This window comes from Prenolepis imparis, unplaced genomic scaffold (assembly GCF_030444845.1).
Source record: "Prenolepis imparis isolate NDT839.2.m4 unplaced genomic scaffold, iyPreImpa1.0 SCAF_2, whole genome shotgun sequence".
Lineage (NCBI taxonomy): Eukaryota > Metazoa > Arthropoda > Insecta > Hymenoptera > Formicidae > Prenolepis > Prenolepis imparis.
In genome coordinates, this window is record NW_028141160.1 from 5,553,612 (window position 1) to 5,625,700 (window position 72,089).

The 72,089-nt window shown below is 35.4% G+C and overlaps 3 protein-coding genes and 1 long non-coding RNA gene across 4 annotated transcripts; 3 read left to right on the top strand and 1 right to left on the bottom strand.

Moving 5' to 3' along the window:
- The first annotated feature begins 14,966 nt into the window (after positions 1-14,966).
- Positions 14,967-24,757, top strand: LOC145932885 (uncharacterized). The gene is made up of 9 exons (XM_083032110.1): positions 14,967-15,324; positions 18,927-19,052; positions 22,192-22,378; positions 22,880-23,056; positions 23,534-23,623; positions 23,763-23,852; positions 24,223-24,261; positions 24,476-24,568; positions 24,681-24,757. The coding sequence occupies exons 3-9, from the start codon at positions 22,192-22,194 to the stop codon at positions 24,755-24,757; spliced, it is 753 nt and encodes a 250-aa protein (XP_082888236.1). The 5' UTR covers positions 14,967-15,324; positions 18,927-19,052.
- Positions 24,758-25,048: 291 nt separating this feature from the next.
- On the top strand, positions 25,049-26,183 carry LOC145933198 (uncharacterized). Its single transcript, XM_083032747.1, has 5 exons — positions 25,049-25,135; positions 25,214-25,467; positions 25,554-25,713; positions 25,791-25,956; positions 26,038-26,183. The coding sequence occupies exons 1-4, from the start codon at positions 25,072-25,074 to the stop codon at positions 25,910-25,912; spliced, it is 600 nt and encodes a 199-aa protein (XP_082888873.1). The 5' UTR covers positions 25,049-25,071; the 3' UTR covers positions 25,913-25,956; positions 26,038-26,183.
- Positions 26,184-29,708: 3,525 nt separating this feature from the next.
- On the top strand, positions 29,709-31,116 carry LOC145932555 (uncharacterized). Its single transcript, XR_014424731.1, has 4 exons — positions 29,709-29,957; positions 30,152-30,329; positions 30,601-30,775; positions 30,965-31,116. It is a non-coding gene; the product is annotated as an uncharacterized LOC145932555 (long non-coding RNA).
- A 20,406-nt stretch (positions 31,117-51,522) lies between these two features.
- Positions 51,523-52,098, bottom strand: LOC145933204 (uncharacterized). The gene has a single exon (XM_083032752.1). The coding sequence runs from the start codon at positions 52,096-52,098 to the stop codon at positions 51,523-51,525; it is 576 nt and encodes a 191-aa protein (XP_082888878.1).
- Positions 52,099-72,089: the final 19,991 nt, after the last annotated feature.

Sequence of the window (72,089 nt, forward strand, 5' to 3'; positions counted from 1 at the left end):
GGAGAGGGCGCCACGGAGGTTGCGGCAAGTAGAGAGTGGTTCGAGCGGTTCAGATGGAGACGGCGAAGGAAGGTGGATATAGGAGAGGAAGTGGAAAGAGGGCGCCACCGGTATGATCGACAAGCGCAGGGTCGATAGCGATCCAGCTGACAAGTGTTTTGGAAGATTGGAAGAAGGTTAGAGAGCAGGTGGAAAGTGAGAGATAATGGAGATTAAGAAGAAAGGACGCTGATAGAGCCGGAAGCGGAAAAGAGGAAGAGATCTGAAGAAAAAGTGAGGAGAGAGCGGAGAAGGTAGTGGAGTAGCCAGGAGGTGCGGTGGACGAAAGATTTAGAGTGAAGAGAGGAAAGACAGGTTAGAGGGGAGAAGAGGAAGGAAAGATGAGTCGCCGGGAGAAGTTGGTGGAGGAGTTGAAGGGAATAAGGGAGGAGATTAAAAGAGTGGCGGATGTACTGGAGAGGATTACGGGATGGATGATGGAAGGAAAAAAAAGGGAGGAGAAAGGAGGTACACACAAGGAGAACAGAGATGAGAAGACGGCAGAGAAGGAAAGAGAAGGTATGGAGTTAAGAGAAGGTAGAAGAGAGAGGTTAGAAGGAGAAGGAAAAGGAAGCGGAAAAATAAGAGAGAGAAAGGAAATGGAGAGGATGAAGGAAGAGGAGGACCGGAAGAGCATGCAGGAGGAAATGGACAGCAGGGAGGGAAAAGAAGAAGATCGTGACAGCAGTGGAGAGTCGGAAGATAGTGAAGAAGAATGGTGGAAGGATAGAGAAGAAGAGAGAAAGGACAGTAGAGAAGGAGAAGACTATGGGGAGAAAGGAAGAGGAAAAGAAAGTGAAGAAAAAACAGGGTGGAGGGAAACGGAAAGTGAAGAAGAGGTAGGAAGGTTAGAAAAGGAGGATGAAGAAAGGGAAGAGGAAGGAGGAAAGAAGAAAAAAGAAGAAAAGAAAGAAGAGTCAGCAAAGGTGGGAGTAGAAGAAAGAAGAAGGATAGAGGACAAGGAAGGTGAGAAGGAAAGGAAAGAAGTGTGGAGGAGGTTAGAAAAGAGAGAAGAGAAAGTGAGAAAAGAAAAGGAGAGAAGGGAACGAGAGAGGCCTCTCTCGTTCCCTTCTCTCCTTCTCTTTTCTCACTTTCTCTTCTCTCTTTTCTAACCTCCCCCAGGAGGGAGAGAAGAAGGAAGAACAGGAGAGAAGAAGGAAGAACAGGAGAGAAGAAGGAGAAGAAGGAAGAATGTAATATGGAGGGGAATAGAGGGAGATGGGAGGTTAGAAAGGAAAAAGTTTATGGAGGGAATAGTGGATAGAGTGTTAGGGAGGGAGTTTGAGATAAAGGGGGTGAAGGAAAGAGAAGGGGAAGCAGGTTCTTGGGTGTTGATAGTGGAGATGGGGGAAGAGGAGGATAAAAATGAGTTGATAGAGAAAGGAAGGGAAATTAGAAAAAAATGGGGAGTAGGGATAGATGAAGATTTAACGATGGAGGAGAGGAGGGAAAGGTGGAGGATAGTGGAAAAGGCAAGAGAGGAGAGGGCAAAAGGGAGATGCGTGGTAGCGACGAACAGAAGGATTTGGATAGAGGGGAGGGAATGGTTATGGGATAATGGAAGGGGGGTTGGTACAAAAGGGAGGAAAGAGGAAAATGGGAGAAGGAAGGGAGGGAGACGGGACACGGAGAGGACAAAGCGGAGGTAGAGGTGTACGAGCGGAATCGGATGAAGCAGAAGGTAAAAGGGCGAAGAGGTGAAAGGGGGGAGGTTTTAAGGGTAAGAGGACATGGGAAAATGAAGAGGGAAAAGGGAAGGAGGACGAGAAAGGGGGGTAGGGAAGGGTGGAGTAGAATGATTGTAAGGTCGCCTAAGGCCAGGATACAGGGGAATGATATATTTATGTGTGTGTTTGTCCGAAGAAGTTTCTGTTTAGATGAGAGATGCAATGGAAGGAGTGAAAGGAAGGGACGCAGGAGAGGAGACAAGACAGGCCGAGGGTGAAAGGACAAAAAGAGATGGGAAGTTGAAAAGGAGGAATAGGAGACAAGGGAGAAGGAAGAGAACGAAGAAGGGAGGAACGAGTGTGAGATAGTTAAAATATGGATGGTATTTTGTGATGAAGGAAATTGTATAGGAGGAAGGAAGAAAGGAGATTGTAATGGGTTGGAGCTACCCTAAAGCTCCTAGGCAAACCCTTAGGGGACGCTGAATAAAGATACATACATACATACATACATTTAAAGATTAATAAAAATAAATAATTAATCAAATAATTAATTTATCAAATAATTAATTAAATAATTTAATTATCTAACAATTTATTAAATAATAGAATTATCTAATATTTAAATTTATATATCTTATAATTAAAGTTTTATCTTATAATTCATATATATATATATACATATATATATAAACTTTAATACATATTTATTAATCTATTTTAATAATGCCACGTCGTAAAATAGAACGTTCTTTTGAGGAAGAAGAAGAATTTCAACAACAACGTCGTAAAAGAAAAGCAGATAATCAACGTCAACGTAACGAAGCCATAAAATCTTTAATTAATTCAAAACCTTCTGTTTCAAATGTTCAAGGTACAGTACATGATTATCGTGAAATAAATTTAAGCGGTGAAATAAGTACAGAAAATTCCACGAATGTTACAAGAATGTGCCACACAAATGCCGAATGTCAGTCTTTTTATCGATCACGTAAGAGAAAACAACCACTTTTAAATATTAATAATACTATGTCTATAAACGATATAGTAGAATATTATATTGGTTTCATGGATGTGCTTTGTATCCATTGCAATGCAAAACATTTTGCAGCTGAAAAAATATCAAATAAAGGAGATTCATTTCATGATTGTTGTAATCATGGTGCGGTATATTTGGAATCTTTACCTCAACTTCCACAATTTCTTCGTAGTTTATTCGATGGTACACACGCAAAATCTAATAAATTTTTTAAACATATTCGTAGTTATAATAGTTTATTTTCATTTGCGTCATTTAACGCTAATTCAGTTAATTTTCAAAATAGGCGATCGGGTCCGTATTGTTTCAAAATACAAGGACAAATTTATTATCAAATAAATACAGCATTACATGCTGCTCAAAATGAAAATCCGACTTATGGTCAGCTTTTTATTATAGATTCTAATAAAGCAATAAATTATCGTCTTGAAAATTTAGATTTAGATTTTGAAATCATACAAAATCTTGAACATATAATGCGAGAATCGAATATATTTGCTCAATCTTATCAAATGATGGGTGAAGAATTAGAAAATCAACGACGATTAGAAGTAGAATCTGGGGAAATATTATCAGAATTACAATTATCATTTACATTAAAGCCAGGTATGGATCGACGTCGATATAATGCTCAAAGAACTAATGAAGTTGCTGCTGTTTTTCGTACAACTGCTGACGGAGAAATTCCAGAATCATATGTAACAATACGTAATAGAAATACCAAAACTTTACAAAATGTTAGTACCATGGATCCAAATGTTGAACCATGGATATATCCATTATTTTATCCATATGGAACTCAAGGATGGCATTATAATTTAACAAAATTAAATAGTAATAAACGAGTAACTAGAACTCAGTATATTAAATATCATATGGCTATTCGTGATTAATTTAATGTCTTTTTATTAGGTCGTCGTTTATTTCAACAATGGCTTGTAGATAGTTATGTTAAAATAGAAAAAGGTAGAATAAATTATTGTAAAGATCATCAAAAAGAACTACGTACTGAAACATATCAAGGTTTAAAAGATTACATGCAAACTATGGCAAATAATTTAAATGGGCGTATTGGAAAGATGGTCATACTTCCATCCACATTTGTTGGATCACCGCGTAATATGTTACAAAATTATCAAGATGCAATAACAATTGTTAGTAAATTTGGTAAACCAGATCTTTTCATTACAATGACTTGTAATCCAAAATGGCGTGAAATTGAAGATAATCTTTTGCCTGGTCAACAAGCTTCTGATAGACCTGACATTTGTGCACGTGTTTTTAATCTTAAAAAGGATTATTTAATTGATTTGATTGTTAACCAAAAATTTTTTAGAGAAGTAGTAGCCTTTGTATATGTTATTGAATTTAAAAAACGCGGTTTGCCATATGTCCACATGTTAATTACTTTAAATTATAATTTTAAAATAACAACTCCACAGATCGTTGACAAATATATCTCTGCTGAAATTCCTGATCCTTGTGAAAATCGTATTTTACACGACATAGTTATGAAACATATGATTCATGGACCTTGTGGTGATTGGTGTTTGGTAGATGGAAAATGTTCTAAACATTATCTTAAACCGTATCATGAAGAGACCAGAATGGATGAAGATGCTTATCCTTATTATCGTCGACGAGACAATGACAAAAGTTTTGAACGTCCTGGTGGATATATAGTTGATAATCGTTATGTAGTTCCATATTGTCCCATTTTATCAATTATTGTATTTAATTGTTATATTAATGTTGAAGTTGTTTCAAGTATCAAATCGGTTAAATATCTGTATAAATATATTTACAAAGGACATGATGCTCTTGCTATTACAATTGAACCAATAACAGAAAATATAATTATAGATCATGATGAAATACGTAATTTTATAGAAGTTCGTTATGTTGGACCTGTAGAAGCGAGCTGGCGTATTCTTGAGAAAAAATTACAAGATAAAAGTCATACTATCGTACGTTTACCCGTCCATCTTCCTAATGCACAAAATGTTATAATTGAAAATGAAGCAGTTGAAGAAGCTATGACTTCAGTTTTAGATCAAGTTACTATGTTAATAGATTATTTTGCATTGAATTCTCGCGATGAAGAAGCAAAACAATATTTATATATAGAAATTCCACGATATTATACATTTAAAAAAGAAAAAATTAATGGTAAAAATATATCGCGTTGGAATAAACGCAAAAGTCATTATAATTGCATAGGACGAATGTATTCCGTTAGTCCAACACAAACTGAATTATATCATTTACGACTATTATTACTCACAGTAAAGGGAGCTACGAGTTTTGATAAATTAAAAACTGTAAATGGAGAAGTTTGTCAAATATTTTCAGCGGCATGTCTAGCTTTAGGTTTGATTGAAGATGATGATGAATGGAGACGAGCTATGAACGAAGCTGTTGGATGGATGATGCCAAGACAACTTCGTAGATTATTTGTACGTATACTATTACATTGTCAACCATTGCATCCTGAAGAGCTTTGGGAACATTTTAAAGTAGCAATGTCGGAAGATTATGTACGACATTTTGGAATATTACAAGGACAAAAGAAAGCATATGCGCAAATCAATGCTATGTTGTGTGCTGAAGGCAAAAGTTTTACTGATTTTCCACAAATGGAACAATTACAAGATAATGATGAAGAGAATGATTATGTAACACTTAAAGAAACTATGGAAATTGGTGTCAGACAATATGAACAATTAAATGACAAGCAGAAAGAAATAGTAGATCTTATATTAAATAGATTAGACAATAATAATTACAATAGTAATTGTTTTTATATCGATAGTCCAGGTGGTTCAGGCAAAACATTTACATATACAACTATTTATCACTTAGCCAAAATTCGTAATAAACATGTATGTAATGGCTTTTACGGGCATTGCAGCGACATTGTTGCCAGCAGGAAAAACGGTTCATAAAACATTTGGATTGCCAGTTCCATTATTTACTGATTCATCATCTAGCATTAAAATTCAATCAAAGAAAGCTCAATATTTGAAAAAAATTGATTTTTTTATTTGGGACGAAGCGCCAGTGACACCACGATATGCTTTAGAGATTATGGATCCAACTTTGCGTGACATCATGAATAATAATAATTTACCTTTTGGTGGAAAAATTATCGTATTAGGTGGTGATTTTAGGCAACTTCTTCCTATTAAAATACATGGTACTCGATGTGAAATCGTGAATCTTTCAATCAAGTTTAGTTCTAATTGGAGACATTTTATAAGTTTCTCTTTAACGGAAAACATGAGAGTTCTCCCAGAGGAAACTGAATTTGCAAAGTTTCTGTTGGATTTGGGAGATGGCATATTAAATGATTCTAATGATAATATACAACTTTCAGATTATTGTATTGCACCCATTAATGCTGATGTTGTAGAAGATATATATGGTGATCTAATACGAAATAAAGAATTTCATAAAATGGCTAAGTGTGCAATACTTTCAGCAAGAAATGCTGACGTCGATGAAATTAATAAACGAGTTGTTGAATTATTAGATATATCTAAGGAACGAATTTATACAAGTACAGATAGTACTGAAAATTGTGGCGATAATGGTGATATTGGAGAAGTTTTATTACCAGAATATTTAAATACTTTGTCTCCATCATCTCTCCCTCCTTACGAATTACGTTTAAGATCGAATTGTATTATTATGTTGATTAGAAATCTCAGTATCAATGAAGGTCTTTGCAATGGCACTAGATTAATGATTATAGAACTTGCTGATCATTTATTAAAATGCAAAATTTTAACAGGTGATAAAGTAGGAGATATTATTTTCTTGAATCGTATAACATTATATTGCGAAAATATATATCCTTTCACTTTTAAAAGGAGACAATTTCCAATAAAATTAGCTTTTGCTATGACAATTAATAAGTCACAAGGACAGACATTTGACAGAGTAGGAATAGATCTTCGCAAAGATGCTTTTAATCATGGACAACTTTATGTTGCTTTTTCACGCGTTCGTACTTGGCAAGCATTAAAAGTTTACCTTGGTAGTCAGCGAGATAATAAAAAAGTTAAAAATTATGTATATAAAGAAATATATATATGGTTTTTTAACCTTTAATTTTTTATATAAAGATAGTTTTTGACATAATTAATATGTGTGCGTATGGATTTGTATTGTGATATTGATTTGATATAAATGCATCAAAATTTTTTGCGGTGATTGCAGTAGTTAAAAATGTAAAATGTAAAATTATAGATAACAAGATATTTTATAATTTAATTTGACATAATCTTACGTAAGTTATGAAATATCTCGTAAAATATTTATTTTCTCATGATTTCATCCATACTTTTATGTATGTATAAAATAATGGGAGGAATCAATTGATAAAGAAAATATATAGTTGTTTTTTAAAAAAATATGTAATTTACAACTAACAGTTACATACTTTTTTTAACAATTCTGTGTTTTTTACATTAATTGATTCCTTCCATTATTTTGTGCATAAAAATTAGATTATCAGAAAATGAATATTTTATGAGATATTTCATAGTCTACGTAAGATTATATGTCAAATTATTTTTAATTATATAAATAAATAATTAATTTCTAATTTTATAATTAATAATTAATTTTTTATGTATTCCTATATTTAAAATATAAAAATATATATATTTATATATCTAATATTGTAAATTATAAATATATATATATATATATTTAACATTGTAAATGGCGCGCGCGAAACGCGCGCATGTGTTGTTCTAGTATAATAAATTATGCAAAACTAGGACATGTGGTATTTTTAAGGGGATGCCGAAATGTCTGTTTTATCGATCGAATGATTATAGATCTTTCTGCACCGAAAGCTTTTTATTAGTTTAATAAAATAATAAACGCTTTTCCACAATTAAAGTACGTACAGAAACAAAGTTGGAACCTATCGATTTTATGTTAAAAACAAGAAAAAATTAAAAAGCTATAATTTCTTTATCGGCTTCTGTCATCAGGTTAAAAAAATAATTGTTTAATATAAAAGTTCTGCTGTTTGTACGTACAAAATGAGATAGGTTCCTACTAGAAATTGAATGAAGAAGTATTAGTGAACTTTTAGATATAAGTTTAGAAGCCTAATAAATAAGAAAACGGTGCAGAAAATTTCGTGCATATGTGTGTGTGCGAAATCAAGGATGGACAATAAAACAGAGCAACAGATTAGTTGCATAATGTCGCGATAGATGGAGCTGTAACGTGTCGAGCTGACAAAGACAGACATAATCATTCTATCTTTGTCTCTTTCATGCGTGTGCGTGTAATATACATGTACACACACACTCTCTCTCTCTCTCTCTCTCTCTCTCTGTCTGTTTTATATACTGTATACAATTTATCTTTTCCATTTACAGTAAGAATATTTTTTATAACAATTTATAGCTATATATGAACAGATAATAAAATTCATTGGAATCAATTTATATAAAATATGTGTCAGTTAGTAAAATCATTACTAACGAATTACTTCGATGTATGATGTAATAATGAGATGCACAGTTTTTTTAATGATAAATGCATATTTATTATCTATAAAAATCATGTGAATGTTATTGTATTGTGCAAATATAATAAAATTGTATGCCATTATATATTTCATGTTTGATAATATAAATACATTAAATTTTTTCTGTTTTATATATTTTTGTACAAACAGAAAAAAATGTTATATATTATTTATATTATCAAACATGAAATATATATAATGGCATACCATTTTATTTTAATTATATTCGCACAATACAATAATATTCACATGATTTTGATAGATAATAAGTAGATGCATTTATAATGTATAAAAAAACTGTGAATCTTATTATTACATTATACGTCGAAGTAATTTGTTGAAGTAATGATTTTACTAACTGACACATATTTTATATAAATTGATTCCAATGAATTTTATTATCTGTTCATATATAGCTGTAAATTGTTATAAAAATTATTCTTACTGTAAATGGAAAAGATAAATTGTATACAATATATAAAACAGAAAGAGAGAGAGAGAGAGAGAAGCGCGAGTGGACGTCTAAAAGAATATATAAGCGGTCGAGGGAACAGCAATTACGAAAATACAATTGGAAATATTGGAACAGGAAATGTGGAAATAAAATAAGAACATATATAAATATATATTATAATCACAATATATTTTTCAATATAATTATAATTTCAATATAATATAATTATATTATAATCACAATAGTTATCTATATAAAATTTATTATTACACGTGCGTGCATATGTGTGTGCGTGCGTGCGTGCGTGCGTGCGCGCGCGCGCGCGCGCGTGTGTGTGTGTGTGTGTGTGTGTGTGTGTGTGCGTGCGTGCGTGCGCGCGTGTATTACTGCATATACAGTACCGGCCAAAATTATATCTCTTTTGATTTTTTCAGCATAACTTGTTTTAAAGTGCACGGATCTCTATCAAATCATAACATGTTTTGAAGGTTGGTATAACATTGAATTATAATTCAATATATGTTATACCGTCCTTCAAAACATGTTATGATTCGTGTAGAGATCCGTGCACTTTAAAACAAATTATGAAAAAATCAAAAAATGATATAATTTTGGCCGGTACAGTTTATAACTAATTGAATAAATATATATATATAAAATATAAAAAATATAGATATATATACCCATAGGCGTCCGCAGAGGGAGGCAAGAGAAGGTTCTCTCTCCTTTTAAATAAACACTGAAATTTATTTGCATATAAAAAATTGTAGAAAGAACAAAAAATAAGAAACAGAAAAAAATTATGCTCCTCTCTGGAAAAAATTATACGGACGCCTATGGGTATATAATATCTAATAACTAGACACAAGCGCGCCATTATTTGGTTTATCCCTTTCTCGTTGCTCTCGCAGAATGAATCTCGCAAATAAACATACACTGAAAAAAAATTTGTTAACTTGACTAAACCTTTCAACTAAATTATTATTTTTTAATTGAACATATATTAGTATGTAAAATATACGTTTTGTTTGATTTAATATATTACATTTAATTTAAATATTTTTATATGTTTAATAACAAAATATTTAGTTGAAAGGTTTAGTCAAGAACAAATTTTTTTTTCAGTGTATTCTTCAAATATCTAAAAGGGTATGTGTCTATTTGCAAGAATCACTCTCCAAGAGCTACTCTCGAAAGTAATTTGCAGGAGGATACGCACCTTATTATTGTGACGTCCACATAAAATTAAATAAATTAATATAGGGAGTAACAAATGGATCGATACGGATCCATGTAGTGATTGGCACGAGTCAATGAAGGTGGGCAGTTGATAAGAATATTGATTCACTATTATATTTCACCGTGGACAAGAATGACCTCCCACCTTAAAAATTCTTTAAGAAACAAGGGCGGGAACCTGTGCGGGGATTCTTGCCGCTTGGTATAAATAAGAGAGATAATGAGGATAGTCTTTAGACTTTTGACATTAGTCCTCAGTTAATTGTCATTAATCAGAAAATATAAACTTGTGTTTAAAACCTAATAAAAGTAATTCAAATTAATCTAGAAAGAGACGTAGTCCTTTTAATTATCAGAATTTCAATAAAGTTGTCGCTGTCAATGAGAATGGCAACAACAAAATTAATATTATAATAATTTGAATTTTGACTAAGATTGGCGCTGTCGAAGAGCATGGCGAAAATCGTCATAAATCGCTGACAATAGTGTGGCGACTATGATTAAACAGTCTTAATTCAAATTCTAATGTTTCTCAATTTTTATTAGATGCCCAAAAAAGCAGGCAGACGTGTTCAAATTAAGAGGATTACGTTTCAAATTAAGGAAGCTATTATTAAAAATCAAGATCCTTTACCTCTCTATCTAAAACTCCATACTCTCAAATCTAATCCAACTCCTAAAAAAAATAGAATATAAATTAATTGGAAGACAATAAACAAAACTGATCCTCGTCGCAAAACATATAAAATTCGGTATTTATTCGGCCCAGAGGATTAAATAATTAAATATAAACCCACAAACAAGGTCTAATCCCGGGTAAATTTCTTAAATGATTTGACCCAAAATAGACCAAACAATCTTAATTGTCCGGACGTGACATTATATATATTAATATACATATTAATATATATATATATATATATATATATAAATATATATATATAAATATATATATATATATATATAATACATATTATAAGGTGCGTATTCTCCTGCAAATTACTGTCGAGAGTATCTCTTCGAGAGTGATTCTTGCAAATAGACACATACCCTTTTAGATATTTGAAGAGTATGTTTATTTGCGAGATTCATTCTGCGAGAGCAACGAGAAAGTGGACACCCCATTACATATATATGTAATGGGGTGTCCACCTATTTATACATGTATGGTGGCGCGGGCGCGGGCGCGTATCCTGCACCGGGCATATATCCCGGTGCAGGTACGTATCCTACAGGCCCGGGCATGTATCCTGGTGCGGGAGCGCCGGGCACATATTCCGGTGCCGGCACGTATCCTGCGGGTCCGGGCATGTATCCTGGTGCCGGCACGTATCCTGCACCGGGCATATATCCCGGTGCAGGTACGTATCCTACAGGCCCGGGCATGTATCCTGGTGCGGAAGCGTATCCTGGTGCGGGAGCGTATCCTGCGGCGCCCGGTGCGGGAATGTATCCTGCAGGTGGCCCGGGTCTTCTGTGTCTTTTTCTTTCGCGATTTACCGCCCGCCGTACGGCCTCATTGATGCGCTGAAAAAAGAAATTAGTTTCAGATATTTTTGCATACACTCATATACTCTCTCTCTTTCTCTCTCTCTCTCTCTCTCTCTCTCTCTCTCTCTCTCTCTCTCTCTCTCTCTCTCTCTCTCACACACACACACACACACACACACGCGCGCGCGCGCGCGCGCGCGCGCGCGCGAAACAGGGGAAAAAGTGCATGGGACCTTCGTAAAGTTTCATATCTTTGCCTATAAGAAAAAAATAAAGTTGTTGAAACTGTGCATATTTATTAATCTTTTTCTATGTATAAATTCTGTAAAGTTATAAATTTTTATCAGCGATGCAAGCTGTCAGATACAATCAATGTAAAAATTAGAATTTTTTTCTAAAAAATTATAGTTTCTATAAAAATGAAATTAATTTTTGTAAATTTTATTTCCAATCAAATTGTAACTTTTTTTCAAAAGATAATGTGTAGATTTTTACAATAATAGTATCTAACATGTTGCATCGCTGAGAAAAAAGTGTAATTCTGCAAAATTGTATATGTAGAAAAAGACTAATAAATGTAATACAGTTTCAACTACTTCATTTTTTTTATAGGCAAAGATATTTTAGAAAATATTATAAAACTAACCTTTTTTACGTTTTGTCCCGGTGCGGTCGACATCGGTGCCGGGGTCGGCGTCGGCATCGTCGTCGGTGCCAGGGTCGGCGGCGGCATCATCATCGGTGCCGGTGCCATCATCATCGGTGCCGGTGCCGGCATCGGCATCGTCGTCGGTGCCAGGGTCGGCGTCGGCATCGCTGTCGATGCCGGGGTCGGCGTCGGCGTCGCCATCGTCATCGGTGCCGGTGCCGGCGGCGGCATCATCATCGGTGCCGGTGCCGGAGTTATCATCATCATCGGTGCCGGTGTCGCCATCGTCATCGGTGCCGGTGCCGGTGCCGGCATCGGCATCGGCATCGGCATCGTCGTCGGTGCCAGGGTCGGCGTCGGCATCGCTGTCGATGCCGGGGTCGGCGTCGGCGTCGCCATCGTCATCGGTGCCAGGGTCGGCGTCGGCATCGCTGTCGATGCCGGGGTCGGCGTCGGCGTCGCCATCGTCATCGGTGCCGGTGCCGGCATCGGCATCGTCGTCGGTGCCAGGGTCAGCGTCGGCATCGCTGTCGATGCCGGGGTCGGCGTCGCCGTCGTCCTCTTCGGCATCGGACTCGCCCTGGGCCTCGACGTCGGGCTCAGTCGTGGCGTCAATGTCGACACCGTCTTTCGCCCTGGTGCACTGCCTTCGCTTCGTGCTGTAAAGATATATTATAAGAAAAGATATATTATAATATATAATTATAATCAAACAATCAATAATAGGCCAACTTGCGAGCCGAACAATCAAGATGTTAACAGATTCTTATTAAGGAATAAATTAAGTTTATTAAAAAAACATGTAAACGTTTCGACAGTACAACTGTCTTTTTCAATACAAAAACTTAAGACATGTTATTACCTTGAAAATGACAAATTAAAATTTGTTTAGAAAGAGACTATATCTAACTGCTAGATTAATTAACAAATTACTATAAATGTTGAATATACCGCAACGTGACAAGTACATGGTTATATTAGGAAACAAAAATTCAACTGAATACGGCCGCTGATAGATCTAATTTTATCGCTGGTAAACGCATAAAAACGACAATCAGGTTTTCCTCGATGTCACATTTTGAACAACGTCTAATTTTATGATCCGATATTCGTCAGTGTGTTAAACATGTACTGTAGAAATAATGTGACATGTAACTCTAGAGAGCAATTTACAACATATCTTTTTTTAATTTTAAAATAAAGCGACAGTACTTACAAGAGTGTCAAGTCAAGAGAAACTCGCGATTATTATCCTCATTATAATTGTTCTTGTGTAACGAAACTGTTATAGAGCATGATGATAAATCGAAGGGACAACGCCAACTAATATTTATTTAGTTATTACAAGGTTATTATATATATTTCTATGTTAAGAAGACTCAGACAATTTAGATAAAACATCAAAATAAGAACTGTCAAGAAGTTCGGTGTCTTTTTTTAAATTAATACTGTTCTTTTGTTCTTTAATGTATAACATTTCTGAAATTAATCTTTTATTATAATTTCTTTCATGGTCTAGAATTTTGGTATTGCTCCAATCGAATGTATGTGTTAAATTCACAATGTGTTCAATTCTTAAAATCGGCCACAGAGCCAAGCTAATTTGATGGAGCTTAATTTGATGGAACGTTGTAATCTCAATTCGAGATACCGTGCCGAAAAATTAGAATTAATTTTCGGGCTTGGCTCTGTGGCCGATTTTAAGAATCACATTTTAGTTATTAAATACTGAGAGCCGATAAAAAGATTTTTCTTAATTTATAATGCGTCTCGGCCTAACTCATGGCGCTATTTACTAACATCCATTAGAAGGCAAATGAAAAATATAGGATCGAAAGGGTCTGAATAGCTTAGTGGTAAGAGCAGTCGCCCGGCAAGCGAAAGACGCGGGTTCAATTCCCGCTTCAGCGACTTTTCGGACCAATATTTTTCTCGCCTATGTTCCCGTTGTAATAAGTCGAGGATTATTAATTTGATGGAACGTTGTAATCTCAATTCGAGATACCGTGCCGAAAAATTAGAATTAATTTTCGGGCTTGGCTCTGTGGCCGATTTTAAGAATCACATTTTAGTTATATATATAACTAAAATGTGATATATATATATGCAAACTAACCAATTTATAATAATAAAATCACATATAACTTATATATGATTTTATAATTATGAATTGGTTAGTTTGCAATTTCCAATGCGAAAAGATTATGAATATATATACCACGTGTATTGGACTTATTTTCGAGAAGTCAGCGTAGCTCAAGCGTCAAGTAGGATAATACCACGCTGTGGACTAAGGTTCGCTCCCAAGCTCTCGCAATTTTTTTTGCAAATTTTCATATAAAATAAAATAAATTTTACACATTTATATGTTTGTGTTTTTTAATATGTACGCTTGATAATTTTTTTAATTTAGAACGATATAATTTTCAATATAAACTTGAGAAATAAGTAGGCTATCGAGCCAAACGCGGATATTTGTGCGTCAAATAGCGAAAATAATTTTTTTCGCTATAAGTTTTGTGCACGGGGCACGAAAATTTTGCTGGGTCCGTTGTCAAGATTTTATTTATGAATAAATCTCAATTCGAGATTCCCCTTTGATCCCCTTCGACAGCCTATTTATTTATTAAATTTATAATAACGAGCCTAAAAAATTCTTGATATAATTTTCATTCAATTTACTTTTTATTCAATCTTATATATTTTATACATTTATCCGATAAGGTCAGATCAATGTATAAGATATATAATAAGATTGAATAAAAAGTAAATTGAATGAAAATTATATCAAGAATTTTTTAGGGTCGTTATTATAAATTTAATAAAAAACTGAATTTATGCATACGTTTTTCTTGCGAATAAATTCAAGAATCGAGCCATTGTGGATATTTAGGGGCCCACCTTTAAGCTGGGGCCCCCGGGACGTACCTGGGCTTCCCGGGTGGTAGCTACGCCACTGAGTATGCGCTGTCGCGCGGTACATATTGCTTGTACGTACGCACGCGAAAGCAATGGACAAGTCAACCGTGATAACCACACGTGTTGAATAGGACAAAATTGTGATAGTGTGATAGTGTGATAGTGTGATAAACTAGTCTACTTTAGAGTAACTAAAATGGGACGAAAATATGATGCAAAACATTTGCCGATGACTCGCCGCAGAGTTTCCTTCAAGAAAGGCTGGATGAAAAGGTATGTTTTTGTTCAAGAATTATTATTACATGTACAAATAAATGCATGATATATATCACGCATATAACAAACAAATAGGTAGACGAAAATGGGGAAAGGAAATGAAAGAGAATGAATGAGTGAGTGAACGAGCAACTGGCTGTTGCCGTAAAACGATATATTGATTGATTGCATTGATCACTGATTGATAGAATACTAAACATAAAGTATAGAGAGAGAGAGAGAGAGAGAGAGAGAGCTTTCTTTTTTTACTTTTCAGAAACTAGTGACATTCAGTGCAAACGATCAATTATATATCTCTTTACGACACATACAGTCCGGAAAAAAATTTTTTTTATATAATTATATATAAATAATTATATTATTATACATAACTATATGTGAAATATGTCCATTTTGCGATTACATGTATAATTTTATATTGTTATATATAAAAAATTTTTTCCCCGGAGATTTTACATTGATTAATATTTTTTTTTCCCCATTCTTGTCTGTCTACATGCTTGTTATTGTGTTGTATGTGTATCATGTATAATTTGCATTTGTATGTGTGTTGAGAAGATTGGAATAGATCAAATGTTATTACTTCATGTTTCTATACTATAAATGCAGCTATTTTTAAATATCTGAAATAAATTTTTTCTGGAAATCAATAAAATATATTTCTCCAAATATTTTAAATTTATCAAAATATTTTTAATTTTACAATTAGGCTAATATGTTTTGCATTATTTTATCTATATTTATTTTTTTCATAATAAAATTGATTTTATTGAACAAATAATAAATAGTAAATAGATAAAATATAAAATATCTGAAAGAATATATTTGTATTAATTTAAATATTTGTGAAATCTAAATTTTGTTTAAATTGATTTTCATACAAATTTTATTTCAGAAATTTAATTTTAAAAAACTACATTTATCAGATAGAAACATGAAGTAATAAAATAATCTATTCCAATCTTATTCACACACACACACACACACACACACACACACACACACACACACACACACACACACACACACACACACACACACACACACACACACACACACACACACACACACACACACACACACACACCCAACTTCTCATAAAAAATATTATATAAATTATATACAGGGTGTAACAACGATCATATCAGGCGTTTTTGGAGGAAAATACGTATTTTCTTGAAAAATGTTTTATTACCAAAGTAGTAAGGATTACTTATCATTACATAGTAGTATTAGTATGATTTTGAATAGCATTATCAAAGTCACATAAAGATAATTTTGAAATAATGGAAACCCTCATTTTTTATTGCATGTACGTGTAGCTTACTTCGATAGCTTTTCAAAATAATAAAGAGTATTTTTCATTCTGTGCTTTTTGCATAAAAATAGTTACAGTATTTAGACAAAATACGAAATATTTTATGAAACATTTCGTTTTCAGTATTACTACTTTTATGCACAGAATAATGAGACCAATCAATATAAAGAAAACGCATAATTGGAAAACATTGCACATTATATACATTTTTAAAAATAACAATGCGTTTTATTTACATCAATTGATTTGTCTAATCATTTTATGCATAAAAATAAGAAGATTATTGAAAACGGAATGTTTCACTACATATTTTGTTTTTTGTCAAAATACTGTTAACTATTTTTATGCGAAGAACACAGAATGAAAAATACACTTTATTATTTTAAAAAGCTATCGAAGTAAGCTACACGTATATGCAATAAAAAATGAGGGTTTTCATAGAAATATTTCAAAATGATCTTTATGCAACTTTGATAATGCTATTCAAAATCATGCTAATACTACTATGTAATAATAAGTAACTCTTACAACTTTGGTAATAAAACATTTTTCAAGAAAATACGTATTTTCCTCCAAAAACGCCTTATACCTGTTACATATATATCCTGTATATACTTTTATACTTTCAATGTACAAGATCCGCCAAAAGTACCCCTGAATATTTCGAAAACTAAGCATTTAGAAAAAAGTTTAGAATGAAACTTCTCGGACTCAAAATAAGGCATTTGATGGTGACGATCTAGGGGTCAAATTTCGAGTTTATTTCAAGGTCAACTTAATTTTTTGAAATGGAATCCACTATTTTTTATGACATATTCTTGTAGCTTATCTCGAGAGCTTTCCAAAACACTAATAAAATTATTTTTTGTTTTTTCGAGTTATAAGGTTTGAAAGTTAACAATTTTTTAACATAAAATGTACATTTTATAAAATATTCAGTTTTTGGTAATTTTACCCTAATACTTTTATGCTTGAAATAATGAGACCAATCTATTGGTGTAAAGAAAACAGATAATTGTTTTAAAAAAAAGTATGTAATTTGTAACTGACAACTGCGGAAAAAAGCAGCTATGTTTTCTTTACACCAATCTATTCTTCTCAATATTTGGTGCATAAAAATATTATGGTAAAATTACCAAAAACTGAATATTTAACAAAATGTAGTACATTTTATGTCAAAAAATTTTTAACTTTCAAATCTTATAACTAGAAAAAACAAAAAATAATTTTATTAGTGTTTTGGAAAGCTTTTGAGATAAGCTACAAGAATATGTCATAAAAAATAATGGGTCCCATTTAAAAAAATTAAGTTGACCTTGAAATGAACTTTAAATTTGACCCCTACGTCAAGGTCACCATCAAATGCCTTATTTTGAGCCCTATAAGTTTCATTCCAAATTTTTTCTAAAATGCTTATAGCGTTTTCGAATGAAGCAGGTTTCATCGATTCGAGAGTTCTTGACCAATCACAGCCATTTCTCTCAAGAATAAATGGCTGTGATTGGTCAATGATGTCATCGCTCTCGGATCGATCAAACCTGCTTTATTCGATAACGCTATTAGTTTTCGAAATATTGAGGTCCCGGTACTTTTGGCGGACCCTGTATGTACATATATTTTTTTCATGACTTATACTTATATATATATACATACATATATGGGTCATTGCATCAAATAAAAATTATTTTTGGGCGTCACTGTCGCCGATCTTTTTGAAACTCCGTAAGTTTATTATTGATATCGAAAAACAACCTGTGCAAATTAAAAATTTTTTGAGCAATTAATTTTCCCACAATTATATGGGGAATATTTATCGATTTTTCAATTTTTTTTACTTTTATTGATTTCAGTATGCTTCTAAATAGATCTCCCACACAGCACATGATATCGTACGAATATTCTATATTCATTCTGTGAATGTACGTACCCATACAGCAAATGAAACTAAAAGATAACTAGAGGATGTCTTTTTCAAGTTATCTTTTCGACAAAGCGAGAAGATGTCTAAAAGACATCTTTTGGTCTTATCGAAAAAGACATCGTAAAAAAGATATCTATAAGACATCTTTTATACGTATCGAAAAAGACATCATTAAAAAGATATCTATAAGACTTTTTTTAATGCTCTCTTTTTTGGTAAAATGAAAAAAAAAATAATATCTTTCTGACCAATCAAAAACAGTTATACTATATAGTTTATATTATAATTTAACATTATTAAACTCCAATACTCAATATATCGATCAAAAAGTAAAAACTGTTTTATCATGCGTGCTGCAAGTTCAACTCGTAGCCCCCTCAAGATGCGAACTGCGACTGGTCTTGATCTCTTTTGTTCCCGACCATCACGGAGAGAAGAGCAGGTGCGAAGAGCGATCCCGCATATATTCTTCATATTCTAAATAAGGTAATTCTTATTTCTTTTAATATATAATTATAAGAAATCTTTAAATAAATTATTAGAAAAAATAATTATACTTATACATATATATATATATATATATATATATATATATATATATATTTGTTTTTTTGCTAATAACAACTGATTTTTTGTAAATTATATATATTGAAGCAGAGGTTATGCTCGCGAAACGCCAGAACCTTTATTAAATATTAGATCTTTTGTTAATTATTAGAACATTGCCAAAGAAATAAAAACTATTAATCTTTTAATTAATACTATATTTTAAGAAATTATATACATTTATATAATTCATCGGCACAAAAGAGTAAAACAAAAGAATACGGGTACTTTTCCGTTTTACATGCCGAACAGAGGACCGTCGTGCACTGTTGCCAGTTTCGAAACGCGCAACACGCCAACCGCTTGGCTACCGCTTTGCTTCTTGCCGCGCGATAAGCGTTTCCGCGTCCTATGTGAATAAGAAGCCCTACGACTTGGCGTGTTGCGCGTCCCCAAACTGGCAACAGTTCCGTCGTGGCACAAAAAAAATACTTGTTTTTCGCAAAGATTTATAAATGATTGTAATAAATATAATTTATTTCAGTTTAAATGGTTGTTTCCAGTGTGTTAATTAATTTATTGCAAAATTCTTTTTCTTTTTATAATCAGTTATATATACATATATATATATATATATATATATATATATATATAACTGATTATAAAAAGAAAAAGAATTTTGCAATAAATTAATTAACACACTGGAAACAACCATTTAAACTGAAATAAATTATATTTATTACAATCATTTATAAATCTTTGCGAAAAACAAGTATTTTTTTTAGTTATATATATATATATATATATATATATATATATATGTATATATAACCAAATGAAAAGTATATATTTTATTAAAGTAGATTTAAACAGGATATTATGTTTTAATATTAATTTGTTTTTATAATATATAGGTTCAACAAATAGCACTAAAATGCGACAAATGAAAAGATTTCGTGAATTATCGCGGCGACAAAAAAATCGTCGATTAAAGCAGATGCAAAATTCTAACAATTTCGTTCCACAAATTGTTAATAATTTAAATCAGAAAGCAAGCAATCCTTTATTTGATAGAAAAATCTGTCATCATGTGCCTCAATTTGTTCTTGATAATAACATTTGTGATAATTTTTCTGAAAATATGGTTACCAATGCAGCAATCAATCGGTCTAATGTAGTAGATGATTTTACATTTTCTAGTTCTTCTTCTGAAAGAGAACATCTGTTATCTAATAAGCAACTTTCACTTGGTAAAAAATTAATTCTTTGGACTGATAAACATAAAATTGAACAAAAAAGTTTAACTTCTTTACTTGGCATATTAAGAAGCGAAGGTCATAATCTCCTTCCTAAGGACGGTAGAACATTAATGCGTACTCCATGTTCTACAATACTTTATAATCGATCGGGTGGACATTACTATCACTATGGTTTGCAAAATGGAATAATTGATCAATTAAAACAATTAAATATATTAATTTCGAATAATATTATTTACATTAATGTAAATATCGATGGTCTTCCTATTTCCAAAAGTTCTAAAAGTCAATTATGGCCTATCTTAGCTCAAATCGTTTGTGAAGATTCTGTACCTTTTATTGTGGGCGCATACCATGGATATAGTAAGCCAACTTTATGTAATAGTTTTTTACAACATTTTGTCGAAGAGTTCAAGCAATTAAATACAGTTGGTTTTTCATATGAAAATCATATGTATTATGTTAAAATTAGAGCAATTATATGTGATAGTCCAGCGCGATCATTTGTAACTTCTACAAAAGGTCATAATGGTTATTTTGGATGCAGTAAATGTACTGTAGAAGGAGATTATGAAAATCGTCGAATGCTTTTTCTTGATGAAAATTGTCCTTTACGAACAGATGAATCGTTTAAGTTACGAAAAAATCCAGAACATCATACTGGAACATCTCTTTTTGAAAAAATTCCATTACCAATGGTTACGACTTTTCCGCTTGATTACATGCATTTGATATGCCTTGGTCAAATGAAAAAATTGCTGAGTTTATGGTTAAGAGGATCTACTCAAATTAAGTGTCGATTATCCGGCGAACAAATAAAAAATTTAATTCTGGATATGCTTACTTTAAAAAAATATGTTTGTTCTGAATTTGTCAGGATTCCAACTAATGTTGAAGAATTGGATAGGTGGAAAGCCACTGAATTTCGAGTTTTTTTATTATATCTTGGTCCTATTTTGTTATATAAATATTTCCCCTACAATTATTTAAAACATTTCACTGCATTTCATTGTGCAATTCGAATATTATGTGATCCTCAAGATTATTTAAAAAATAATCGGTATGCAAAAGAACTTTTACTTTACTTTGTTCAATATTATAAGATTTTATATGGTAAAGATAATATGATTTATACAGTTCATAATTTAATACATTTAAGTGATGATGCAAATCAATTTGGACCGCTGGATAGTTTCAGCACTTTTCCTTTCGAAAATCATTTGCACAGTTTAAAAAAATTGTTGAGAAAGTCTGAAAAGCCTTTGCCACAAATTCATCGTAGAATAATTGAGAAGAATACAGCAAATAAATATAAGCAAAGTAAGAATATAATAAATTATCCAATATTAATTTCGCAAAAAAAAAATGACATTCCATTTGGATGCTCTCATTCTTATGAATCGTTGAAATTTCGCGATTTTAAATTATCCTGTTCTTCACAAAGAGATTGTTATTGTTATTTAAAAAATAATAAAATTTCGATGATAAATTATATAGGATTACAAAATGGGAATCCTGTCATAATTGGTCAAGAATTTAAAAATTATTCATCTCTTCAATTTTATCCATGTAATTCCCAATACATGAATGTTTTTGTAGTCAGTAACGATTTAACTGAACTAAAATGTTTTTCTGTGAACGAAATTGTAAGAAAAGCTGTACTGCTTCCATATGAAAGGGACCAATTTTGTGTCTTTCCACTTCTTCATTCAAACTTAATATCTATATAAATATATAAATTGATGACGGCACAAAATTAGTTCTTAATTTTTTATACTTTTAATATAATTTTATATTGTTTTCTCCCTTTTTTTATATAGATGATGTTTTACGTTGCGATTGGTCATAAGTGGTGTTCAGTTGTACCACAATCATGGATTAATATTGATGAAAAATTATGCGCATGGCCATCACATGGTGTTAATACGTCAAAAGCAATTAAAAAAGCATTATTTCCACAATCGTCATGGGAGAACGTTTCATATAATTATCTCTTGGGACCATTTAGTATGAATAACAATATAAAAAATAATTTTTTAATATATTGAATCAGGCAAAGGATGGGCTAATGAGAGCCCCAGGAGCGGAAATAAGGCGCAATACTCTTGTTTGTTTAAAATGTTTTATTCTAATATGAACGTTTCGGCCCTTCCTTCGGACCATCCTTAGCAAATTAGGTAATAAAAATTTTATTGCATTTTCTTAACATCTGTCGACATCTTCAATTAGCTCTCTATTAATTTGTTTAAAAGAAGTGTAAAGAATTTCAGATAATCGGAGAAGTTTTATTCTTTCATTTAATTTTGTTAAAGATGGTCCAAAGGAACCGAAACGTGTTCATATTAGACTAAAAGATTTTAAACAAACAAGAGTGTTGCGCCTGATTTTCACGCCTGGTTATCATTAGCTCATTCTTTACCTGATTTTATATATTGTATATCACAGTCTTTTTTGTATTATAATTTTTTAATAATTATTTACTATTAATATTTTTCATCATTTTTGTAGATTCATTTGAAGAGGCGAAAAATAGAGAGAAAGATGCCGAATTTGTGTCATCGGATGATGCAAAAATAAACGCTCTCCAAAATAAAGAAACTATTCTTCCTTTAAAAAGAAAAATAAAATGTAAAGTATATGATAGTTACAATGATACAGAATCGACTGACACAGATTCGATTTCTGGTATGTTTTTTACATTTAAATTAAATAATATTTTTAATTTTTTCCTTCTTTCTTAATTTTTTGTTTTTATATTTACATTTTACTCTTAATTTTGTTTTTATATTATGCTTTTAATAATAATAATAATATTTTTGGTAAAAAATTTTTTGGAAAATAATCAAACTGATGTTAATAATAATTATATAGTTTATATAGTTTTATAGATTTTTTAAATGTAATATCTTGTATATTTTTTTATATTTGCAGATGTGAAAACTATTAAAAAAATTATTTTGACTCCTCCAAGTAATTATGACATTTGTAATAAAAATTCAAATATAGATTTTAGGAAAGAAGGTAATTTTTTATATGATTATAAATAGAATTTTAAAACAAAAAGTTATTTTTTAAATATAATTAAAGCTAGATTATACAGTTTTTATATAGTTGTATAGATTTTTTAAATGTAATATCTTGTATATTTTTTTATATTTGCAGATGTGAAAACTGTTAAAAAAATTATTTTGACTCCTCCAAGTAATTATGACATTTGTAATAAAAATTCAGATATAGATTTTAGGAAAGAAGGTAATTTTTTATATGATTATAAATAGAACTTTAAAATAAAGTTATTTTTTAAATATAATTAAAGCTATATTATACAGTTTTTATATAGTTGTATAGATTTTTTAAATGTAATATCTTGTATATTTTTTTATATTTGCAGATGTGAAAACTATTAAAAAAATTATTTTGACTCCTCCAAGTAATTATGACATTTGTAATAAAAATTCAAATATAGATTTTAGGAAAGAAGGTAATTTTTTATATGATTATAAATAGAATTTTAAAACAAAAAGTTATTTTTTAAATATAATTAAAGCTAGATTATACAGTTTTTATATAGTTGTATAGATTTTTTAAATGTAATATCTTGTATATTTTTTTATATTTGCAGATGTGAAAACTGTTAAAAAAATTATTTTGACTCCTCCAAGTAATTATGACATTTGTAATAAAAATTCAGATATAGATTTTAGGAAAGAAGGTAATTTTTTATATGATTATAAATAGAACTTTAAAATAAAGTTATTTTTTAAATATAATTAAAGCTATATTATACAGTTTTTATATAGTTGTATAGATTTTTTAAATGTAATATCTTGTATATTTTTTTATATTTGCAGATGTGAAAACTGTTAAAAAAAGTATTTCGATTCCTCCAAGTAATTGTGATATTTATAACAAAAATTCAGATATAGATGTTAGGAAAGAAGGTAATTTTTTATATGATTATAAATAGAACTTATTATATATATGTACACAATACACTAAACATAATATTTACATATTTCATATACAATTATACACACACACGTATACACGTGTATGGATTTTCATTATTAAATTATATTTTTCGTTTTTTTATTCTTTTTTTAGATGCACTTGAACAGATTCAATGTTTGTCATCATCAGATTCTTCTGATGATATGAATGAATCAACAAATATAAATGAACAATTATTGGATTATGGTAATTATTTTTTACAAAGCAATGAATTTTTTGAAGTTAAAAGTTATTTGCTATTAACAATATTTATATTGCTTACAAAAAATTAATTACAATTTATATATTGTTTTAATAGATAATATACAGAAAGATATTCAAAGAGATAAATATTTGGAAAAACATCCAAAGAAGATAAACACATCTATGGTATGAGTGCCCCTTTATTTAATGTGAAAGAAAAGCGACCTGTTCCTGTGATAAAACACAGTATGTAATAATGCTATTATAATTTTATATTTTATTTATATTTTTTATATTTTTTCTTTTAAATTCTTTTGTTTTTTAGTTGATTATAATCCCGCACTTAATGTTAAGATCACGAAAGAAATGAAGCATGAATTTTGTAATGGTAATTGGAAAAAATATTTTTTATAGATTATTTGTACAATTTTTACCATCGGTCTACATCTTTAATTTTTGACAATTATTTTTTTCCAGTAAAAAAGAATGATTCTGCATTACAAATAATGCAAAAGTATAAAAATCAAAATGTAGAAACGGATGTTAATGTAAAAGAAACTTCAAACAAAGGTATTTTCTAGTATATTCGTATACTTAACTGTTTTTACATTTCATTTAATTATTTTATATTTTATTTTGGATTTTTAGAAGAAAATGCGCCAGAAGATTTAGTATCAATAAATCGAATACTGGAAACAGTCTTGGTTGTAAATAGAAAATTGGATTCGCTGTCTGCGATGAACCGAAAATTGGATTTAATCTTGGCCTTTAATGATGAGCAAAATCCATTATTAACAAATTGCTCTGAGGAACTGTTACCTGATTTTCCATTAAAGTCTATGGAAGACTTTAAAAAATTTTGTACGGATTTAAATGAGAATGAGGAACAACGAAAACAATTTGTAAGTTGTTTTAAATTATTTTTATAAAGAGACAAATTAACACCTAAAATGAACATTTTAAGTAATATTTTGTATTTAATTTATAGCAAAAAAAGATTCGTAATATGGGTGGAAAATCGGCAGAAAATCATTTGATTAATTCTTTAGTCATAACTCTTACCAATGAACTTGCTACGAATCTAACATGGGAAGGGCAACGCCAGACAGAAGGGATTAAAAATACAGCTTTTGCGAATGTTATCTTAGGTAATTATATAAATTGATAAAATTTCTTTTATATTAAACTAAGTTTTAATATTTTTTTTTATAATAATTCTTTTTAGGCACTATTTCAAACATGTACACTTCATCAAATTATTACAATTTGAAAACTAAATTTTCGGAATGGTTGCGAAGAGCGGGAGACAGACATCGATATCAATTAAAAAAATTTAATCATACGTAATTTGATTTCATGAATGGAGGCTCTTGAAACAAGATATTGCAAAGGTAAAAGTAATGTTGCTTATTTAACATCGCACATCTTGTAGTTATCTTGATCTTGCTAAATTGTCGTTTCTATTTATGTAGGTTGCAAATTGTTCGTTGAATACAACAATGGCAACATTCCATCCCATGAGTGAGTTTAAGTCGTACGGCTGCAGTTGTTTCCGGTACCGCTTCGGTCTCAGGACATCTCAATCATCAGTTCACAGTTTGTATTGTATTCTGTATTTTATCCAACCGCACTGTTGCAATTTATTATTTAGTATCAAAACATTTCTTTGTTTCGTTAAGTTGTTGAACTTTGTTTCGCGAATGCAGCGGTAAGCTCAAAATCTTATTAAGGATGCTCTTGCAATGAGATTATAAAAATGCAAACTTCGATTAATAGCTACTAATTGTAAGTGTAGTTTTTGTAATGCAATAGCAATTGATATATATTTTTTATATTCTTTTTTATATGTTGCACATGCATTTATTAAATAACGAAAGTTAAAGCTAATTAGACACAGAGCCAAGTTATATAGTCTCTATAATAGCAACTGTTTTTTATCTATTTGCACATATACATGTGTATGCATTTCATATATTGTATATACATATATGTACGCGCGCGCGCGTGTGTGTATGTGTGTGTACAAAGTGTCCAGTAATAATCACTTTACCTTTTGTATGCAAGTACAGCGGATTAAACCGAGTAGGGAAGTCTTCTATCAGTTTACGATTTTCAAAATAATTAATGAGAAATTAATTAAAAAAAGATCAGCCAATTCACGCGAGCAGAAGCACGCGACGAGAAGAAACGTCCTATGATAACGCGATAGGTGCACAGCGAAACGGTGGGAGGAACGCTCTACAAAGGTCGATCGCTATGAAAAGTGGCGCGTAACACTAGAACCTCGCGCCTAACTATTTTCTCTCTCTCAGAGAGAAAGAGAGGGGGAGAGAGAGAGAGAGAGAGAGAGAGAGAGAGAGAGAGAGAGAGAGAGAGAGAGAGAGAGAGAGAGAGAGAGAGAGAGTGTGTGTGTGTGTGTGTGTGTGTGTGTGTGTGTGTGTGTGTGTGTGTGTGTGTGTGTGTGTGTGTGTGTGTGTGTGTGTGTGTGTGTGAGAGAGAGACGGGAATAGACAGACAAACAGAAAGGAACAGACAAACGGACATAGAGGAACAGACAGAGAGAGACAGACAGACAAACAGACAGAGACAGGCAGGTAGGCAGACCGACACAGAAAGACAGACGTAGAAACAAACGAACATACAGAGAGGGATTGACAAACAGGGGTGCTTTCGCGAAAGATCAAAATGATCCAGATTAAAATGATCCGTGCATTCCGTGCGTTATAATTGGTCAAATCTGAAATTTCATTGAATAAAATTTCAATGAGATTGACTCTCATTGTAACTTTATTCAATGAAATTTCAGATTTGGCCAATCACAACGCACGGATCATTTTAATCTGGATCATTTTGATCTTTCGCGAAAGCACCCCAGACCAAGACAGAGCGGCACAGAAAGACAGACGAAGAAACAGACAGAAAAGGACTGACAAACAGACAGAGACAGACAGACGATCACCACAGACAGACAGACAAATAGTGAGAGAGGGAGAGAGAGAAAGAGAGAGAGAGAGAATAATTTGATACGAGGCTCCAACATTATACGCCGCTCGTAGCCATCGTCCTTTGTAGAGGGCTCTTCTTACCTTTTTGCCGCGCGCCTAGTATCGCGTTACCGTAAGATGTTTCTTCTCACCGCGCACTTCTACTCACGCGGATTGGTCGATCTCTTTTTGATCAATTTCTCATTAATTATTGTGAAAATCGCAAAATGATAAAGGACTTTCTTATTCGATTTGACCCGCTCTACCTGCACACGACAAGTGAGGCGATTATTATCAGACATCCTTTATACCTGTATACTGTGTGTGTGTGTGTGTGTGTGTGTGTGTATTCCGTTCAGCGAGAGCATACCCACCGATCGCACAAAAACTCGTTCGTTTTGCGCAGGTCTCCGCCTAAAAAACTGCACTCTGTACTGCTCGTGCAGCTTATACCGAATAGCGTGTCCTCACTTTGTTTGTCTATGCACATGGGTCTTGTTGTTCTTGTCCGTATTAAAAAAATATAAAAAAGCCTTTAACGAGTCATGAAAATGTGTGACTTATGTCTATAAATCCTAGATCGATGTTTTATTGTTCTGAACAATGGCGTACAACTTATGGTTTTTGGATTAACCAATACTACGTATTTTAATTGGCTTTATATTCGTAGTTATTTAATATCAACGGATGCATGTGCACATTATTTTCAACAATTTCTTTGATAGACGTTTGATCTAACATGAGGCGAGAAGTATAATGTTCTAAATATTAATTTATATAAATTTTGCCTTTGATAGATGTTTGATCTAACATAAAGCGAGAAAAAAAGCATAGCATATTCTCAATATTCCACAACTTCTGCCTTATCTTAATAAGAATTGACAATCTCTTGTCATTGGAATAAAGAGTAACTCTTCTTACTGAAAGTTGCATTCGTAGACATGTTTATTTTTTTGATTTGTCCAAATATTTATCTGTGGATATTTCTCTTTTTGAATATTATCTTTGTGTTACTCTTTATTCTAAGTCATCTCTTGTAAATATAAATAAATATTAATTTATACAACTTCTGCTTTTGATAGATATGTCTGATCTATAATACGAGGCGAGAAAAAAGCATAATATTCTCAATATTCGACAACTTCTGCCTCATCTTAATAAGAATTGACAATCTCTTAATTGTCATTGGAATAAAGAGTAACTCTTCTTACTGAAAGTTGCATTTGTAGATGTTTATTTTTTTGGTTTCTCCAAATATATTTATCTCTTTGAATATTTCTCTTTTTGAATATTATCTTTGTGTTACTCTTTATTCTCTGAATCATATCTCTTGTAAATGTAATAAAGTATAATAATGTTAATTACTGTCTTACTACTCAACCGTAATTGGTTGATTCGCTTTACTGCGCTTACGTTTTTCTAAGGTGCCAGATCTCTTACTGGAAGTTGTATTTATGTATGAATATACATAAATACAACTTCCAGTACTGGAAAAAGTCTAGTATTGTAAACATATATGTTTGTTATATTGTTCAAATATTTGTTACATTGTCTTCAAATGTTTATTACTGTTTCCAAATGTTTATATTGTTGTTTCCAAATATTTAAAAATAAATTTGAATTAATTTTTGAAATATATTTAATTATTTTAATATTTAAGTTAACCTAACCTTAACCTAAAATTAAGAGCATAACCTCAAATCTTCAAAACGACTAAAAGATATCTAAAAGAAGTCTTAAAGACGTCTTAAAGATCTTTTAAAGCGAATAAAAAAATAACTAAAAAAAGTCTTAAAGATGACTAAAAGATATCCAAAAATAATCTTTAAAGCGACTAAAAAGATGTCTAAAAAATGTCTTAAAGATGACTGAAAGATGTCTACTATTGGTCATCTTTCAGTCATCATATGGATAAGACTTAAACGTGACTCAATTCGGATCATGAGCCAACTTTAAGTCATCTTTTCGGCAACTAAACGCTTTGACTGAAAGATATTTTTGACTAAAATATGTCAAGTTTTAGTAATCCTTTAGACGTCTTTTTGCTGTATGGGTACTGTACGTAATATACTGAGAACATCTCTATAATATCTTGTGTAGTATATTATTTTTCGTATATTCTCAGGATATTATCAGAACATCTTGTGTCGTATATTATTTTTCGTATATTCTCGTATATTCTCAGAATGTACTTTTAATATCTCTTATAGTATATTATTTTTCGTATATTCTCATAATATACTATTGAATTACGCGCATTTTTACTTATGAGCGGATATGTATGCCATTTTGGATACGTAATTTCCGCTATTGCCGTCATTTGTCTTTTCCTTGTTCTTCTTCACTGACCACGTGCAAGTGCTATGTGCAATCTGGTGCAATTATATTACGATTGTGATTAATCGCAGGTAATCCTTTTTATTTTCAAATAAATTAAATGTAAAAAGGGTATTTTATAAAAGCTATTCAATGATTTATTAATACTTCATAATTATAAACACACAAATTAACCTCATTAATGCAAATTATAACCTCACAATCGAATATTATAATGTATCAAAAATATGTATTTTTATGTGAAATTCTTATTATTATGTTACAGCATTTGCACAAAAAAGGACATCATTATCAATTGTCGTTTATTATATCAATTATCATTTTGTGATCTCTGCAGAATCTTTCTAAAGAAAAAGTGTTCTCCACATACACATATATACATATGTAGATAAATGAGATGTAAATGTGAAAAATAAAAGTGAAACTCTGGATTCAAAAATCAAGTGAGTTTATAACATATTTTAATTATATAGTGTGTACGATTAAGTAAGCTAATTGTTACTGCAATTAACTTTTAAAACGATCTTAAAAGACTAATGTATGCCAATACTCTATATTTGTATATTACACATTGATAATGAATGAAAGATATTGCATACATATAAAATAATATGTTAACTAGGCTTTTAAAACCGTTTTAAAAGTTAATTGCAGTAATAACTAATATATATTAATATATGTATTCTTATATGAAGTTCTCATTATATGTTACAGCGTTATTTGCACAAAAAAAGGACGTCATTATCAATTGTCGTTTATTATATCAATTATCACTTTGTGATCTCTGCAGAATCTTTCTAAAGAAAAAGTATCTCTGCATATACACATATATATATAGAGATGGGATATGTAAAAAATAAAAGTGAAACTCTGGATTCGCAAAAATCAAGTGAGTTTTATAACATATTTTAATTATATAGTGTGCGATTAAGTAAGAGCTAAGTTATTATACTGCAATTAATTTTTAAAATGATTTTAAAAGTTAATTTCAGTAACAACATATAGCATATAGCTTATTAAATATATATTAGATATTATTAAATGTATTCTTATGTGAAATTATTATTATATGTTACAGCGTTTGCACAGAAAGAACATTATTATCAACTTCGTGATCTAATACTTTCTGTGAAATAAGAAAAATTATATACATATATATAATAATAAATAATAATAAGTAAAATGTTTATATAAAAAAATATAAAAGTGCAATTATACGTTCAAATAATATATGTGCAATTATAACATATATTTAAGAAATTTGAATAAAAAGATTTTATGTGTGAACAAAATGTTAATATTTTATACAAATTTTTTTTATTTATAGTAAAATTTATAGTAAAATTTATAGTATAAATATAAATGGATTATATATATATGTACCGTAAACACTCGAAATCTGTTTTTCCGTATACTTAGTAGTCAAAATTTGCATATTTTTACTAGTAAGTATATGAAAAAACAAATATGGGGTGTTTACGGTAACATATATCATTTATATTTATATATAAAATATAGAAAATATAAGTTAATCTATAGAATGTCTTGAGTATATTATTAGTACATTATTAGTACATATATGTATATACCAATGTCATACTCAAGACATTCTATAGATATACTTATTATATACTAAAAGATATTTTCAGTATGTACTGAGAAGCAGGAAAAATCGGACATAGTAGCATTCTTAGTACATACTCAGTATATCGCAGTATGTATTTCGAATGTTCCTAGAACATACGCAATATACTTTTGTGATATTCTCAGAACATTCTCGGAATTTACATGTGCTGTGTGGGCTAATAATAAAAATAGTGTTTTTTACGTAAAAAAATCTCAGCTTTTCGATAAAAATATTCATTTTCCATTTAGAATATCAGAATGCTATTAAAATTACGATTAAAGTAAAAAAACTCATTTTTTCGTTATTGCTCAATTATTTCGGTTGAATTTGATATTTTTTTCAGAAAGCTGAGAATTTTTTACATAAAATAAGTCCTTTTCAAGCTGGGTAAACTATAAAAAAAATTGGACAGTAACGAAAAAATGAGTTTTTTCACTAATCGCAAAATAATAGCATTCTGATATTCTAAATGGAAAATGAATATTTGTATCGAAAAGCTGAGATTTTTTTACGCAAAAAATACTATTTTTTATTATTCGATCAATTTAAAAGCATACTGAAATCAATAAAAGTAAAAAAAATTGAAAAAACGATAAATATTCCCCATATAATTGTGGGAAAACTAATAGCTCAAAAAATTTTTAATTTGCATAGATTGTTTTCCGATATCAATAATAAACTTACGGAGTTTCAAGAAGATCGGCGACAGTGACGCCCAAAAATAATTTTTATTTGATGCAATGACCCATATATACAATATATATATATATATATATATATATATATATTTCTCGTTCTGAAAAATATATAATAAGTTTAGTTTCAATATCGTAACTCGGTTGGTCAAAAAAATGTTTAGGGTATGAAAAGCGGTTCTTATTTATTTTAGTGTAATTTACTTTAGTCTTAATTAAAACTATAAACATTTTTGAGGAAAAAGATCGAAAAATACAATCAAATAAAAATTTATATAGTTATATGTATATATGTAATATAATATGTCCGTACATGTTTTCTTTCTCTTATACATTCTCTGTCTACATATATAGAAAAAGTAATAAAACGAATTTTTGCATCGTTTTTTTTCGAAAAAGTAAAATTGGAAGAATTAAGAAAATTTATGATAATATAATATATAAAATATATAATTATATATGAGCAAGTTTTTCTCATTTCTTCGAATTGTGCTTTTTTCTAAAAAAATTCAAGAATTATTCTTCTCATTATTGTTCAACTACTTTAAAAAAATTTTTTGTATATAATAGACAAAGATTATACAAGAAGAAAGAAATATAAAAACGTATATAAATATGTTTAATGTATATAATTATATATCTTTATATTTGATAATATATATAAAATTTTTTCACGAGGGTTTATTTACATTGTGACAGCAACGCTGCAACTTTTCAAAAATATAGAAAATAAAACACACTTACTAACATATTTTTTTTCTTTTAATATAATATGTTATATTTTTATTACTTCTTTTTATAATTCTTTTGCAATATTTATTTAGCATCTATATGGAAAAAGCATCGAAAAATATTAGTCTCAGGCTTCAATTCAAATATGTTACGAAGCTTTTTTGATATATTTGCCGAACACTCTATAATACTTACGGACAAATTGAAAAAGATCGGATTAAATGGAAATGAGATTGAATTATTTGAATCTATATTCCAGTGCACTATGGCCATTGCATGTGGTAAGTCCAAATGTAATTTTTAATCTTCTTTTTTTTTTTTAATTATTATTGCATATCAAGAGACACGGCAGTGTCTCGCGTTAAGTTTGGGCGCAGCCGACCACACCAACAGCGAGGCACCTCGTGTATCTATAACAACAAACCTGTTGTTGAGACCTCAGATTATTAGTTTTCAATAACGGCTGAACGGACTGAGTTTTTATTAGTCTTAATCGATAACTTGGGTTTACATTATATAATGAAACTGTCTTTATTTTTGCCCTATGTGCTTTATAAATAAAGATATCATTATGCAAAGTCTCAAAGTGAAAATTTTTCATTATGAAACGTCCACGTCATTATTATTATTGTCGTCATCATTCACGCAAGTATCCAATCGCGTGCGTCAAATAGTGTACGCTTGGAGCGTTCGACACAAGATTGCGCTCGTGGCGCTTCGTGATTACTGTGATCATGTGATCCATCATAATATCTCATATAGGTTATTTATAATACATTTATAATATACAATCTATAAGTTTAATTATATTTCTAATAGTATAAAAAAAAGCAAAATAAGAAAGTGAGACGAGTAGCGAGTACGAAAAAAAAATCTTTCCTCAATATAAATAAATACCAATAATTATTATTCTATTAAAATAATAGTTTTAATCTTTGAAAATAGAAAATTTCGAGAATATATACATATGAATGACGAAGTATTCAAACTAATACACAACAAATATAAGATATTGTCAAAGAATGTTAAAATATTAACTTACAAATAGATTTTCATGCAACTAATGCCAAGAATTTGTTATTGTGATTGATAATTTGTTTATTATTACATTTGTATCATAGATTACAGAGAAGTCATATAAATATAAATATACAATACAAGTATGACGATGAGAACATAAATAATAATTAGAAATTTTATATTCAAAATTAGTCGTTTAAATAAGTACTTTTTTATCTAGCATCCACAAATAAATATACATTTAAATAATAAACTTTAAAACTCTCTCTCTTTTATGTTAAAATGAAGAAAAAAAATAACTTTATGTAATCACACACAATATCTATAAATATTGTGCAATAAATTCAAATAATTTTAGCACACATGTTCGAAAGACATTCAGAAGACATCCAAAGGACACACAGATTTTACATCTTCTGGATGTCCTCTGGATGTACTTTGAACGTTTTTCGAACATGTGTGCTGTTAGGGTTAAGTAATCAATTATCGAATTACTTATCACAGTTATCCCTTCTCAGCAAACACAGACCATTACGGTAATATTGCTATAATGTTCTATGTTTGCTGGGATTATCTATTTATATCAAAATCTTACATACTCAATAAAAAACAATTTTATATACTATACAGGGTGTATCAGACCACCCGTCCACCCCTTTTATTTTGGAAATGGTTCAAAATTATGAAAAATACGTGTTTGATTATTTCGAGGGACTACTCTTTTAAGGGGGTTTTGATAGTTGTTCCCCTAAGAAGGTACCCCAGGGAGACCCCAACTCAAAAATTTTAAATGGAATCACCCATATTGTAGTATATTGTTTGAAAGGGCATAAATAAAGTAAATTTTTGGCGCAACCGGAGGTTGATACGTTGACCTGTTCAGAAGTTGTTTAGGATCAAAGTTTAACAAAGGCCAATTAAAAAAAATCATTACTACCATTTGAAAAATTCAAAAAAAACGTTTGAGGTGTAAAAGTGTTTGTCTTTTTAAGTTTGAGAAAGAAATTCAAACAAGACGTGAATTTAATAAATTGCTTAAATTTCTTTTTTGAACTGAAAATAACATCAAGGTCAAATCTGAATTTTTTATGGTTTTCTAAATGATAGTTATGATTTTTTGAAATTGGCCTTTTTCGAATTTTCATTCTAAATAACTTCTGAACGGGTCAACGTATCAATCTCCGGCGCCAGAAATTTTCTTTTTTTATGCTCTTTTAAACGATATACTACAATATGGATGGTTCCATTAAAAATTTTTAAATTGGGATTTTCCTGGGGCACTCTCTTGGGGGGACAACCATTGAAACCTCCTTAAAAAACTAGTCTCTCGAAATAATCAAACATGTATTTCATCGTTTTTCATAATTTTGAGCCGTTTCCAAAATAAAAGGGGTGGACGGGTGGTCTGATACACCCTGTATATCAAAATGTTACATACTAAATCAAAATCTAAATTTTTTAAACTAAAATTTAATAACATTAAAATTAATCTGTACGTATAAGTATTACCATTGCAAACCCATGTCGAATCCTATGATAAATTATTTATTGCAAACCCACGTAAAATCTTTTCTTTATCATATACAAAAATGAATGATATCCCTATAAAAATCTACCTTTTAAAAAAAGGTAAAAAATGGCGTTAAGTATGGGCACGCCAGTAACAAAAAATTACCCATTGCAAACCCATGTAGAATCCTATAAAAAATTACCCATTGCAAACCCATGTAGAATCCTATAAAAAATTACCCATTGCAAACCCATGTAGAATCCTATAAAAAATTACTCATTGCAAACCCATGTAGAATCGTACTAGAAAAAATAATGATATCAAAAAAATTGCGTTATGTTAAGATAGAAACTTATACTATTGAAAAAAAAATTGAAATTGCAAACTCATATAGTAATTACCCTTCACGTTGAAAGTTGCAAACCCATATAGAATCGTATATATACAGGGTGTTCGGGAACTCCGGTGCCAACCGTTGAGGGATTGTAGGGTAGGTGAAAATATGCAACTTTCATTAATAAACATGTGGTCTCCGACGACGCCTGTCGACGCCAGTAACTTTATTATTTTTCCTTCACAAAAAATGCAATCACAAAAGATGCTCGAAATGGCGACCTCCTAATTCAATGCAGGCATTACACCGCCGCACCATACTTTGCCGAACTCGTTCGAAAATGCCTGGTGTATGCTGGACGACCTCACAAGCATTGAAGATCCTCGCAGTCAGGTCCTCTACTGTTTCTACAGGAGTGGCGTACACTAGGCTCTTTACATGACCCCAAAGGAAAAAATCCAGAGAAGTCAAGTCTGGGGAGCGAGGTGGCCATGCAACTGGACCTCCTTTGCCTATCCAGCGACCAGGGTAGGTTTGATCAAGATAGTCCCGCACTGCTCGGGAGAAATGGGCCGGCGCACCATCGTGCTGATACCACATCTGATTACGTACAAACAACATCACATCTTCGATTAACTCAGGCAGGGTTTCGCGGAGGAACTGCAAGTAATTGTTCCCGTTCAGGCGAGGTGGCAACACGAACGGGCCGATCAATTGATCACCTAAGATTGCAGCCCAAATGTTTACAGAAAACCGTTGCTGATGGGTCCTGATGTGTTTCGCGTGAGGATTCTCGTCATTCCAAAGATGGCTGTTACGGCTGTTGAAGAGGCCATCCTTTGTGAATTGCGCTTCGTCAGAGAACAAAACCATGCTACCAAAATGTGGATTGTCTACGAGGCGATTAAGGTACCACTGACAGAAATTCACACGAAGCGGGAAGTCAGCTGGGCCCATTGCTTGCACCTTCTGTAGATGGTAGGGGTGTAATTGTTGTTCGTGTACGACTTTCCAGACAGTATTGTGGGCGACTCCCATAGCATGGCCGATGGCGCGAGTGCTAGTGGACGGTTCATTTTCAAATCTTTCCAGAATATCCTCCTCAAAATCAACGGTCCGGACAAGTCTTCTTGCTCCGGTGTCTAATCTGTTCACCGTCATCGTTCCCAGTTCCCGCAAGCGACGATCGATGGCTGCAAATGTTTTCCGACAGGGGTGTCGCCGATTAGGAAATCTCTCACGGTAGATCCTTTCAGCAAGTCTTGTATTGCAGCGAGCCTCACCGAACACAAGATGCATGTCTGTCATCTCCGCAAATGTAAACATGTCGATTTAATTTCCGAAACAAAACGCTGAACTGAGATCAGTGTGGACTAGGCGTTCGCTGCTTTGCGTCGCAGAGATGCCAGTTTCGAGACGCTGCCACCACGAACACAAGGAAAGAGCCTCGTACGTGTGCGCAGGCGCCGCTGAGCGCGGAGCGCCATCTCTGCTTTGCAGTCGTGCATCGTTGACAGGCGTCGTCGGAGACTACATGTTTATTAATAAAAGTTGCATATTTTCACCTACCCTACAACCCCTCAACGGTTGGCACCGGAGTTCCCGAACACCCTGTATAATTATTCACGTTGGAAGTTGCAAACCCATGTAGAATCGTATACAATTATAAACATCCCTTCACGCTAGAAGTTGCAAACCCATGTAAAATCATAATATATATTACTAAAAATACAAAAAAAAATGAAATTAAAAAATTAATAAAAAAAATTAAAAACAATAAAGTAATAAAAAAATTTAAAGTTGATACAAAAAAAATTAAAAAATTTTAATTAAAAAACTTAATGCTGCTAAATTTTACAATTACAATGAACTAGCATATTGTTTAATTTAAAAATTAACTAGCATATTGTAAAATTTAGCAGCGTTAAGTTTTTTAATTAAAATTTTTTAATTTTTTTTGTATCAACTTTTAATTTTTTATTACTTTATTGTTTTAAATTTTTTTATTAATTTTTTAATTTTATTCTCTTTTGTATTTTTAGTAATAGACAGATAGATAGATATTTATTGTTTCTCCTCAGAGTTACAAAAATTTTACATTTATACCTCCTCTTCCGCATCCTAGCGTCTATGCTTTACATATATACAGCAACATAACATACAAAAAGAATTATACTTTTAAGAGAGAGAGAGATATCGCTCGCTCGCTCGCTCGTTATTACTTATATCGTATACGCATACGTACGCTATTTCCCCCCCTTCCCTTCCTGGACTCCCGTTTCCGTTTCACAAACTTTCTCCTATCTCACATTCTCTCCTTCTTTCATCCTCTCCTTCACACTCTCCCTATTTATAAGCCTCTCCACTTCCCTCAACCATTCCTCTCCTTCCCCTTCCCCCCCAAAATTTTCCCAACTTTTTCCTGCCATGTACATCCTACCTCCCACACCACACATTCCTCCCATAGATGTTCCCACGTCTCCGTTGCCCACTCACACACCTTACATTTCCTTCCTTCTTCTTCTTTCCAATATTCTCCCTCTCTTATCCCATCTCCTAGCCTAAACTTCGCTAGCCTCTGCCACCTACTTTCTCCCCACCCCTTTTTCAAATATCCTGGAACTCCTTCCTCTCCCTTAATCCTCTGATACCATTTGTTAGATTTCGACGCCTTTATCTTCTCCCATTTTTCTTCCCTTTGCATTCTTCTCTCCCTTTCCCATAATTCTTCTCCCTTTACACTTCCCTTACTTCCTCTACCTCTTTTATATTCCAACCTCCTTTTTTCCAATAATCTTTCCTTTCCTCTTCCCATCCCTTTCTAACCCTCCCTTCCTTCGCCCTTCTTTTTATCTCTTCCCAGCATGCCCTTGCTAATTCTCCTCCTTTTCCTTCCTCTAATCTCCTTTCATATCCCCATGCCCTTACACCGGCCCTTCCCCTCAACCTCTCTCTTTGCACTTCCTCTCTTACTAAATACCCTGCTGTACTTCTTCTCACCCCTAATATCCATCTTAAGTATCTATCATGAATTCTCTCTATTTCTTTTCTTTCTTTCCATCCCCATATTTCCACTCCATAACTAATTACCGTCCACACTAATCTGTCAAATAACCAAATCCTCTTTCCCCAATCTTTTGCGAATTTCCTTTTCCCAATTCCCCACACCTGTCCCATTATCGCCGTTCCTTCTTTCAGTCTATCTCTTATTTGCGCTTCCTGCCTGCCGTTATATTTTATTACATATCCCAGATATTTAAACTCACCTACTTCTTCTATTTCCTTTCCTTTCCACCTCCATTGTACTCTCTTCCATCTTCCTCCCCCTTTCCTACATCTCATGACTTTCGTCTTTCCCACATTTAATTCTATCCCCTTCTCTTCTAAGTACCTCTCTAATTTTCCTATTATTCCCTTCATCCCCTCCTCATCCTCCGCCAATACTGCAATATCATCCGCATATGCCAAGGTATATATCCTTCTCTCTCCTAACCTTACTCCTCCCCATCCCCCTGTATTTTTAGTAATATATATTATGATTTTACATGGGTTTGCAACTTCTAGCGTGAAGGGATGTTTATAATTGTATACGATTCTATATGGGTTTGCAACTTCCAACGTGAAGAGAGATCTATAATTATACGATTCTACATGGGTTTGCAACTTCCAGCGTGAATAATTATATATATACGATTCTATATGGGTTTGCAACTTTCAACGTGAAGGGTAATTACTATATGAGTTTGCAACTTCAATTTTTTTTTCAATAGTATAAGTTTCTATCTTAACATAACGCAATTTTTTTGATATCATTATTTTTTCTAGTACGATTCTACATGGGTTTGCAGTGGGTAATTTTTTATAGGATTCTACATGGGTTTGCAATGGGTAATTTTTTATAGGATTCTACATGGGTTTGCAATGGGTAATTTTTTATAGGATTCTACATGGGTTTGCAATGGGTGATTTTTTGTTATTATAAGAGACAAGATCTTACAGAAAATATTGGATATTATAATAAAGTAAAAAAAAAATTAGAAGTTTTACAAAAGAAAACGAAAGATGCAATATACACATATGTTAAAGATTAAATAATGTTACCAACTTGAAGAATTAATTAAAAATTAATATTTTGAACAAATATATATAAAAATGTGCAATAATTTATCGTAATATCATATCTATTAAATTTGTTGATTGTAATTGAAAATTCGCACAAAGCTCAAATTTATTTTAAATGATTTATAATTTGCAACCGCAAAATCCAAAATCCAGAATTTTATTTTATGTGTATAATATAGAAAAAGAACTATGAAAATTTACAACATATATAAAATCTATATCAGACACGGTCTTATATGTATACATGTCTGGAAACGAGCTCGAACTTTATTGGGTGGGAGGTGTGGTCTTCTTAATGATGTAGTTTTTAATTCACTTCATGGTCGCTAAAGTCGCGATTTAGGGAAGTACGATTGGGAAAGAGACAGAAATAAACTTTCGATCTTTTTTTATACACTCGTCAACAAAATTAACGCATATGTATTTTAAGTCAAAATTTCGCATAATTTCAAATAAGCATAACTCCGCTAAAAATGATCGGATTTCAAACATTTTTTTTTCACTGTCAAGTTTGAAGTCTCTACTTTAAAAACCACTTGTCAGATTTTAAATTTATCCTCCTCCCCCGTACGCCACTGCTTCAAAAGTAAGGACGTGTTTTGTCTCTAAAAAATTGCGTACTTTGACGCACTCCACGGGATGGAATAATTTTTTTTTGCAAATCTTATCATAACTATCGTAAAATGTGGACTTTTTACTACAAATTTTAAAAAAAAGCAAAGTTCGTACGATTTTTTTTCGCGGAGTTATTACATATGAAAGTTACCCATACATTTTTTCCATTTAATGACTTCAAACCCTCTCTGCTGTGTGTGTATGTGTGCGTGTGTGCGTGTGTATGCGTGCGTGTGTATGGTTAGGGGAGGGAAATGTAGGAATGTTCTCATTCAAAATTGTGTGTTCCCGCCTCGTCTTCAGATTACTTCTTCTATACGTTCACGCATATTAATGCATGCTCTAATTGTTGTTTGAGGAATTTGAGCCCAAATTTACACGCAAGCACGCACGCGTGGGCGCATACACACTCACACACTATGCGCCAAATTCAACCAGCAACCTCGTGTGCGTGTCGGGTAATACTAATGCTGGCGGTAAATGGAAAAAATGTATGGGTAACTTTCATATGTAATAACTCCGCGAAAAAAAATCGTACGAACTTTGCTTTTTTTTTAAATTTGTAGTAAAAAGTCCACATTTTACGATAGTTATGATAAGATTTGCGAAAAAAAATTATTTCACCGCGTGGAGTGCGTCAAAGTACGCAATTTTTTAGAGACAAAACACGTCCTTACTTTTGAAGCAGTGGCGTACGGGGGGGGAGGATAAATTAAAAATCTGACAAATGATTTTTAAAGTAGATACTTCAAGTTTGACAGTAAAAAAAAATTTTTCAAATACGATCATTTTTAGCGGAGTTATGCTTATTTGAAATTATGCGAAATTTTGACTTAAAATACATATGCGTTAATTTTGTTGACGAGTGTAGTTAATGTCTTTCTCTAACATCTTATGGTTTTTTTTCTAACCAATTGTATTTTCCTACATTGTTGCGACTTTCGTGTTTATGAAGTGAATTATAAACAACTTCACACTAAGAGAAACATCCCCCACCACCATCGTTTCCACACCTGTATGTAAGACCGTGATATTATAATATTCTAATCAGAGTACACATATACATTAAGATGTAACGCATGAAATTTTAGATAGAATTTTATCTTAAGTATCATGAATATAGATTAGTATTAGATCTTAAGTATAGATTATGATTTCTTACAACATAAACATGTTTGTTTTTAATTCATATATACATATGTATATTTGAATATATATTTTGTATATATTAGTTTAAATGTTTGCAATATTACACAATATGTAAAATCTCATAAATATAATAAAATTCTGTATCAAAAATATGTCGCAAATTAGAGATTATCTAGATCTAAAATAAGCTTTAATGAGTTTAATAATGAAATTTACATATTGCAAAGAATATATGTGTGTATACATTTATATTTATAGTAGATATTTTATACGTATACATATATGTATATATATGAGTAGATATATTAGGCGGGTTCTAACCCAGGGGTAATGAGGGGGGGGGGCAATGAGGGGGGGGGAACCCAGGGCGCGGGGGAATGACGTCACGCGGGGAGGGGGAATGACGTCACGGGGGGAGGGGGAATGACGTCATGCGGGAGGCGTCCGCGATTTTGAAACCGAGTCCGCGAGGAGTCCGCGGGGAGGGGGAAGCGTCAGCGATTTGGAACCGAGTCCGCGAGGGGACCGCGGGGAGGGGGAAGCGTCTGCGATTTGGAGCCGGGTCCGCGAGGGGTCCGCGGGGAGGGGAAGCGTCTGCGATTTGGAGCCGGGTCCGCGAGGGGTCCGCGGGGAGGGGGAGGCGTCCGCGAAAGACCGCATGAAGCTTTTTGGGTGAGGGGTCCGCACGGAGAGAGGAACGCGAAGGAGAGCGCGAGAGCTGATGCAGCGAAGGAGAGCGCGAGAGGTGTACGCGAGAAAATAGAAAGAATGCAAAGAGAGAGAAAGAGATATGAAGTGCATACGATAGGTAACGTGGGGCGTTCGCACTGCGAACTTTGCATGAGAGCGTAAAGAGAGGGAAGGAGATAACACAGCGACAAGATGACGCGCAGCATCCGCGAGAGAAAAATGATGACGCGAGGCGTACGAGAGAGAATTTTCATACTTATATTTATTTTTAATTTTTAATTTTAATAATTTTTCTTTTAATAATTAATATTTTTTAATATATATAATTTAAAAGGGAACACGAGGAGAGGGTTTAATCCTAAAATAATTACACAAGGTTTAATAGTATTTTTTTTTTTTTAATGTAAAATATGTGTGTATTTTTACGTGTGTGTGTGTGTGTATAAATTTAAAATATAAAATATAAATATAAAATATAAAATATTAATATAAAAGGTTATACAATATAAAAATGAATTAAAATAATATAAAAATAATATAAATATAAAAATATAAAAAGATAAAATATGAATATACAATATATGATATAAAATATAAAAGCTGCGAGCCCGCTGCGGTGATGGTGACGGACTGAGGCGGCAGATCCATGCATGGATGCAGCGGTGGATAGGTGGCAGATCCATGCCAGGATTCGGCGCTAGGCGAGGACCCGCCAGTAACAGAAAATGTTATTAAGAATTTATAATTAATAGATAATTTGATTTATATTTAATTTAATTTATAACTTACATGATAATCTCAGCCTTTTAACGCCAGATTTATCGGACGCGTAAATATTAGTCCACCCAATGGAACATCATCCAAAAAATGCCATGATGAAGCTTGCGCTTTTTTGGAGGACAATATAGGGGATATGTCATAAAACACCCATGTTTGCAACAACAGGCATTCAATGTTTCCTTTTCACGATCTCGTAAAAACTGATGCAACGATTTTGCATTAGGGCTTCGTTGACCAATTTCACGATTTTTTAACAACTTCACTACCGAAGTTACTGGCTCAACTTTATATCTTAATACCTTTTCACGCTCCATTTCAACTTTTAAAGTGTTTCTGACAGATGAACAGACACCTCAGGGTTAAATAGTCTTTCATTAAAAAGAGTAGGAGATGTATGACATAAGAATTAGCTGGAATGCTTACTCAGTACATGAGATAAGAAAACAGATGGTCCGAGACAAAGATTCCATGATGAGAATAAGCATATGAATAATATTTAAAATTGAAACCACTGGTGTACCTCGATCAACTGCCTTCGAACCACTTTCGAACCACGTTCATACCTCGATCAACCACCTTCGAACCACTTTCGAACCACTTTCGAACCTCGATCAACCACTTTCGAACCACGTTCGTACCTCGATCAACCACTTTCGAACCACTTTCGAACCACGTTCGTACCTCGATCAACCACGTTCATACCTCAATCAACCACCTTCAAACCACCTTCGAACCACGTTCGTACCTCGATCAACCACCTTCGAACCTCGATCAAACATCAATCAACCACATTCAAACCTCAATCGACTACATTTAAAAATTATAACATAAGAATGCTGTCGCATACTGAAATTAATACGAGCACGTGCGGACATATAATACTTGTATGTGTATGAGGACAATGAGAGAACAAAGAGAATATTATTTTAATATTAATTTATTCAAAAAAAGGATGTGGTGATTCATTGCGATGATTCAACCACCAATTAAATGTTTTAAATACATTTTGCAAAGCACAATTTTTTACATGTTTTTCACAACGTAGGCTATATGTAGGATCTAATTCGCTTAATGCAGGAATATCTTCATAGTTTGCATCCAAGGTCTCAATAATGAAACCGTTTCTAGCATCATCCAATATATCGGTCAACCATTCTTGCTTTTCAAGTCCTTTTACGTACACGAGAGAGGATGACTCTTCTTCATGTACCCCACCAGCGATAGCTGTTGTAATCAAACGCTGAGCCATGCTGTATGGAACGTTTCCATCTTCCCATTGCAGTTTATGGTGATTTCTGATCAACCATAAGGCTTGACATCTTTCAGATTGTATGAGCACACGCCATGGTACGGGACATGTGAAAAAATAATGTGAAACAATGAATCCTCTTCTCAGAATCGCCGCTTCCTTCACGATAAATCGTTTATTGAGAATAAATCCTTGCAGATCCACAAACGTCGGTACAACCATTTCGTTGCAAGAATGTTGGACCACTGACGTCGATTGTTAAAAATCTCAATCATTTACATTACATCGGTGGAGGAGATAATTGCTGATTAAGAAATTTTACGAACTACGTTGGTTAACGGACAATATTCAACAACACGATCGTGCAAGATGAGACAATAGGCTGTAGTATTTGCTGGTACATCTTCCTTACATTCAAACTCTATTCTCACGTCCAAGGTAGAATTTTTGACAGATTCATTTTGTCGCGAGCAATCAATAACTGCTAGAGGACCGCAATGTAGAAATTTTGCGATAGTTAGTACATTCTCAATATCACACCCATAATAAGATTTGCGAAAACGAGAGTACATATCAAACAAGAGGGCGAATCTATTTTTTTCATAATCTAAATTTAAATCATTGTAGGGATAAGATTCCGAGTTTAGATAGAGCTTAACGTTGGTTAATTTACAATGATCGAATACAGTAACATCTTTTGCCATGACATTTTTTCTACCAGTCTGCAGTGCAAAGATCACATATCGCGGCTTTTCCAGCTGAGAAGCAGTTTTCACAGTCCATGAATGCTTGGTCGTACTATGTAACAGCGGAAATTCATACAGATCCCAAGAGCGAAAACTCATGTTTAAGAATCGCCCGCTTTCCAATGCTCGGATAGCATGGACAGTTTATTGACCTCATTCAATAGTACATGGGGCATACGCCATTGTATCTTGAATAATTCAATAGCAGCTTCCGCAGGTCCATACAGACAATTGTTGTCGTTGCGCGAACGTATCAAAATTAATTCGTGGCGAGCATTAATCACAACTCGCTTGTAATCTTCGCAAAATCCCGATAGCATGTTGAGCGGCACGCAAAAGTTGAACATACAAATTTCGTTACATGACCCATTATGTGTCATATCCCATCCAGCATTCTTCAAGATTTTACTTCTCTCGGTTGTTAAAGAAACATAATTTTTCATCGTTGAAGTTATTCCAACGTTTCTGTTGCGATCAATCTCCACACCATCGAGTTCATATCGAATTTCATCAAACATGAACGCAACACAATTATTTGTTAATATCATCATTTCATTTGCATCTATTTTAGATGTTGTCAATTTTCCCTCAACATACAAAAAGCTTTCGCACGGCAACGTATACAAATCCTGGTGGTGTATAGGTATCCGTATCTCATCGCTATGTCCAAGCGATGTGTTGGCATATGGATTGTATGTATGTGTCTCAACCTTGACGATACGATCATCAAAGACTGGCTCACCACCAATATTCAAAATGTCAATCATCTTTTCGTACGATGAATCCCAATGATTTTAAAAATTCGCGATTCAATGCGCTGAGTTTCTTTTTAGTGTAACGAGATCTCTGATTAGTGTCACTTGATACCGCAGTCGTCGCAGTCACTGCAGCTGCTCTCGCAAAAGTATTGTCCCTCGTAATGTCCCTCGTAAAATTATTGTCTCTTACATGCTCTGTATCATTTAACACAAGCATCACACGCTAATTTTGTCGACGCCGTACGTGCAATCTTACAGTAATTTCCTCTCCTCGAAAATTCAACAATCGTGATCAACAATACGTATCGTTAAATCAGTAATGCTCCGTACGACGATTGGGAGATAAATGATCTGTGCAGGCGTTTCCGATATCTTATATCCTGGCGGCACGCTCGGTGAAAATTCATGTATCGTGTGTACGCGCTTGTCATTACTGTACGCACCAGTGGTGACGCTACATTCTATACGAATAATATTCACACTAATAATATTTATAGGTAAATCCGAATCATGCCATTTTTGAGGTTGTAATATACGATTCGACGAGAATCCCAATAGCCCAATAATCCTATATTATATGGTTTATTAAAGTTTATTCTATAAACACATTTGATTTCGCTCTTTAGAGTATTATGATTGGCGCGAAGCACTATTGCATCTTCATTCTGCTCTTTATTGGAAGGATATTGTGAAATTGCACGTCTCAGATACTCATCTATAGCTTGTAATTCGTATGATCCCTCGGGTATCGCAATTTCCTTGTCATCGTTATCAAAGTAAAATTTATTATTCTTAGAATTCACATTCGGTATCGTATGATAAGTTTCAAAGTCTGTTAAACCGAGCTCGTAATCACCATCAGATAAATCTATAGTTGGAAAGTAGCTTACAGCGAGAACGCTACTTTTGCCTGTCAACATTAGTGTGAGCGACATGTTGTCAAACTGAATCGTGATGATGGATTGACAGGCTTTATATCAGTCGTTTGAAGAAATTTTAGACACAATTGTCCACAATTATTCTGATTATAATTTTGATAGGATGTGTGATTGTATTCTATTTTCGTAACATTTAAATATTGTACCAATTCTTTGGGTGGTCGTAGATTACCAAAACTATCGAAATATATTGATCGATTTCCCCTTTTTACATATGCCACCCAATGAGTACCGGGGCCATCAACGTCGTCCAAATTGACGATACCGCTCTCATTTTGTCGCACACCGTTTATCGGTAAATTATTGCGCATGAAAACACCTCTAAAGAATGGTATACGCATACATCTTGCCAGTTGTTCTAATTGTACATTTGTTGTTACACCCACAGGCATTTTTAGCGTTTTTTTTTGACGTTTTTTTTCTTAGTTGAGAATCCCTGTCCACGCTTGTATGGAGCGAGATAAACTCCACGACCTTCCATAGCGCGATTATGACGTTGCATTTCTTCAAGCTGACGTTGCACAACCTTGCTATCATTCACAGCCTTTGCGACTCCCGCTGCTCCACCGGCCAACGAACCGAGAACTCCCAACAATGGTAAAATTGGCAAGATACCACCACGCTTCGCCACAGGCAGTATTCGTTTCTTCTTCTTTTTCAAAGATTTTTGCACCTTCATCCCCGAATTTTGTCTTTGCTTTCATAGCTGCCCAAACAGTCGTAGCGGCTGCTCTTTCACCAAGAGTCGAATCTCTCGCAGTAATACGTTTTCGCGCTTTCGCAACGAGTATATTATCAGCAACGTGTCGTTCTATGAGGGCGTTGCTTCGAGAATACGCAATGTCGTGCTCGCGACACGCGGCATCCAATGGATTAATACCTCGATCACCTCTAACCAACCGCTTTTCCAAATGAGTCCCCGGACCGCAAAACTGATAACCGGGAATATGTAATTCGATAGGAAGCGCGTTTATAGCACGATTAAACAGACCACTACCCTTTACAATTTTCGTTGACATTCGCTGCAATCCTTTATCATCGGCGCTGGACCGTCGATGTGCGTTTGCTGCCACGGTCGATTGTAATGTTTGAAATATCGACGACAGGCCTGAATCTCTGGATCCGCCTTTATGTGTTCCGGCAGCTTGTCCCACACGTAGTGGATGTGATTTTCAAATCGCAATAAAAATGTTTTTGGCACAAATTGCAGCTGTTCGGCGTTTAACCCGTGAATATCGGAAGCACTTGTTAGCATGACAAACATTTTTTCGGTACTGAGCAATTCATGGTTCCGCGCAGCTATAAATAGGCTCTCCATGACTCATTCATTCATTCGAGAGAAAACATGCGGTTCGTTCAGCAATCGACGATAATCAAAGTTACAAATGTCGACGATAAAACACGGTTGATGTCGGATAAAGAAATACGCAGACATGGAAACATGCTGCCGAATACTATACGCGAAATCATTTGCGGTCCTTCGAATTGTGGTAAAACTAACACGTTGATTAGTTTGATAGAAAGCCCGTATGGTGTTCGCTTCGAGAACATGTACGTTTACTCGAAATCGTTTCAACAACCGAAATATCAATATTTGGAAAATTTGCTATCACCGATAGAAGAAATTGGTTATTTTACATTCTCTAATAATAGCGATGTCATTCCACCGAGTGAGGCGTTTCCGAATTCCATTTTTATCTTTGATGACGTGGCATGCGACAAGCAAGATACGATAAGAGAGTACTTTGCAATGGGGCGACACTCGAGCGTCGACTGTTTCTATCTTTGTCAAACGTATGCCAAGATACCCAAGCATCTTGTACGTGACAATGCAAACTTATTAATTTTATTTAAACAAGATGGAACAAACTTGAAACATGTGTACAACGATCACATAAATACAGATATGTCTTACGATAATTTTCGCGGATTTTGCCAGAAATGTTGGCAACATAAATATGGATTCGCAGCGATTGACAAGGACAGTCCGCTGACTAATGGACGATACAGAAGAGGATTTAATGAATTTGCAATACCGCAAAGCAATTAGTCGCTTTCGATGCATTGATCGAGCAACGTCTAAATTGCAACATGATGAATAACGATCTTGAAAAGATTGTGAGAGAGATTGCGAAAACGAGCGATTCAATCCGTAAAAAATATCGTTTCTTGAAAACTGGTAAAATGGAGGAGGATGATGCATTGGAGAGACATTTTAAAACAATCTCTGAACCTCTGAAACAGCTTGTTGAAAATACAGTCAGTGTTGAGTCTGGTGAAGAAAAGATTGAACCATTGAGTATGCTCGGAGAGAAAAAAGAGTTTAAAACAAAGCGATCAAATATATCATTGAGCGGTATAACTTCTATTCCAAAGCGAATCAAAAGCAGGCGAATGCAACAATTATTGGATGCAACTACTTCTACTCCGATACAAGATGTACAGCCAAGGCAATTATTGCATGATAAGACATCTATCGAGGAAATTTTCGAGACTTCACCTGAATCGCTTGTAACATCAATTCAACATTCATTACAAACATCTGAAGGTCAAAATTCATTGCGAAATCACCTGGGTCCACTTGCTCAAAAATATGTGACAGCTATATTGAGTCAAGATAAAAATTCCAAGATGGATTACGTATACGGTGTTAAATTTATCGACAAAGGAATAATGCTCGGTAATAAAAATTTCGATGTGGATAAAAATGATAATATAATTATCGATGGATCAAAATATGTTGGAACAGCAGGTCTTTACGAGTTGGTTTTCAAGAGAATTCCCGACGATGAAATATATACTGCAAATGACTTGCAGAACTACAAAAGTATATTAATAAGAACAAATGCGCACAGACGAAATGGTAATGTGAATCATCCAGTATTAGCTAACAAGGGATACAAATATAAATATATAATCGCACCATTATTCTCTGATGAAAAATCCGGAAAAGGTATACCGCGTGCTATGATCTTAAACAATAATAAGATTGATTACGTGCATTGGAATGATTCCAACGAGTTGGTAGATCGTCTGCGATTGCTCGAAGCTTCACGTCAAGCCGGCAACAACGCCCACGGCAATGAAATATTATCGATTATTGAGGAACTTTACGAAGCTGGTATTATTATAAAATAAGTTATACATCCACGATACGAGTCAGTCTGTCAATATTAGTGGTATCGAAATGTCGATTAATAAATTTGGATTATCACTTGGAACGTCGAATAATAATTCATATTATCAATGGAATGGATTACTAAGAAATTACGTACGCGATAATACTCTGTGTCTAACAGCCTCCGGCTATGACGCAAGGTCGCGCAAGATACGACGTGTAGCGCAACCGGAAGATGATAATGATGCAGCCAACAAACGATATGTCGAAGCGAGTGTCAAGCTTTTGAGAGATCAACAGAAAGAAATTGAGAAAAAAATAATCAGGCTTGAAAGGAATATGCAGGCGCTATTATTAACGCTGGATAAAATGGCTGTAACGCAGACTACATCAAAAGATACATAAAGAACTGTACGTGAAAATTATATCACATTATTACAAATATGCCTCGATCAAACACCTCTGAAAAGCAGCTACTCGTGGAGGAATTGCACGCTCCAGCGAGAAGAAATTTTCCGCGTAGACGCGTCATTGTACGTGGATACGACGACCTGTGGCAAGCTGACGTGGTCGAGATGCGTCCTTATGCAAGAGTCAACAAAGGATACAATTACATACTCACCGTCATCGATGTGTTGAGCAAGTATGCATGGGCCCTGCCGCTCAAGAATAAGAGCGGACGCGAAACAGCTGACGCTATCGCCGAGATAATTCGAGATAGCAAGAGATGTCCGAGAAACGTACAAACCGATAGAGGAAAAGAATTTTACAATGCAAATGTGCAGAAACTCGTAAAAAAACACAACATCAATCATTACTCGACGTATTCTGTTATGAAAGCCTCGGTCGTGGAACGATTTAATCGTACTTTAAAGAACAATATGTGGAAAATGTTTACACTTAATGGTAATTACAAGTGGATCGACGCGCTGTCCCGACTCGTTGCAGAGTACAATGCGCGAAAACATCGCACTATCGGCATGAAACCTATCGATGTTACTCCGGAGATTACCGAAAAACTTTTAAATACAGTATACAGTAACGTAAAAATTGCTGCTCCGGCAAGATTCAAAGTAGGCTGTCAGGTACGCGTGAGTAAATTCAAGACCGTCTTCGAAAAAGGTTTTACGCCAAATTGGACTACCGAAATATTTAAAATTATCAAAGTGCAGAAAACTAATCCTGCGACATATATACTTGAAGATTTGCGCGGAAATTCCGTCGCCGGAGGATTCTACGAGTACGAGTTACATCATGTTGCAAATCCCGACGTCTATCTCGTGGAAAAGGTTTTACGGAAAAAAGGCGATGATGTTTATGTAAAATGGTTGGGACTGGATAAATCTCACAACTCATGGATTCATAAAAATAATGTATTATAAACATTTATTTAAAATATCTATACACTGTTTATTTTACAATATATTTATCTAATAATTTTATAAATAATACAATTTTATATTTTACATGATATACATATAATATACATATAATATAGATTTTACATATTTTTACAAAATATACATATTTTACAATAAATATATATTTATTATTTACAATGATATTTTATAATGTCCCCATGGTAATGTATCAGTGGTTTCAGGTATGATATACCGCTTGTCATCGTAAGGACTTAGAGCAATTTTCGTCTCGCGAATGGTGTATACTTCATGCAATTTCGATCTTATACATGACTGACTACGTATCATTTCAATCTCTTCATTCAAACACCGCGTGTAATCATCAAACGTTATCGTTCTCGCGACAACGTTACTCTTGACACCTTTTACTTTTTTGGTATCTTTCTTACCATCCACTCGTAATGCATACATTTTTGCTCTAAGTCCTACAAATTCAGTCATTATCGTACCGTTATTTTCATCTTTCATTAGACCTGGCACCTTTTTATTCACAAGCGGTATACCGTACGCATTGTCCGCAGTGTAATCGCTCGTATCAAATTTGCTTACGTCGCGCTTTATATTCTCATATACGTCTTCGCACTCAATGTGATATATAAGACTGTCTGTGTCGGTGTACATTACCCGACATTTATTTCGATACAGTGGCGACATGTATTCATGATGAAATTCGTATAAACATGTCTTCGAAATGTCGAGTATGCACATACCGACATAGATTGGTTTATAAAATTTTACCTCGAGTTTGTGTAATTCTATGGCAATTAAATTTTCCGAAAAGATGCTTCTGCTGTGAAAATTTGATTTCGCAATCATTGCCTCTGCACCGTATCTCCCTTCCCATTGTGTGATGAGTTTTACATCAACACGATTACGCACATTTTCCATCGTTTTGCCGAATACTGCATTATTCATCAATTTGTATAAATTTTTTTCGAAATCATTTTTTGCTTGCATTCTAAATTGTGTATTAAGTTCGATATAATTTCGAAGCCATGGAGATTGCGCGAATTGTAATATGCGATGTATTTTTGTAACTTGAAGACCGTGACGCGTACATTGCTGCAGGTTGCGGTAGTGTATCACGTAACGCTTTTTATCATATAATGTCGCGAGCAGCTTATCTTCCCGCTTGCCTGGTGGCTTGTCGCGTGTCGGGCAAAACGGTAGATCAGTGTGCGCATCGTGAATACATTGTGGATATTCTAAATCTACTTCAAGGATGTAGCCTGTAGGCGAATCGAGCGCGATAGATGATAAATTGAAACTAGACATGTCATCGACCCATCGAAAATCTGCATATGGTAATGGTTGACACATTGCCCATCCATACAAATTATTTACATCGAAATACATTAGATACGAAGATGGTTTCGATGAATCGTACGACTGCATGTACTTGTTATTAGCGTGTGCATATCTGTTTGAACATTGACTTAGACCGCCGCGTATACCCCGTTCGATAAACATAACCATGTCGATATCGGTAAGCAATTCGAACGTAATATTTGTATGTTTTAACATGGCATCCCACGTATACCCGGGGAGAGTATAGTAATACGCGGGGTCGAGCCCATAACTCTCGATACATTTATCCCGGAAATTCAAAAATGTCAGCTAATAACAAGACGTCAGTTTTTAAATACAGATCGCTATATTCGCCCAGCGTTCGAATGGAGAACCGCTCCCATACGTTTTCGGCGTGCGCGTAATCGTTCTCGGATACAGTGTCGCCGGTCAAGGAACTATAAAACGATTCGCGCGGTGGTAGACACGTATCATGCAATCTTTCAAAACAATTGATGTATTCATACGGAAAGACACCTTTCCGTGTTAATAAATTGAAATTTTCGGTAAATAAATTTTGAAATTCCGATTGTAAAATTTTGAGTTTGTCTTTATTCAAAAAAGATGCCAATTTGTCGAGACTTGTTGTGAGAAATTTATATGAATCGATGAAACGTAATTTAATATTTCTGGATTTGTCTTCTGCAAATTGAACATTTTTTGTAAATGATATATATTTTTCTTTAGTTATTGGAAGTAAATCGATTCCCCCTTCGAACGCTGTAGCTATTTCCTTAATTATGAAATGTGAGTCGTAACCGGATAAATTATGAAATACTATTGGAATACAAAAAGAGTTTTTATAATTTAGATTACAATTTGAGTGCGCGGGACCTCTGTACCGCCCGGTCAGATGGCAATAATCGTGTACGCGTGTATCGTCATCTTGCATGAATGGTTTCTCACATATATGACAATGTGTTGCGCTATGAAATTTTTCCCGCTCGTCTGATGTTAAATTTACCATGGGGACATTAGTTGCTAAAATATTCTTTACGCGTATCGTTAAATTTTGTAGTTGTTTGGAAAACCACGAAACGCAATCTACACTACGACGAGAATAATATTCGGGTAACGAAACGTCATATGAGCAATGTACATAATATGCTATACTAAATACTTGGTGATGTTGGTATAAATTCTTTTCTTCTTCCTTCTTATCCGTCTTTGTCAGCACACATTCGAGGTCGGCGTATACAACAAAAGGAAGTCGCTCTTTGTGATTAAAGTTGTTGAACGCGAGCCACTTGTCCTTATCGCTCGGTAATCGGATAGCACAGGCATTCATCTTGCGACAGTCGATGGCATGCGCTTGCAACTTGTCTTCCGAATGGAAATAGTGTAAGCATCTGTAAAAACAAATAATTAGTTTTTTTTTCATATATAATTTATAATATATATTTTATATATTGCGTTTTTAATTAAATATACGTACGGCTCGCAGATATATTTTTGACCATTATGTTTGCTCAGTTGTGAGCTCACGAGCCGGGAGAGATTCTTGATCCACGTGAAATGACCTACGCTGTTGTGATCTTCCACGTAAAGTAGGTTGACATCCTTGTCTTTCTTTTGCTCGCTGAGACGTATCGAGACAATGTTCTTTTCTTCGATGCTGTACACGTTGATTGAGATGTTATTATGAACTTCAAACTTTTTAATTTGATTAATAGTCACTGGAAACTCAATGTCCTGGAGATTCAGCACTGTTGTGTAATGTGGATACGAAGATTTGTGATCCGCGTGTCTTTCAGCGGGATACAGTGCAGCGACCACAGCCCACGCGAAACATGCTGTGTCTTTTGATTTCACGTTAATCATTGCTCTCTTCATCATAATCTCCCGCGGCAATTTAATATGGCATCCCGCGTGCATTGGATTATACTTGTTTATATTTACAATTAAATTGATTATTCGCGACAATGCCCAACCACTATCGCGTTCCTGAAATTCTTCTAGTGATGCTAGCGTGGGCTCGATAATGCGGCGCTCGTACCATTCACGCAAATCGGAGGTGCGAAAGATTTCACAGTTTTTCGTATTGATAGTTTTATTGGCGTGTTTATCACCCGACACAAACTCACCATTAAACATAGTGTTCACTTTCACACTAGTGTGTTTTTGCAACACTTTTGCACGTGTCCGATCACAATGTCTTTGGCCTCCTCTAGAAATTGACGAGGTTCGATGTGATTGCTGTTTATCACCGCACCAGTCAAGATGCGACTCTCGAACGCCGTATCAATCTCTCGCCATATGAGTCCGACGTCTCGCGAACTGCTTCCAGCACCTGCGTGTATAAAACGTCTGCGTACCGAATTCTTCAACCCTTCGAGACGCGCGATTTGGGAGACAAGCGATTGTCGAACTCCGATCGGTAATCGTGGACGTTTTATTCGACTTTGTTCTTCCAGTGATTCGATGTATTCGTCACATTGCTGCTCCCACACAATATATTCTTCAACCGAATTCACCCTTGTGGCTTGCTCCAACAAACTTGCTTCCAATTGTGCCATATTTCTTTACTCGAGATGCTCTTGCTGAACCTCTGACAATGATACTAACATAGTATACCTCTTTACCATCCTTTTTATTTAATCGTAGAGATCATTGGCACTCGAGTATGTTGCACTTTGTGATTTTGTTACGTACGAATGATGTATCGACCTTGAAATTGATACATTTTTTGCACATTTCGCGAGATTCATCTCAAGATGAGAGCGGTCGTACATTGGCGCTTGAAAATTTTGAATATGCTGCATTTTGAACACCTGGGGATGATATCATAGCAGCCGTATATTGGCGCTTGAAATTTTAGATATGTTGCATTATTTTACATCTAATAATTCATCTGAGGATGATGTCATAGCGGTTAAACATTGGCGATTGTGTTACATTTTTGCAAATCGGATAATTGTGATTTTGCCACATACGGATTACGCAATAGTATCAACGCTTGAAATTGATTTTTGCACATTTCGTGAAATTCATGTCAAGATAATAGCGGCAGTACATTGGCACTCGTGATACATCTTGCAAATCAGATAATTGTGATTTTGTCATGTATGGATTACGCAATAGTATTAACGTTTGAAATTTATTTTGCACATTTCGTGAAATTCATCTCAAGATGATAGCGGCCGTGCATCGGCCATGAAATTTGGATATGTTGCATTATTTTACATCTAATATTTCGTTGAGGATGATGTCATAGCAGCCGTACATCGAAAATTGGTGATTTTGTCACGTACAAATGATTTCATAGCAGCCATACATTGGCGCTTGAAATTTTGGATATGTTGCATTATTTTACATTTAATATTTCGTTGAGGATGATGTCATAGCAGCCATACATTGGCGCTCGTGATACATATTGCAAATCGGATAATTGTGATTTAGTCACGTACGGATGATGTCATAGCAGCCGTGCATCGGCCTTGAAATTTTGGATCTTCTTCTTCTTCTTCCTCGTCGTATCTTCATGCCTGAAGAATCGTGACATTATGGTCATGTGCAGTGGCGAACCACCGTCGTCCAACGTTGGCGGTCTTCCGCCTCTCGGAGATTCTTTTGCAATGGTTGGCCCGTGATCTCTTTTATTTGATCTAGCCAGCGCGATGGAGAACGGCCTCTAGGTCTCCTCCCTTCAACCTTACCCTGCACTATCAGTTTTTCTAAGTTATCCTGGTTTCTTCGTGTGATGTGACCGAAGTATTGGAGAACTCGTCTGCGGCATATAGTGGACAGTCGGTCGGTGACGTTAAGTTCATTAAGAATTGACAGGTTCGTTCTTCTTGCCATCCAAGGGATGCCTAGCATCCTTCTCCAGCACCACATCTCGAACGCGTCTATGCGGTGTCTGTCCGCCGCCTTGATGGTCCATGCCTCCGCTCCGTATGAAAATATAGAGAACACCAGGGACCGCACCAGGGCTATCTTTGTGTTTTTTGTTATTTGTTTGTCTACCCATATTCTCCTGAGGTTCGCCATGGCTGTTCGCGACATTGTTATACGCCTTCTTATCTCCGCTTCGCGTCCTCCTATGTTGGTAATTAATGATCCTAGGTAGATAAACTCTCTGACCATTTCCACGTCTGGGAGTAAATTGTTCAGTTGTATCGTGTTGCCCCTGTCAATCAGCATGAGTTTGGTCTTCTCTAGGTTGATATCTAGACCTACTTTATTGCTTTCCTTGGTAACTAGTTCCAGCATTTTGGCCATTTCCTCTTCGTTTTTCGCTATTAAGGTGGTGTCATCAGCGTATCGGAGATTATTTATGTTTTTGCCGTTGATTATTATTCCTCCGTCGTCTCCCTCTAGGGCGCGTCTCATTATATATTCGCCGTAGACGTTAAATAATCTAGGTGACAATATGCAGCACCCCTGTCGCACCCCTCTATGTGTTTTAAAGGCGTCCGATCTTTTGCTCTCTAGTTTAATAACTGCCGCACTATCCTCGTACAAATTGCTTATCAGGGTCACTATATGATTCGGGACTCCCATTTCCCTTAGCACTTTCCATAGGTCTTTCCATCTTACGCAGTCGAACGCTTTCTTGTAGCACTATGAAGCACAGGAACATAGGCGTATTAAATTCGCGTGATTTTTCTACCAGTTGACGGATGTTAAATATTTGATCTCTAGTTCCTCTACCTTTAACGAATCCGGCTTGTTCAGGAGGGATTTGGTGTGACAGATATTTTTGCAATCTTCGGTCGATTATTCTAAGTAGTACCTTGCTAGCATGGGATATCAGAGATATTGTGCGATAATTTTGGCATTTTCGTGTGGACCCCTTTTTATGGATGGGGATGACGACAGATTTGGCCCAGTCCTTAGGCCAATGGCCCGTCTGCCAGACTTTATTACAGATGTCATGAATTATCCTGGTGCCCTCTTCTCCCAGCAGTTTTATCTTCTCGGCGGAGACTTCATCCAACCCGGGTGCTTTGTTTGATTTAAGATGTGTTATGGCCTCTTCCACTTCTCTTTTCAGTATTGGTGGCTCCCGATCGTTTGTCGCATTTATCGCTTGTTCCTCGTTTTCTGCCGTCGTTTCTTCTTTGTACAGTTCTTCGCAGTACTGCCTCCAGCGCTCTAGTATGTCTTTGTTTTCCCATAGAATCTTGTCGTTCTTATCTTCGATAGCTGATGTCCTCGGATTGAATTTCCGTGTTAGTTCTCGAACTTTCCTATATAGATCGCGGGTGTCGTTGGAGTTTTGGTGTTCTTCGATTTCTCTGCAGATTTTCTTTATGTAATTATTTTTGTCTTGTCTGCATTCTCTTTGTATTCTTCTGCACAAATTTTTATACGTATCCCTTTGTGCCTGTGTTGTCAGTCCTTTCTTTTTTACTAGTTTCCGTTCCTCGATAGTGTCGAGGGTGCGTTGCGTTATCCAGATTTTGTTGGATCTGTTAGGATGGTTTGGTTTGCGTTGGAGTGTTTCCGAGGCTGCTTTAATAATCTTTTTGAGTTTTTCCCATTCTTGGTCCGGGTCTTGTGTGTTTATGATGTCCGCTGTGTCGCTGGCCAACTTGAAATAGTTCCTTATTAGAGTCGTTGATTGCAATTACTTTATGTGGTTGGCGGATGTTTTTCAGGCGAAGTCTGAACTTCATTACCAGTAGCTGGTGGTCAGCTCCGCATTCAGCACCGGGATAAGTTTTGCAGTTTAGGATGGAGGATTTCCATCGTGATCCAACCATGATGTAATCTATTTGGTTCCTATATCTGTTACCGGGAGACCTCCATGTGTATAGTCTTCTAACATGATGTTGGAACAATGTGTTGGCCACCGTTAAGTTGTGTTCCTGGCAGAACTGAAGCATTCGGTCTCCCCGGTCATTTCTGGTCCCCATGCCGAAGCGTCCTATCACTTCCCTAAGTTGCTGGTCTATCATGGTTGTATGTCCAACCTTCGCATTCACATCCCCCATCACCACTAGAATTTCGTCTCTAGGGAGGTCATTTATAGTATTTTCTAGTTGTTCGTAGAATGCTTCTATGGCTTCCTCTGTTGACTGCGCCGTTGGAGCATATACTTGTATAACATTGATGTTCAGTGGATGTGAATTGATCTTTAGTGTCATAATCCTATCGTCGACCGCCTTGTAACCCAGGCCAGATCTGTTAGCTGCACTGGAAAGCAGCAGAGCCACTCCGTTTCGGCTCTCCGAGTTGTGACCCGAGAAATATATGGTATTTCCAAGTGAAGTGATGAAGTGCCCCTCGCTCCTCCAGTGTGTCTCGCTCAGTCCTACTATGTCCAACTTGAGGGACTGGATTTCTTTTTCGACAGTGTACAGTTTCCCGCTTTGTAGGAGCCCTCGAGTGTTCCATGTGCCTATCTGTAGTTTATTGCGCAGATTTACTCCGTTTCGTGTGGCATCATTCAAAGCAGCTCCCCCCGGAGATCTGATTGGGGAGCTATTTAGCCCTCCGGAAAATTTTACGTTGAATGAGGCCATAATGTTCTCTTGGAAAATATAATGAAGGTGGTTTCCCGTTTCCTTCCTTCATGGAGTCAGGATAGTGAAAGGGATGTGTCAATATTGGATAGGATTAAGGGTGGGACATGGACCCCCAGGGGAAGGGAGATTGGGGGATGCCATGGGCTCGCGGCGGCAGGGTCGCCGTCGCCCTGAAGTAGGTCTGTCCTCTACTGGGATCGTAGAGGAGTACCCACCCGCTACCAAAGTATAAGAAATTTTGGATATGTTACATTATTTTACATCTAATTTTTCGTTGAGGATGATATCATAGCAGCCGTGCATCGGCGCTTTGATGATTGGTTAAAAATAATTTTGCGTCAGCAATAATCCCCACCCCATTGCTTTGTATCAATAAAAACTTGTAATAATGATTTAGTATTGTATCAATCACTTATGCGAAAGGTTCTTTTAAAAATGTACTCCGCCGGAAGCAGCATGAATTATTACGTTCCAATACAAGAAATTCCTAAGAATACAAGTAAGTTTCAATTCTTTTTTGTCAAATAATGATTTTTAAATAATGATTTTTAAATAATTTTTGAAATATTGTTTTAATTATTTTTATAGCATTCAACGTGCGACTCGTATACTTGGGCGAAGATATGCTCTAACCGCAACATCCTATAAATATTTGGAAATAGGAATCAGCGTTGGAGCTGTATCATATGTGGAATTAGCTCTTGGTGATAATCGAGGCAACCACATAATATTACCTATTGAAACATGGATATCACTAATGCGGAAACGCGCGGACATTGAACGATTTTTACAATCATCTCAAACTCCATTATGGATTCGAGATCTAACAATAGAAATTGTTAAAATATCGGATTCAAAAATTGTAAAATTAACATTATCCAATAATTTTTTATATATGAAGCCTTCGACTCTATTACATTTATTTGAGTTTGAAAAATGTATAGATCATGTGTATTTCTGGTTGTGTGAAAATACTCATCTTGTGAATGAAAAATTTAAACAATTTGCAACTATTTTACAACGCAATAATATTACTAATGTATGCGATGCATACATTAGTAATATTATTGCGTTGTAAAATAGTTGCAACTGTAAAACTGTAAAAGCGATACGCGAAAGTGATGCGTACGATAGCGAATCACTCATAGATTGTGAAATATTAACATGTGCTGTAAATGATGTTTTTTATGATTCTTGTAATAAATAAATTTTTATTGATAAACTGTGAATTTAATTATTTCTTTCCCGCCCCTGTTCTATATGTATATGAATAGTATGATGTGCACATGCATTATTAGCAAAACTCTTTGGAGATGTAGAAAAATGATGAGCTAGATGATACTCCAATTAGAACAGAGCGATGAAGAGAGATGTAGAATTAAAATCAAGAGGGGAGCAACATTATAATATATGTATCGTGTCATAGAGTAGCAGACTTGTACTCAAGTGCTGTGTGAAAGCATTAAACGTAAAATATACTCTAATTGAAGGGAAAACGTGTTGTAAAGATGTCAACTCTGGAGGAATACATTGCATCGCTGGAAAAAGATGTGTTGGTGATTGCTGCTGTTTTGGAAAAAAAAAATTTTACAGTGCGTCCGACTGAAAGTGATAAAGTGAGTTATCTGTCCTGGGAGTTGGAGTGTGATGGATGTATCGATTTGTTAGAAGGAAAATACCCACAAGAACTAATGAGAATTTTCGGAATGAAAATCAACTCCAAGAAATTATTGATCGGAGATTTGCAGTCACGGACCGCTCGAATCGCGCGACTTGAAGAAATAAGAAGATCGCTACGCAGACGTTACTTAAGCGTAGATACCAATGTTCCAGCACTATCTACAAACACTCCAGTAAATTCAATCGTGCAGGCAATACACGGGCGCGAAATAGGTTTCAAAAAACGTCACACGGAAAACCTGTATGATTGCATCTTTACGCATAATTTGTATCATTCTCCACTCGACTATTTTGATTGGCGAGTTCAAAATTTCTATGTAACAGAACTCAATCCTGGTTGTATGGCAAACGAGTTTTGGTAATCTGTGTAAGTCTCATTAATTTTATAACTAAATTAAAATATTTAAAAATTATTAAATTAATTAATAAAAAAAAACTTTTTTCTGTTATGCAGGAGTCTTTCACGGCCGCCTCGCAGCCACCGCCCCACCGCCACCTCGCAGCCACCGCCCCACCGCCACCTCGCAGCCACCATCGTGCTGCTGTATATATTTTATTATATATTTTTATATTATTGTATTATTATATTTTACATTTTATATTAATTTATATTTTATATTCATATTTTATATTATTCTTATATTCGTATTTTTCATCATTCTTATATTTTTACACACACACACACACACACACACACACACACACACACACACAACGCACACACAACGCACACACATTTTGTAAATACATACACACACACACACACAAAATTGTATAATTGCACACACAGTTGTAAATAAACATTATTTTAAATATTAAATAAATGTATTTATTTTAGAATAGGTCCTCTCTCCTTTCCTCCTATTAAAATCTTATTAATTTAAAAAAATATTTAAAAAAAAAAAAATATTAAGAGAAAAAAAATATTAATTAAAAAAAAATTCTCTCTTGTGTACGCCTTTCGCGCTCTCCTTCGCTGCATCAGCTCTCGCGCTCTCCATCGCCGCATCATCTCGCAACATCTCTCTCTCGCTCTTGCATATACGCCTCGCTTGCGTCATCTCTCTCGCGTGCGCCTCGCGCTCTCCTTCGCGAACGCCTCGCGTCATCTTGTCGCTGCGCTACCTCGCACTATCTCGCGACCGCTATCTCGCGACCGCTATCTCTCTCGCTCTTGCATATACGCCTCGCTGCATCATCTCGCTACCTCTCCATCGCCGCATCATCTCGCGACCGCTATCTCTCTCCTTCGCATGCGTCTCTCTCGCGACATCTCTCTCACGTGCACCTCGCGCTCTCCTTCGCGTCATCTCCTTCGCATTCCCCTCTCCCCGCGAACCCCTCGCCCGCAAAGCTCCACGCGGTCTTTTGCGGATTCCTCTCTCCCCGCGGACCCCTCGCGGTACAACGCGGACGCCTCCCCCTCCCCAGGGACCCCTCGCGGTACATCGCGGACGCTTCCCCCTAGCTGCGGACCCCTCGCGGACCCGGCTCCAAAATCGCGGACGCTCCCCCTCCCCGCGTGACGTCATTCCCCCGCGCCCGCGGAACGGGGTGAATGACCTAAACTGGGTTAGAACTCTCATACTAACACTACTTACACACGTTTTTGATTTAGTTTTAAATAAAGGATTGAAGAAGAAAAAGGAACAAGAATAAAAAGTCATGGATCAACAAAAGGAAAAGATAAAAAATGCGAATAAACGTTCGTCTCAAATTATTTTAAAGGAATCCTCTCCTAACAGGTAAATTTATTGATATTTTTACTTTTATTAATATTTTTATTTATGTATTTTTTAATTAATGTTACATTGCTAATTTTATTAATTAGAATCGATTAATAGTTTTTCAGTTTTAGTAATTAAAGTTATTTTTATAATTGCTTTTTCATATAAAAGATTCTTTTTTATAAATTTTTTAAAAATTTGTAATATAATAATCTTTTTTAAATAATATAAATGCAATAGCTTATAACTGCATGACAAAAGTTTTGTAAAATATATTTTGATAAATCATATTATATTCATATATGCTACTCATTTACAGCATACTTGACAAGCAACAGGAAATTTCTGCATTAAATGCAAATAATAATTTGGAAAGTAAGAAACAAGAAAGTACAACTCCGAATCAAAATAATAATGTGGGAACCAACAGACAAGAAATTTCTTTTCGCAATGAAAATGATGAATTGGAGACAATTTGTTTTGCATCGGATGAAATGTTAGAATCGGTACAATTCGAAGATTCTACTGTGTGAGTTTACATTTTTAATTTATATTTAATATATTTTAACTTTTTATTTAATTATATAATTATTGTGCAAACTTTTACAATTGTCTTAAATATATTATAACATTAATTAATAGAAGACTTTTTATTAGATTATTTTAAACGAAAATTTTAATAACGAAATAAATATATTTTAATATAATCAATTGTTTTTAAAATTCGCACTATCAGAAATTGTGTAACATATAATTGTCAAAGCTATAATTAAAAAAATGTTATAAATGAATGATATTTATTACATTTTTGTTAATAATGTATTGTTTTAGAAAGCACGTTATTGAATACGTAATTTGATTCAAATATTTTTAATTTGTAAATTGTTATAATTTTGATGCACACATATTTATATCAAAATTCATGTTACAATAACTTTAAAATTTTCTTTTTGACTAATTATTAACAGTTGTTGTGATCACATTATGTGTATATATTTGATTCTTTATTAAATAAGAAATAATTATCTATTATTGTAATTAAAAAATATTGTAACGTAATATCTAATATTTTGATTTAGAATATTTACAAAATTAATTTACAAAATTTACAATATTTTAATATACAAATTAAAAAGTTATATTATCAAGTTCATTAAAAAAATTTATTTAGAGAAATCGTTGGTTTTATCGATGAAATCGATGGTCCAAAATTAGTTGGCAAATCTCAACAATATCAACTGTTAAAATTTTTGGTTAATAACAATAGCCAACATCGCATTCAGGTAGTTGCATGGAACGCAGAAATTGATCGCGTAAAATTTCACATACAACCAAATCGAGTAAGCTATACATTTTTATATGTTCTTTAATTTTTATAATATTTTATATTTTTTAAATTAAAATTATTATACTTATCATTTTATTATAAGGTTTTTTAAAATTTTTTATTCCAATATAGTATATATTACAAAAGAATAGTGTTAGATTAATATTAATTTAATATTTAATTTAATAATACTTATTAATTTTTTAGATTGTGCATATTGACGGAGCCAAGGCTAAGAGAATAAAAATGCTAGAATTTAACAAAGGTACACTCCCATACGAACTAATTATTCATTCCAACACTGTTATAAATACTTTGGGTAATTTTAATCTTAAAAAAATTATTCAATCGGTACAACCACAAATGGTGGAATTGCATGACCTATCTGAACATCTTAATTCATGCATTAGTAAGTGTTTATATGTATATAATACATTATTATAATATGGTTTATTATATATATATATATATATATATATAAACATATGCAAAAATGTATCTACAAATATAACTATGTTTTTATATATTTTGTATATATTTTTTTTATTTTTATACTATTTATTAATTTTTATAATTTTTTATAATTTTAATTTTATATAATTATGGGATTATAATATTTTCTATAAATTATTGTTACAGTTTTATGATAAACTGAAAATTAATAAAGTCAATAAAATCTATTTTAGTTACACGTGGATACATCAAGACAAATTTTAAGTTTTTAAACAGTTTTAAGACGATAGGTAGCGGTTCTATTGCGGATAAAACACATAAATTGGAGATACAGATAACTAATTATGATGATGATGTTTTTTTACAATTAGATAAGGGACAATTCATTGAAATTAAAGGATATGTAAAAATTATGAGTAAGCTGTATAAATAATTTTTGAAATTTCGAAAAATATAATAATTGTGACTATCACTTATATTATAATTTTGTTATTTAGATGACGTATTTTATTTGGAAGTTGAGAATTCGTCTGATATACAGCAAATAGGAGAGGAAAAATTATCCTTTCAACAATTGTTGTTGGGTACAAAACCGATTATGAAAAAAATATCGAATGAAGATAATTTAGGATTACCACCTTGTAAAATTATTCGGAAATAATAATGATAAGGTTTTTTTTTATTTTAATAAATAATATATAATATTTCTAACACTTAAAAATTTTTTTTTTTAATTTGTTCACAGTATTTGGCTATAATTAGTTTTACTTTCATGTAATTAGCGAAATTATTTTACGTACTGTTCTAGGGGTGCTATATATAGTATCTGATTTAATTTTTTTTCGAACTTTAACAATAATAAAATATAATAATAATATTTTAAAGATATTTGTATATAATATATAAATAATTAAAATATTTAATAAATAGAAAGATGTCATAATACGTTGTATAAATGATAATTTTTTTAATATAATGAATTTTTTTAATATAATGAATTTTTTTAAATAATACAATGTAAATTATTAGCAATAAATTCAAGGTTATTTCCTTAGCTCGTGTATTGCAAAGCAAATATAAGCACAGTTGTAAAGTAAGGCCTACTGAACGAGCAAATAAATGGATATATGATAGTCAGAATATAGAATAATACAATGTAATATAATATAATTGATTAAATAAAATAAAATTTTATTTAGAATATATTAATAAGCAAATTGCATTAAAGCAGTCCTGTAATTAATAGAATTTTTTGCACTTTAATATTGTATATATATTACATATGGAGTTGTATGATTTCATATTTGTAGGAATAAAGAGATCTTATTCATTTTTATTTTTAGTTTAAGAAAAAGTTTTTGCATCATAATATTCAAATTCTATAGTTGAAGCGTTAATTTTAATGCGGTTGAAAGATCGAGTACAAATTCTCTTAGAGAATAAAAATATGAAAATTGGAGAAATATTTTTCTTTTTTTTCATAAATTTCTGCATAATTGTATTTCATTCTATTTTATTTATTAAATTTCATAACATTTATATTAAATGTATCTTTAACTCTTCACGCTGGAAGTTGCAAACCCATGTAGAATCGTATAATTATAGACCTCTCTTCACGCTGAAAGTTGCAAACCCATGTAGAATTGTATAATTATAGACCTCTCTTCACGCTGAAAGTTGCAAACCCATGTAGAATCATATAACAAAAAAATAAGACAAAACACATAAAAAACAGAATTAAAAATTAATACAAACATTAAAAATTAAAAAATTATTAAAATTAATACAAATAAAAAAAATAAAAAAATTGTAATTAAAAAAACTAGGCGCTGCTAAATTAAACAATATGCTAAAGTTAATGTTAAAATTTAGCAGCGCCTAGTATTTTTAATTAAAATTTTTTTATTTTTTTTTATTTGTATTAATTTTAATAATTTTTTAATTTTTAATGTTTGTATTAATTTTTAATTCTGTTTTTTATGTGTTTTGTCTTATTTTTTTGTTATATGATTCTACATGGGTTTGCAACTTTCAGCGTGAAGAGAGGTCTATAATTACACCTTTAAAAAAAAGGTAAAAAAAGGCACCTAGTTAAGGGCACGCCAGTAACAAAAATTAACCATTGCAAACCCATATAGAATCGTATTAAAAATTATCCATTGTAAACCCATGTAGAATCGTACTACAAAAGTAATGATATCAAAAAAAAAATTGCGCCAAGTGAAAGTAGAAATTGTACTAGTGGAAAATTAAAGTTGCAAACATATAGAGTCGTATAATGAACCAGTAAAAATTTAAATTTGCAAACCTCCCCCATGTAGAATCGTACCATAAAAAACTTATCTTTTTAAAAAAAAGATAAACAAGATGCCAAGTCCATGCGCCATGTGAAAAAGTGTTACACAAAAAAGTATTTTTAAATAAAAAAATCTGTCAATTGACAAAAATTTATGTTCTAAAATTAATATCTTTACAAAAAGTAATGTCCAAAAATTGCACGAATAAATAAACATTTTTACAAAAAATTAAAATTTAAAAACTTATGCAAATTGTAACGACGCCCCCGCGTCGTTCCCGACCGTCCATCCGTCGGAAGGCTGCGCCCGGCGAACACCGGCCGGGCAGGGCAGCAGGCGCTGAGCGCCACATTTAATTAGTCAACCGTTAAACACGGTTCCCCGAAAACGCCCGACGCGCGCCGAAATAAGCCGAGGATTATCACCCCCACTCCCTCTCCTTCGATCCAGCCTCCGATCCCGTTACTCGATCCATATAAAAAGAGAGCTCGCGATAAGAGCTCTCTCAGATACCGTTCCGACTCCGTCGTATCGGAGAATCCTTCCGCCCGGAAAAAGAGCCCGAGGTAGACGCGTACGCTGCCTCTGCGGAGATAATCTCCGTGCTCCGAACTTCCGGCTTCCGCCTCCACCGTCCCCCGACTTCGAGGTAGAGGGTACTCTATCTCCCCCGAGCTATTCTCGGGAGTCCGGGGTTCCGACCGCACCCCGCAAACAGCGCGCTGACGTCAGCGAGTGGAGCTCCGCCGCCTTCGTCGAGGGTTCTCGACCGTCAGTGCGTTCCTCCCCCCGCCACCCATACGGACGGCCGTGACACGCCGATTCGTCGCGTCCACGCCGAAATCACGGTCCGCGAAATCCGGCCGACAAAGCGGCCGACTCATACGCGCGCCGTTCGATTGCGCTCTCTTCGATATATCGAAGAGAGCGGCCGCTCTCAGCTGACGCGTTTTTCTACTCGCGCCGACTCGCGCCGCGACAACACCGAGCGCCCCGCTCGCCGCACCGACCCCGCGTCTCGCGGGCGACGTAAACACTCCGAAGCGATTTAAAGACCCGCATAATACACGGGCTTTAACGACCGGCGTTACACACCCACACACGCACACACACGCACACTTGTACATACAGACACCTAAATTAATAAAGTACATTTGTTACTAATAACCGTTACGTTCGTTGTCTCACCCTTTTTACGAGCCCTGATCCCGACCGAGTTATTCCGAGCTCGCGAAAAGCGACCGTTACATTTGGCGCCCGAACAGGGACCGTTCCGTCCGTTGTGAGACACGAACCTTGCGGTTGTATTGCGCTCGCGCTGTTTTTTTGTTTCGTCCGTACTTTCTTTTGTTTCTTTCTCCCGGTCACGAACACCGAACCCACGGTCACGCCACGATGCCAAAAGCGTGGATTTACCGAGTACCGAAGGAACAATTAGTTTCGATCGTCACCGCGGCCGGCCTCGACGCAACCGGCACCCTCGATGACCTCCGTAGGCGCATGAGCCGTCACATCGACGAAAACTTTGCCGAATACGCGACTGCGGAAGACGACGGGGCTGAACTCCTCACCCCGCCGCCGGCCATCCATGTGCGGCCCCCGACACCGCCGCCTGGGGGGACCGCAGGGGGCCCCTGCCGTCCGATGACGCGAAGGTCATCAACCAGATTCGGAAGTGGGGATGCCCTTTCGACGGACGCGACCCCGTGGCCTTCCTTGAGCGCGTCCGCGAACTAAACACCGGTTACGGGTACACCGGCCGACAGCTACTTAGGGCGTTACCCGAACTCTTACGCGGCGATGTCCTGCGGTACCGCAATACGCGCGACAACTGGTCCGAATGGCACGATTTCGAACGCGATTTTAACGCACACTTCCTACCGCGACGATACAAAGCCACGCTCCGCCGCGAAATTCTGGAACGCCGGCAAAAATCGGGGGAAAAATTCGCTACGTACGCCACGGTGATGATGACGCTGATGCGTCGCGCGGGCGGTTTCTCTCGCGGCGAGCAGCTCGAACGCATTTATGAGAATATGCATCCCGAGTACAAGTTCTACGTGCGGATTGACGACGTGGCGAACCTGTCGGAACTACATGACCGCGCCGCGGAATACGAAGACATCGAGCAGGAACGAAGTCAGATGCGGAAGAGCGAGAAATCAACGAGCGAACGGCCCTCCGTAGCAGCCGTATATAATTGCGAGGAAAGTTGCTGGCGCTGCAAGCAGCGCGGACACACCCGGTTTAATTGCAAGCGCCCCGCGAAGAAATTTTGTTCGCAATGCGGACGCGATGGGGTACTCACCTCGCAGTGCCACCCACCACGAACAGGAAACGCCAACGGGGCCGAGGCCGAGCGGACCGGCACTCGCCCCGACACCAGGATCGCGACGTAACTTTCTCGCCGCGACCCCACCTGACCGTCCGCATACACGGGAGGCCCTTCAAGGCCCTGCTAGATTCGGGGGCCGAGATTTCGTTCATCAACACCGCCACGGCCGAAGCCGTTCGGACCTGGGGCTACGTAGAGGGCACGAACGCCGGGCAAGTGCAACTGGCCGATGGCACATACGCGGAAATACCCGGCTATGTGACACTGCCGATTCAAGTCCGAGACCGCCCCTACCGACACGAATTCGCCATCCTACCGACTCTCGACAGCGAGTTACTGATCGGCATCGATCTATGGGGAAAGCTCGGGATCACCATCACCCCACCGCGCGCCGACCCGTGTCAGCACACCCCGCAGTACAGCTTGACCACTGGACTCGCGAGCCGCACGCCGGCCGAGGACCGCCGCCGCACGACCTTACTACAGCACGAACTCGCGTTATTTGAAGACGTCCGCGGGCCAACGACCCTCGCGCGGCACCACATCCGGTTAAAAAATCCGACGCCGATCAAGCAACGATACCGCCCTCGTAACCCCGCGATGCAGGCCGTTATCGACGCCGAAGTGGCAAAGATGGAGGAGGCCGGGATTATCGAACCCTCCAAAAGCGCGTGGAGCTCACCCATTGTGGTCGTCCGGAAAAAGGATGGCAAACACCGGTTTTGCATCGACTTTCGACGCGTGAATGACGTCACGGATAAGGACGCGTATCCCCTGCCGCAGATCACCGCGACCCTCGACAAGTTACGAGGAGCCCGTTACCTCACCACGCTCGATCTCAAAAATGGCTACTGGCAGGTACCGCTCGCGCCGGAGAGCCATCCGATTACCGCGTTCACTATTCCCGGGAAGGGGTTAATGCAGTTCCGGGTGATGCCGTTCGGCTTGCATTCCGCGCCGGCTACGTTCCAACGCCTGCTCGATACGGTTCTGGGACCGGAACTCGAGCCCCACGTATTCGTGTACTTGGATGACATTATCATCATCAGCCGCACCTTCGACGAACATCTCGAACTGCTCACCGAGGTTTTCCGCCGGTTGCGCGACGCACGATTACGGCTGAACCCCGAGAAGTGCAAATTTTGCGTCGACCAGTTGAAATATCTCGGCCACGTAGTCGATGGACACGGGATTCGAACCGACCCCGAAAAGGTCAGCGCCGTCGCGAACTGGCCCGCACCGCAGAACATTCGGCAAATCCGGCAATTCCTGGGCGTCGCCTCGTGGTACCGCCGTTTCGTGCCGGATTTCTCCACGACCGCCGCGCCTCTCACCCGACTAACGCGCAAAAACGCCCGGTGGAAATGGGGGGACGAAGAAGACGCCGCTTTTCTCGCGCTAAAAAACCGCCTAATCGCCGCCCCCATCCTCGCGTGCCCCGACTTCGCACGCCGCTTCTACCTGCAAACCGACGCCAGTAACCACGGCCTCGGAGCGGTCCTTACGCAGTTTTCCGAGGAAGGCGAACGGGTCATCGCGTACGCGAGCCGCACCCTCAACGGCGCGGAAAGCAATTATAGCGCTACGGAATTGGAATGCCTGGCCATCGTGTGGGGCATCCAGCGGATGAAAGGGTATTTGGAGGGCTACGCCTTTACCGTCGTGACCGACCACCAGTCACTCAAGTGGCTCCAACGTTTGGACTCCCCGACCGGCCGCCTCGGACGCTGGGTTTTCGAACTCCAGCAATACGAGTTCGACGTTAAATACCGCCGCGGAAAACTCAATCGCGTGGCCGATGCGCTCTCCAGATGCCCCGAGGTCTGCGCCGCGCACCCGATCCGATGTCCCTGGTACCGCCGCCTTTACGACACTGTGACGCGACAGGCGCTCCCCGATTACCGCGTCGACAACGGAGTCCTTTACCGCCACATTCTCCACACGTTGAACTTCAAGGACGAGCCCACCGAGGTACAGTGGAAGCAATGCGTTCCGAAGAACCGACGGCGCGCCGTGCTGCAGCAGCTACACACCGCATCCACCGCGGGACACCTGGGGGTAGCTAAGACGGTCGCTCGTGTCGCGGAGGAATATTACTGGCCGGGGATGCTACGAGAAGCCGCGACCTTCGTGCGACAGTGCGAAACCTGCATGGCGCACAAAGCCTTGCAACAAAAACCCGCCGGGTATATGCACGCCGTAGACGTCCGACAACCGTGAGAGCAAGTCACGATCGACCTAGTCGGCCCACTACCAAGATCACGAGCCGGACACACCTGGCTTTTTGTGATGCAGGATCGATTCACGAAATGGACCGAGCTCGTGCCGTTACGCAAGGCGACCGCCGCCGCCGTCACCGACGCGCTGACCACCCGTATTGTCCTGCGCCACGGGCAACCCGATCGCATTATCTCCGACAACGGCACCCAGCTCATCTCCGGCCAGCTCACCGCTCGCCTAACGGCCCTGGGGATCAAACATCGCACCTCACCCGTCCGCGCGCCTCACTGCAACCCGGTGGAACGAACGAACCGCGTAATCAAAACCATGATCGGGGAATATGTCGGACGAGACCATCGAGACTGGGATGCCCGGATCCCCGAATTGCAGTTCGCCTACAACACGGCGTACCACGACGCCACAGGATACACGCCCGCATACTTAAATCACGGCCGGGAACTGCGACGCCCGGAAACGACCGAACGACGACCGACCGCCATCGACGAGCCGGATATAGTCGCTCAGCACCTCCGCGACGCCTATCAACTTGTGCAAGTGCACTTAGCCAGGGCGTTCCAACGCCAGGAAAAATATTATAATTTGCGGCGACGACCGTGGCGACCGAAACTCGGCGACATCGTCTGGAAGAAACAGCATCCGCTGTCACGAAAGGCAGACGCATTCAATGCCAAATTAGCACCCAAATATGTTGGCCCGCTCACGGTACGCCGCATCGTCTCACCCGTAATCGTCGACCTGAAAAGCGCCCACGGCAAATGGTACCGCCATGTACACATCCAGGATTTAAAGCCAGGCCACAATAACAAACCTAACACCGCT

What these genes read in the sequence shown, in the direction of transcription:
- LOC145932885 (XM_083032110.1), top strand. Translation starts at nt 22,192, where the DNA reads ATGATGTTTTACGTTGCGATTGGTCATAAGTGGTGTTCAGTTGTACCA. An exon ending in TGACACAGATTCGATTTCTG is followed by an intron (nt 23,057 to 23,533) that starts GTATGTTTTTTA and finishes TTATATTTGCAG; the next exon opens with ATGTGAAAACTGTTAAAAAA. An exon ending in AAGTATTTCGATTCCTCCAA is followed by an intron (nt 24,262 to 24,475) that starts GTAATTGTGATA and finishes TTCTTTTTTTAG; the next exon opens with ATGCACTTGAACAGATTCAA.
- LOC145933198 (XM_083032747.1), top strand. Translation starts at nt 25,072, where the DNA reads ATGCAAAAGTATAAAAATCAAAATGTAGAAACGGATGTTAATGTAAAA. An exon ending in AAAAGAAACTTCAAACAAAG is followed by an intron (nt 25,136 to 25,213) that starts GTATTTTCTAGT and finishes TTGGATTTTTAG; the next exon opens with AAGAAAATGCGCCAGAAGAT. An exon ending in TTTTGCGAATGTTATCTTAG is followed by an intron (nt 25,714 to 25,790) that starts GTAATTATATAA and finishes AATTCTTTTTAG; the next exon opens with GCACTATTTCAAACATGTAC.
- LOC145933204 (XM_083032752.1), bottom strand. Translation starts at nt 52,098, where the DNA reads ATGTGCATACTCGACATTTCGAAGACATGTTTATACGAATTTCATCAT.